Source organism: Sapajus apella, unplaced genomic scaffold (assembly GCF_009761245.1).
Source record: "Sapajus apella isolate SASKATOON/1434 unplaced genomic scaffold, GSC_monkey_1.0 scaffold7, whole genome shotgun sequence".
NCBI classification, from domain to species: domain Eukaryota; kingdom Metazoa; phylum Chordata; class Mammalia; order Primates; family Cebidae; genus Sapajus; species Sapajus apella.
This window is the reverse complement of record NW_022436947.1, coordinates 43,276,693-43,348,781: the sequence shown is the minus strand read 5'-3', so window position 1 is coordinate 43,348,781 and position 72,089 is coordinate 43,276,693. Positions and strand designations below refer to the sequence as shown.

Here is a 72,089-nt window from a genome sequence, read left to right as displayed (position 1 = left end):
AGACAAAATAGCTTGGAAGTATAAAAGCTGAGACTCAAACTTTAGGATTGTCTGTCTCAGAATCTATACCTTAAAAGAATCTAAAAAATATGTACTGCCTCTTTTTTTTTTTTTTTTTTTTTTTTTAACAGGTTTTTCCTCCCCTGCTCACGTGTAAATTGTAGAGGGTAGATAGCAATTTGAATGGAATAATTATACTAAAAAACCAACACACCAATCTCAAAGGCTGTTATTGGACCAACCCCCCTCATGGTTCAAAGTCAATTTCTTTCCAATTTTAAGCTTCACCTAAAAGTTTTAAAGTTGACTCTTATTCTTGGACAGTTTGAGTCTTAAACCTGGAAGCCTGTTGTCAGCCTGAAGAAATCAAAAGCTCTCTTATAAACAGGCCCCTGTTTGACTTCCCTACCAATTCTTCAAATTTACCACTTACCAACTCACTTATCTTCTGTATCCCTGCTATATTTCATATTCTTTTTATTTTTTCTGAGACAGAGGCTCACTCTGTCACCCAGGCTGGAATACAGTGGCATGATCTTGGCTCACTGCAAACTCCGTCTCCTGGGCTCAAGCAATTCTCCTGCCTCAGCCTCCCAAGTAACTGGGATTACAGGTGTGTGCCACCACACCCAGTTAACTTATGCATTTTTAATAGGGTTTTAGCTTGCTAGTCAGGCTGGTCTCGAACTCCTGACCTCAGGTAATCTAACTGCCTTGGCCTCCCAAAATGCTGGGATTATAGCACATATTCATTTCTTAACACGTTCTCTCGTCATTAATTGTGTCAGTAATTATTTCAAAGATAAGCTATAGCAATCTGCTCATAGAAAAATGATCCAACAAGGCAGCACAGAGATATAGCAGAATTGAAAAACAATGAAAAGACTACAAAATAAACATAAATCTGCATAAACATTGACTTTATAAAACAATATAAATCGTGTTTTAGGTAATTAAAGGTACTTTTAAATAATAACACAAAAAGCAGGAATGGTATAAATTAAGTTAATATGTTCCACTGTGTTTGCATTGTCTAGGAAATGCTGATATTACTTTTTATTAGGCTTTAATAAGTCAGCAATGTAATCATTAACCACTAAAAGAATAAAAGAATAATATATAATTATCAGTCTAACAATGCAGAGAATTTAAATAAGAAAATATTAATCTGAGACAAGGCAAGAAAGGAAAAAAGGAGCACAACAGAGGCGGATAAATAGAATGCAGAGAGTAATGCAGCAGATTTGAACTCAGATATAATGGTACTTACGGTAAATGTAAATAGACTGAAAACTCTAACAAAGATTTTCAGACTGCATTTAAAAAACTTAAAAACCTGTGCTGCTTACAAAAGATACTTCTTAAGTTGAAAAAAAAAAAGACCGAAAGTACAAGGACGAAAAAAAAAGTTTGCAAAAACTAACTAAAAAAACGCTCATACATTTATACTAACAGTGGCAAGAAGCATTACTACTGATAAAAAGGAATATTTCATAATTAAAGCTTTGATTCAGTAGAATGATATGGCAGCTCTAAACTTTTATGTACCTACTAAAAGAAAAACATAAAACAAATTCACAGCCAGAGGTGAAGATTTTAACACATACATCTTTGTAACTAATAAAACTGATTAAAAATCAATAAAGATATAGATTTGAACATGACTAACAAAGTTGATCTGATTAACATATTAATAAACTCACATCTATATTATAGAATTCACATTCTTTTCAAGTTCACGTAGAACTTTTTTTTTTTTTGAGATGGAGTCTTGCTCTGTCGCCAGGTCGGAGTGCAGTGGCATGATCTTGGCTTACTGCAACCTCCATCTCCCAGTTCAAGCAATTCTCCTGCCTCAGCCTCCCGAGTAGCTGGGATTACAGGCATGCGCCACCAAGCTCAGCTAATTTTTGTATTTTTAGTAGAGATGGGGTTTCACCATGTTGGCCAGGATGGTCTCAAACTCTTGACCTTGTGATCCACCCACCTTGGCCTCCCAAAGTGCTGGGATTACAGGCATGAGCCACCGTGCCTGGCCTCACATAAAACGTTTAGCACAGTTGACCATATGCTGGGACAGGCAAGTCTTAACATTCTTCAAAGTACTAAAATAATACAACAGAAGGAAAAAAAATCCTCATAGATTTGGAAATTTAGTAATAATCTAAAAATAGACAGAGTCTTGCTCTGTCACCTAGTCTGGAATGCAGCAGTGCAATCTCTACTCATTGCAACCTCTGCCTCCCAGGTTCAAGTGATTCTCATGCCTCAGCCTCCTGAGTAGCTGGGACTACAGGTGCGAGCTACCATGCCCAGCTAATTTTTGTATTTTCAGTAGAGATGGGGTTTTACCATGATGGTGAGGCTGGTTTCTAACTCCTAACCCTGTGATCCGCCTACCTCAGCCTCCCAAAGTGCTGGGATAACAGGTGTGAGCCACCATGCCCTGCTTATAGTAATCTTCTTTAAAAAACTTATATCTCAAAGAAGAAATCACAGTAGCAATTTATAAAATATTTTAAAGTGAGTATAATGAAATACTGCATATCAAAACTTTGGGGATGTAGCCAACCCCAGACTTACAAGAAAATTTATAGAGAAGAAAAAAAGACTGAAAAACCAATAACCCAATTGTATCAACAACTCATTGCATCTCAAGAACAGTGAGTGTACCTAATACCCAGATTTTTGGTTTCTAAATTCCATTTCTCATTAAAAGGAACCAGAGATCCCTCTCCTTATAAAAGTGCTTGATGCCAGGTTTGGGGCAGGACAAGGTGAATCTGGGATATTCTCTTATGTTTGAAAGCAAAGAAATTCTCTAAAACTAGTGAGATTCAAAAGAGCAGTGTTTCTCTTGAAGAGGCTTATGAGTTATAAAAAGTCGTAAAAATGTCCTAAGTAATCTGATTGAGACACAGAGATAGAGAGAGAGAAAGGCAAAAGCAGGGAAATAGAAAAGCTTATACAGTTGGCCCTCCATATCTGTGGGTTCCACATTTATACATTCAACCAACCACAGGTCAAAAAACTTTCCCAAAATTCCCAAAGGCAAAGCCTGATTTTACTATGATGTAAATTCACAAATGAAATGATGTGATGTATTAGGTATTCTAAGTAATCTAGTGATAATTTAAAGGATGATGTGCACAGGTTATATGCAAATACTATGTCATTTTACATAAGGGACCTGAGCATCCTCCTATTGGCTCCTAGAACCAATCCCCCATGTATACCATGGGAATGACTGTGTTTACAAAAAATACTCCTTCATAAATATAGAAGAAATCACAGAATGAGAAAAATAACCCATCTTGCAATTCCAATATAATAACTAATGCAGGGAAGAATCATCAATCAATAGTAAAGCCATTAGGTGAAAAGTTGTTGGAGAACAAGATATTTGAAACTCTCAAAATATTAAGTCTACATATGACATCAATTACAAAGGCATAGCTTTTACAAGAAAAGAATCACAGTCATCTCCTAAAAGAAGTGATCAAATTTAGACTCATCAAAAGTTGGACAACCTGATAAGAGCCTCAAGCTTTGAAGCAATAAAAAGCACACATCATTGTCTATGACGTATCCTTGCCAAGAAATTATCTAAGTTGAATCTAATCATATGAAAGCACTCAGACAAATCCAGAATAAGGGACATTCTATAAGACAGCCAGCCTGGACTCTTAAATAGAACAGTCAATGTCAGGACAAACAAAGGCAAGCCTACTGTTCTAGATTAAAAGAGACTAAAGAGACAAAAAACCAAATGTAATGTGTAAACTTCACTGGATCTAGACTTGGGGAGGCAAAGCTATAAAAGACTTTTTTTTAGAGACAATTAGAAGAGATTTTATATGGACTGTATACGGATATAAAGAACTAACTGAGAATTTTCTTACAGATGAAAATAGGTGTATTTGTTTTTTATCATTGCTATTACAGATCACCACAAACTTGGTTTAAAACAACACAAATTTATTTTATAGTTTTGTGGGTTGGAAATTTAACATGGGTCACGCAGTACTAAAATCAAAGTATTGACAGAGCTGCCTTACTTCCTAAGGGCTCACAGGGAGAATTCATTTCCTTGCCTCTTTGAGCTTTCAAATGCCACCAACATTACAGCTTTGGGGCTCTCTTCATGTGTCTTCTTAGTTAGCAATGTTGCATCTGTCTAATCATTCTTTCGTAGTCACATCTCTCTCTGACCACATCAGGGAGCGGTCTCCTACCTTAAAGGAACCATGTAATGAGATTGTACCCACCTGGTTTCAGGATGTCAAGGGTTGCTTTTTTCTTGCCCAACTGCTTTTTTTCCCCCAACTCAAGGTCCTTAATTTAGTTACATCTGCAAAGTTTCTTTTACCATATAGGGTAACTATTCGGAGGGTCTGGGTATTAGATTGTAACATCTTTGAGGGAGAAGACAAACCACAAAGGTATTGTGGTTATTTAGAAAATTCTTTTTATTCATAGGACATGCATGTTTAATGATTTAGGAGTAAATCTGCAACTTAAATATGTGTGTGTGTTATAGATATTAAACACACAACCAAACGTAACAAAATCCTAACAACAGTTGAATCTAGAAAGAGAGTTTATGGTTGTTTTCATTGTACTCTTTCAACTTTTCTGTGGTTTAAACTGTTTCTACAGCAGAAAAGAGGCATGTTGTTGAACTTCTTTAGTCCCCAGACAATACGGGAAACATGGGTTTTCAAGTGTGTATTGACGCCAGCAGTGGCCCATCTAGAGCAGCCACTGCCAAGACACTGGCTACAGCGGGGAGGTGTGGCCAGGGCTGTAACACTCCATGGAGTCAGCAGAAGTCCCACCGCCCACCCCCAACTCCATGGAGCTGGCAGGAGCCCCTTCTTGGGTGCTGCTGGAGCCACTCTGCCAGGGCTCTGGACCCTGGTGTCTCTGTGCTCTTGGGGGCCAGGGAAGGCCCCCCTGCCTCCTGCCCCTGCACGCCCTTAGTGCCTGCTCTCACTGCCTGGCTGCTTCTTGCTGTTGGTACCTACTCCAATCTCAGAGGTGAGACCGGGACTGCACACTCCATGGAGCCCCGTCCCTTCCAAGTTGGTAGGGCAGGAGCTTCTCAGGTGCAGCTGCAGCCACCCTCTTAGGCACAGGACCCGGGCATCTCTGCATCTTTTGGAACCCAGTAAGGACCCCTGTCTCTGCATGCTCAGGGGTGTCTGCTCCCACTGCCTCACCTCTTCCCACGTAGGGCACGTGCTCCCATCTCACAGTAGGGTTGGGGCGGAGCCTGGGTGCTGTCACAGCCCAGCCAGGTGTGCCCACGCTTAGGGCAATGCTGACACCACAGCCCCCTATCACCTTGGCCTTCTCCAGACGTTGGACCCTTGCCAGCATGAAAGGGGAAGCCTGGAGGAAGCTGAGGGTGGATCTGAAGCTGGCCTGCAGGTGCCCCTTGGTGCCAGCAGCCTGGGTGCCATGAATAGCTGCAGGAGGCAGACAGTCTCCTGGGTGGAAGAGGGCAGGTCCCAGGCAAGGCCCCACCTTCAGGCAGGGAGGGCCTGAAGGCTGGGGGCCATGCTGCCAGTCCTGCAGACAGGAGTGGGAGCTTGTGCTGCCTTTTCCAGGCCCACCCATGACACCCCATGAACCAATCAGCATGCACTTCCTCCCCTCTGAGGCCCATAAAAATTCTAGTCTCAGCCAGAGCAGAGCAGAGGACTGTGAGATGATGGGATTATCAGCTGCAGAGAGGGGCTACCCTCTCTGCTGAGAGCTGTAGACGACCTGCCTACAGAAAGGAGACACCCACTCTAGTGTCTCCTCTCTGCTGAGAGCTGCAGACAAGATGACCAGCAGCAGAGAAGAGCTACCCACACTGCTGATAGCTGAACGCTTGTTGGAACGCCCTGCCTACGGAGAGGAGCTACCCTTTCTGGTAGGAGCTGAATACTCGTTGGCACGCCCTGGCTAGGGAGAGGAGCTGCCCCCAGCGGGTCTTCTCTGAGCTGTTCTATTGTTCAGTAAATCTCCTCTTTGTCTTGCTCACCTCCACTTGTCTGCATACCTCTTTCTTCCTGGTCACAGGACAAGAACTGAGGACCCGTTGAATGGTGAGAGCTGCTATAACACAAACAGGTCTGAAACATGACCCTTGCTCACCACGTTGTGGATGAAGAGAAGGAAAGAATAGCTATGGCCCTTTCGGGATCCCAGACCTGGGAGCTCCCTGAGACAGGGCTGTGACTCCCATTGGATCCCTGCAGTCCTTGGCCTTTCCAAATTTACAAATTACGCCTTTGCATTCCCTGCTGCCAGCCAGGGAAGCTGCTTGCAGGGCACCTGGTTCAGCCACAGCATTGCAGAGAGCTGGCACCCAAGCCGGCACCTGGAGCTGCCCACTCCATGGCAGCAGCCAGTGTGTCTGACTGTGCAATGCCTGGACGCCATACTCGCTCACACACCCTTCTCACTGCGCCATGTGTGACTACCACCTTAGAGGCATGGGATCCAGGGCAGTACCATAAGCTAAACACAGTCTACCAGGCCAAGGGGGCGGAATGAGCCCAGATGGCCCAAGCAAAACACAGGCAAAGGCACCACCGGCCACAGGTTTCCAGCCAGAAAAGTGACACACCAGAGATCCCCGTAATAGTGTCTCAATAAATTTTAAAGAAATAGAGAAAGCACCTAGAATGAGAACAAGCTGTAATTGATTTTTTTTAAAAAGCAGTCATTTATATTTGCTTATATTTACTGGGAAATGGGGGTGTTTGGTAGTTTGTGGATAACACAGTGACCTTTTCATCTGTTTGGATAAAGTTATGAAGAGGCCTTGTTTTGCCACACTTTATCATGGCCTCAGAGTAAACTTGTCTGATGTTGATAATCTGTGAATGTTTACATTCAACAGAACAGCAACACAGCTTAGCTATGAGCACCAGGTCAGCTCTGACAACAGAGTCCTTGGGGTGAGTGGCACACTGGTTTCAGGATGTCAAGGGTTGCTTTTTGCTTTCCCAGGTGTGTGTGTGTGTGTGGGTGTGTGTGTGTGTGTTTTAATCAATACTCAAAATATAATAATGAGGGACTGTGTTAAGGAAAATTGCCTGTGTTTCAAAGGCAGGAATTTCCCAGTGCCATACCTCCATCCACTCCCCTAATCCAGGAACATAAAGTTCTTTGTCTAACTTTCCAGCGCATGGGCTAGGTAGAAATTCCAGGTGAGCTTCTTTTTGTTCAGAAAGCCCGCCAAAAGCCCTGGGAGGAGGGGCTTTGTTGTGGGCCCAAGCAACCAATCCGGGATCAGAGTCGAAAATCAGTCACTGCAGAGGAAGTTTGAAAGACCTCCTCTCATTGGATGAGAACATGAATGGGGTGGAAATAACTCCAGGGTTAAAACACCCCTGCCCCTTACCTGTCTGCCCCTTACCTGTGCTGCCCCTTACCTGTGCGGACTCCTTCTCTGGATCTCCTCCCATGGCAACGTGAGAGCTGTCTCTCCCTCTATCCCTATATGGTTATCCCCTTCGGATTCCCCTCCCACAGCAGCGTGAGAGCAAGCCCGCTCGCTCTCTTCTCTTCTCCCCTCCCCCCCGTCTCTCTCTCTCTGTCTGTCTGTCTCTCTCTCTCTCTCTCTCTCTCTCTCTCTCTCTGCCTAATAAATCGCTTTCTACTAAACTCTTTGGGTCCGATATTTACTTGAACGGTCAGTTCACCGCGCTGCCAGGGCCCTTTCCCCAATCCTGGGGCGAGTGAGCCCAAGAACCTGGACACACCTGGTTACATCTTTGGCAAGCCCGGGGAGGGAGCTGAGCCCCTGCCCCTCAATCCGGTTACAGTAATGAGTGATTTATTTTTGAATTCAATAGTATATATTAAAGCAGAATATCATCCTGAAAAATGGTAGCTGAGTGTGGAACAAATATTTTAAGGAAAATAAACATCATTCACACTGATGCATTCATCTGACAAATATATTGAATGTCTAGTAGATATAGTTATATAAGTAGTCCTGAGGGGAATATAGAGGTGAGTAAAGGATAGTGATTATCTTTTACAAAGCATACACTTTGGTCATACATATGATACATATTTCCAACTTTGACCATTTATTATAAAGAATAACTATCAGCATGTTTATTAATGAAATCTTTGTTTAAAGCTGAATTCCAAGGCTGAACGCGGTGGCCCATGCCTAACCTCAGCACTTTGGGAGACTGAGGCAGGCAGATTACTTGAGTCCAGGAGTTTGAGATCAGCCTGAGCAGCATGGTGAAACACTGTCTCTACCAAAAATTAGCTAGGTATGGTGGTGTGTGCCTGTAGTCCCAGCTATCCAGGAGGCTGAGATGAGAGGATCACCAAAGCCCATGAGGTTGAGACTGCAGTGAGCTGTGAGCCCACCTCTGCACTCCAACCTGGGCAACGGAGTAAGATCCTGTCAAAATGAAAGAATGCTGAATTCTAAATAACCATATGTGGTGACCTAACCTTTAGAACACTGTCAGAGAAGCATTTAGGAATTATTTAGCTTCATATATACATATTATGGAAAATCAAATACTGATTTCCCATTGACTCTTATTAAGGCTGCTATACAGAGTTGCCAGTAGAAATACATATATGGCTGAACTTAACTGAAGAAGTCAGAGTTAAATAAAACATTACAAATAGCTGCTCCCCATAGGTATTACCCAACCATGCAGGCGTTAGTAATGGTGTACATTAACATGGATGGATGAATGGTATAAAACCAGAATTGTGCCATGCGATCTTGGAAATTCATGTATAAAATGAATATGTCTTGGTAAAATTTTTTTCCCTATTAAGTCATATCAAGATGTGATGGTTGGAACCACTGTTCTCTTTGCTATTGTCTTCAGCCTTTTATATTCAATAAATACAATCCTCCTCTGAAAGGAAATCATTCCCAGGGAAAACACACCATGTAAATGTGTTGTTAACAGAAGTAATTGTTATGTGGGAAAATAGCCACTTGCATCACGAGCTCATTCTGCTTTATTAGTTGCTCCATGGAGGTACAGTTCACTGAGTAAATTTTCTATAAGCTCGAAAACCTCCAATTTACCCAGAATAAGTGAAAGAGTTCTTTCTGGCTTATGGTCATTCTGTTTCCAATAGATAGGGCATTAAACTTCCTGAAGTGTCCCTTAATTTAGGCTTCTTATCTTTTGTTCATTTTCAAATTGTTTTGTTTTGTTTATACTGGCGGTTCTTCAGAGTTTCCTATTATTCTAGGTACCTATAGTAGTTTCAGCCATCATACTGTTGGGTACTTTGACAGTCCTGCCCTCTGTACGTTCCTTCCTGGAGAGTGATGATAGGAGTGCTAGCCCTTTTTTTATTATCCCATAGGTCCCTGGAGTCTTGTCAATTTTTTAAAAATCTGTTATTCTCCGTTGTTTCCATTCCGCTGTTGGATCTATTCATTGAGTTTTTATTGCAGTTATTGCATGCTTGAGTTCTGGAATTTCCCTTTGGTTTTTTCTTTCTTTCTTTCTTCTGTTCTGTTGCCATCATATTCTGTTTCTTTTCTGAGACTTTCTATTTTCATTTGGTTCAAGCATGTTTGTAATGCTTGTTAAAACATGTTTCACATTTCTGCTTTAAAATCTTGGTCAGAGATGCCTCACATGTTTGTCATCTCTGTGTTTGTATTTATTGATTTATCTATTTTATTCAAATTATGGTTTTCCATTTTCTTGGAATAATAAGGATAACATTATTTTTAATAATGGATATTTTGTGGGTCACATTATAAGACTCTGGATTTTATGTAAATCTTTCACAGCTCATTTTCTCTGACACTGCTGCATCAGAAGAAGAGAGTGGTGCCACCTTGGTACTGCCAGGTAGGGGTGGAAGTCCAAGTTGTCACTCAGCCTTCATTGAGATGAAGGAAGACACATTTCTTTGCTCTGCTGATATGGGTGGAATTCTGACTCCCTTCTGCTGACACCATGATGCACGATTCCTCTGCTGATACCACAATGACTGGGAAGAGCAAGAGTGCTTTCTTACTGCTGGTCAGTGTAGGAGTTCTGTCCACGACTGACAGCAGGGCAGGAATGGCCTCATTATCTCTAAGTGTAAGGGAATGTCCTGATTCTTCCTTAGTCCTCCTCTGACCCCACCTTAGGTGAAGAGGGGAAAGGCCACCTGGTCACTGCATGTGGTGGAAGACTGTGCTGCCCACTTGGTCTCCACTGACACTGTAGGAATGGGTACTCCTTATTGCCCAGTGAAGAAGAACATCCCAGCTCCCTACTTGGCCTTCTTTGATACTACCCAGGAAGGTGGTTAGGAACAATGGAACTCTAAGCTCCCTACTTAGCCTTTTGCTGTCATGGAGGTCAGGATTGGGGCCGCAGTTATTTCTCTGAGGTTTAGCCAGATTAGAACAGTTATTTATTGTATAAAATGTTTCCCTCTTGCTAAACCTCCCATTTCCTGATCAATTGGCTAGAGGACAGGCTTTCATTGAGTTTATTTTTGTCTGCCCCTATTTATATTTCCAGTTTGTCACTTTTCCAGCATTCTGTCTGGGATACATGAGGCCAAAAGAAAACTCAGGGAATTTACTACCATGTTTCTCCTCTGTTTCAGCACCTCTAAATGGTCTGCCTTCTTTCTCTACCTTTCAGAGTCTTAATTATGTTTGTTTTATATATAATGTCTAGCATTTTTAGCTGTAATTAGTGGAAGAAATATATTTTGAGAATCTCCATTTTACTAAAAGCAGGAGTTCCAAAGCAAATTTATTTTATGTGTTCAAATGTGTAACTTGTATTTACTATAAATTTTATCCATGAGAACAGTGAGGCTCTTTGATGAGAAGATGGAAGTCTCATATTGAAACCAACTCAATAATCCCACAGTTTTTCTGGATAAAGCAGAAATTGACCATTTTGGTTTTAAAGCTTGAAATTTGCATTTGTCTTATCTGAATTTCTTCCTCAGGAAATGACCTTCGGGGCTCTCAGAAAGTATCAAAGAACTGAAATACACCAGATTGCTGCATCTAGACAATCAGATGCTAGACCCCTCATTAGTCATGACTGTTTTCTTACCCTTCCCTAATTCCTGCTTTCCTGACTGACCACCTGCTTTTGTTGACCAACTCCTCTTCCTTGCCCCTTCCTAGCTCTGGTTTTCCCACACAGTTGCATTTTTTTCCCCTCATATATAAACCCCCAATTTTAGTTGGTCAGGGAAATGGATTTGAGGTGATCTCATTACAGCCTTCTTTCCTGACAATACTTGTTGTGTTAGTGATTGGCTTCCTGTGCAGTGAGCAGCAGGACCTGAGTCAAATCCCTGGTGTTTCGGTAACAATATAACCTTTAGCATCCAATTTATTTTAGTAGTTTTTTCAGCATTGCATTGGGAAAATTCTGCCTGACATAAATAACAGTTACCATCATATCCTTTTTTATTGGCCTATCACCTGTCAGTCAGCTTCTACCTGCTGCTTATTTTGGTAAGCAAAGTTGTATTGTATTATAAACACCTGTTTATTTACATGTTGCTTATGACTTTTACAGTGCAAAGACATAGTTGAATAGTTGTGACAGAGAGTATGGCTCACGAAGCTGAAAGTATTTACTGTCTACTCTTTTACAAAAAAAAAAGTTTGCCACCCCCTTTTAAATGTTTCACCTTATCATCCCATGACACTACTATGATAATTCAATTCAGCAGTTGAAATAAGAAATAGATATTTTATCTCAAAGATAAATTACTCTTTCAATAATGTGTTATTTTAGTCAATAATTGGGTCCATGGCCATTTATATGTTTATTAATTGGTGAAAAAAGATTTCAGACTGTTTTTTCTTAATCTGATGCATTTAATACTGTCAATTAAGGAAAATAATAAATGTCTAATTCCAATTTCAGGGATGACTCATTCTTGCTAATTTAATCTAGGGGCCTACCATTAAATTACCATTACACTTTCAGGGAAAGGGAGGGAGGGCTGAAGGTTGAATTCAATCATGTGGTCAACAATTTAATTATCCATGCTTATTGTGAAACCCCAGTAAAAACTCTGGACACCAAAACTGAGGTGAGTTCCCCTGGTTGGCAATATTCTGTACATATTTCTACCCATTGATGTGCTAGGAAGGTGACATGTACTGACTCACAGGGAGAAGACACAGGAAGCTTTAATCTGGGATTCTCCCAGATCTCACTCTTTGTGTCTTTTCTTTTGGCTGGTCCAATTTATATTATTTTTGCCATCATAACACTGTAATTGGAAGTATAGTCCTTTCCTGAGTATGTTCTAGTAAATTATGAAGCCTGAAAAGGTAGTGCAGGAACCTTCAAATTTGTTGCTAGTTGGGCAGAAGTGAGGGTGAACCTAGGAACCTCTGAGCTTGTGGCTGATGTGTATGAAATAATGAAAGTCTTGTGGAGAACTTGGCCCTGTGCCTGTAAAGTCTGGCCTAACTGTAGACAGTGTCAGAAGTCACTGCAGGTGGTAGCAATAGAGATCATGTTAAGGATCGGAGTCCAGAAATATTTTGCAGGTAGAGGTGAATAATTTACTGAGGAGTAGGCTGAGGAATATGAAATAAATAGAGACATGAAGAATAATTTCAGTGTTTTTAAACTACTTAATAAAACATACAAAAGTTTTATTCATATTTTTTATAATTAAATATAAAAAGTGTATCAGTTCTATGCCTACATGGATTTCTATCTCTATATATTTTATATGTATATACATATATAATTATAATAGTTATATAATTTACTATGTAATTTATATAATTGTAAATATAATATAAATTTATATGACATCAATTATATAAATTTATATAACATATACATTTAAAATTTTTTTTTAATTTATTATATAATTTGTATATATTTTATATATATATAATTATACATACATGTTTCTAATGTAAAAGGAAAATGCCCATACCAAATTATAACAATTTTCATTTCTTTTTGAATTACCTGTGTAAATGCTTTTTTTTCTGTTAATTACAAATCATAAATTTCATAGATTTCATATATTGCTTTCAATATGTTCAACAAGTACTTGAAGATTGGAGATAGCATAGTATAATATGATTTATCTTGAGGTTAATCAATATATAACTATACACATTGTTACATTTTCTGCATTTTTTTATTTTATTTTATTTTTTTTTGAGACAGAGTGGCACTCTGTCTCCCAGGCTGGAGTGCAGTGGCGCCATCTTGGCTCACTGCAAACTCCACCTCCTGGGTTTAAGCGATTCTCCCGCCTCAGCCTCTTGAGTAGCTGGGACTACAGACACACGCCACCGTGTCTGGATAATTTTTGTATTTTTAGTAGAGATGGGGTTTAACCATGTTTGCCAGACAGATTTCGAACTCCTAGCCCCAGATGATATACCCTCCTCAGCTTCCTGAAGTGTTGGGATTACAGGCATGAGCCACAGCACCCAGCCTGCATTTTTCTATTCTTAATAAATAGTATGTTTTTACAGGTAATATTTTCAACATCACCAAAAAGTATGCATAGAAAAAAGAAAAAGAAGAACTCTCTTTATAGCAAATAACAGGCAAGTTATTTCTGCCTTATAAAAAAAAATATTAGCATAGTTTAAATTGGGGAGATTTTTATTTCCTATTTGAGTTAAGAACCTCTTTGGCCATTAAAGCCAAGATTCACCAAGAGTATGTTTAGGAAAGAATGAACAAAGTAAAGAAGGAGCTACTCCTCTGTCAAGAAAATAAGAGAAATTGAAGAGAAATTGTTTAATTATAACTCAAGGGAATGAGGGTGGACAGCCGAGGATATTTGAAATAGAGTCAGGGGAGCACAGCTATAAGGAGAAATGAGACAAAAACAAGCCCCAGGCACACAGCAGAAGTTGTGGATACACAGAGGCCCAAGACCAATAAGAAATTTCATAGTGAGAAAGAACTGATTAAGTACCCCAAAATAATGACGTCTAGCATTGCATTTGAAGTTTTTGTTTTTTCGTGTCTGTGTGCCAACCAGGCTTCTGATTGCCAATCCGTATCAGCAAGACTTTAGTAAAATTATATACAACAAACATTTTTAAGCAGTGCTTTGGAAAAATAAAGAACCAGAGTAGTATGCAGCCTGAGGCAAAGTGGGTAAGGCAAGATAAGAGATCCAAAAATGGTGCAGTAGGTGAAGTAAAGCCCAAAGTTAAGGTGTAAAATAAAACTAATCAAATTCCTACCCATTCTCCCCTGAAATACTGGGATGCTAGTCATCATATGAGAGATAGGACTCATTCTGTTATTCTGCAAGTATTAAAATTACTTCTGATCCCAGAAAGCAGAAGGATTGGAGATTTGTCCAATCAGAAGAAAATATGAGTATATATGTCATATGAGATTCCCTTCAAATGACAGCACTGAAAATAACCAAAGTATCAAATCATGAAGATATTCACTTATTAAATGCAGTCCAAATTGTCTGGAGCACTGTCATGTGAACAAGCCTTGGGCAACTATACCCACAACTTGCCTGGTGTGCATGGTGCCTCTTTATGTGGTTTTATATGACTAAAAGTGCACAGCATCTGAACTATTTTTTTAAAACCATGCAGCTGGGCATGGGGGCTCATGCCTGTCATCCACACTTTGGGAGACTGAGGTGGGTGGATCACCTGAGGTCAGGAGTTTGAAACCAGCCTGACCAACATGGAAAAAACCCCTCTCTACTAAAAAATACAAAATTAGCCAGACATACAAAATTGCATGCCTGTAATCCCAGCTACTTGGGAGACTGAAGCAGAAGAATTGCTTGAACCTGGAGGCAGAGATTGCGGTGAGCTGAGATTGCGCCATTGCACTCCAACCTGGTCAACAAGAGTAAAACTACATTTCTAAATAAATAAATAAATAAATAAACAACAAAAACCATGCAAAGGAGATGGGCATGGTCGCTCACACCTGTAATCCTAGCAACCCTAGGAGGCTGAAGCAAAAGGATAGCTTGAGGCCAGGAGTTCAAGACCAGCCTGGGCAACATACCAGGACCCTGTCTCTACAGAAAAAAAAAATGTTTAATTCACCACGTGTGATGGCACATGACTATAATCCTAACTGCTTAGGAGGCTGAGGCAGGAGGATCACCTGAGCACAGCAGTACCCATCATATACGTGATTGGCTTTCAATGTTGTTCCAATTGGAGCTGTTTTTAGTTTTATTTTATAACTGTAATGCATTTATGCAAGTTTAAATATATTCAAAGTAAAATATACATCAAGAATTTGTAAATCATAGTGCATTCTACAAAACAGTTTGGAAACCCCCATGCTAAGTGATTCCTCTACTGGAGCATTCCTATGCTAAAGAGTAAAAAGCATCTACTGGTAAAAAGTTGATGAAGCAAGTATGAGTGGGTGAAAAATTCCAATTATAGGGAAAACTTATTTTCCTTTATATGCCATTTACATGCCATAAACTTTGCATCATCTTAAACAGCCATGGTGCAGTGGAAATTTTCACACATGGGTGTGATGTTTTAAAAATGATTTGCCTTTGCTTTCTTGTTCACTGTTCTTGCCTAGTGACACAGTGTATTATGAACTGAATTGTTCCCTTCCCGCCCCTACTCTCCCAAATTTTTATATGTTGAAGCCCTCACTCCCAGTATCTCAAAATATGACTAGATTTGGAGAGAGTCCCTTTAAGGAGGTAAAGATTAAGTGAGTTCACTGAGGTGAGCCCAATCTAACATCACTGGTGTCCTTATAAGGAGAGGAGATTAGGACATACAGAGACACAGAGAAAAGGCCATAGGAGGATACAGAGAGAAGGTGCCCACCTATAAGCCAAAGTAAGGGCTCAGATAAATCCAAACCTGCCAATACTTTCATCTTGGACTTCCAGCCTCCAGAACTGTGAGAAAATAAATTTCTTTGGCTTAAGCCACCCAGTCTGTGGTATTTTGTTTTTGCAACCCTACCAACTAATACAATACATAAAGATCAAATCCATTAACAAATGTATTTGTTGATTTGGAACTGAAGAAAACTGTTGGTACATACTTATCAAATCCATGATTTACTGTTATTAGTGTAATGCCATAACCAATTATACTATCACAGAGATGTGTGCAGAGAGGTATCATGAAAGGAGAGCAAAGGCCACTTGGACAAACTTTGGGTGTCTTAGCAAGGAGGCTTGTCATGTTTAGAGAGTGCTATGGTTTAAATGCACCCTCCAAAACTCATGTTGAAATATAGTTGCCACTGTGACAATATTAAGAGGTAGAATCATTCAGAGGCCTCATGAATAGATTAATTTTGTTTTACCAGGAGTGGGTTCCTGATAAAAACTGAGTTCTAGGGCCTCTTCTCTTGATCTCTCTTGTGCTCTCTCACTTTCTCTCCCTCTACCGTAGGATGATAAAGCAAGAAGACCCTCACCAGATGCTAGCACTTTGATAGCAGACTTCTCAGCCTTCAGGACTATGAGATAGAAATGTATTTGCTTTGTAAATTATCCAGTTTGTGGTATTCTCTTATAGCAACACAAAATGAACCAAAACACAGAATCGTATTTACTTTTTATATTATAATGCTTTTCTCCCTCGAAGCAAGACATTATATTTGAGAGGCTGTAGCCATAAAAAAAATAAACACGTTTTTTAACATGTTTGTGGATATAGAAACTTTCTACAATGTATTAATAATTACACTTGATAAATACTGGGGTAGTTTTAGTGTGATCCTGGCCACATTTCTGGGCATTATGGTGCCTTGGACTTTTAAAGCGTAATTGTTTGCTTTTATAGAATACTAAATGAACACTATGCTTTCAATAACTACATTGTCACTTAAATTCAGAGAAGTGGATGCACTCCTGACTTCACAATGCCATAGCTTTGAACACTTTCCTGTGTATATGTCAAATCACAAAGAGCTATTCTTATATGAAGTGATTGGTTAGACTAGATGTTGAAGTAAGTGCATACAGCTTCAAAATATCTACAGATCTTAATTTAGACAGAAAAATTATAAACTTCAGAACTTCAACTGAAAAATTCTTGAAGGGATAGGAATGGCATGGATAAACAAACACTAGTCTCTGTTGATAGAAACTTAAAGTATTTTCAATGTCATTTTAAAGTTACTACGGTAAAAGTTTGGACTTAGCAATTAAGAGCAAAAGACAAGTGGTGACCTATATATATATATTTTTGAAGTCAGCTTAGTTAAATCCTTTACAAATGTGTGTTTAATAGATTTTCAGGCACAAAACAACTCTATTGCAGGTGAGAGAAAGAAATCGATGATTATAAAACTATAATACCATCTTTTAGCAAAAATTATAGAACATGAGGCTTCTGTGGCAGTAATTATATGAGTAAACCTGGGAGAGAAATAGATATTTTTAGTAAAGGACTTGTAAGTTGCTGTTGAATTTTTTTAAGCTCTTTCAAAGATTTGTATAAAACCAGCCAAAAGCTTGATGATTTGTCAACAAGCCTATATTGCAGGAAAATTAGGAGCCAGTATACAGAGTTTATCTAATATAAAGGAACTAAAGGAATGTGTTATATTATGTTTAATGTAAACATTGAAATTAATTGAATAATTCAAATGCATGGATTCTCAAGATTTGTAATTGTTTACATTACATTACCATCACTCTGGTTTTCAGGTCATGAAAAGACATTTAATTACATCAACTAGAGTAATGCAACAAGAGTGCACTCATTCTGAATCTGTAAATGGATATGACCTAATTGGTCTAACTGGCTAAGATCCCAGTGCTATTTAAAGGTGTGGAAACTTTCTCAAATAAACTTATTAAAGATAGTACGAAAGTTATTTTTAACTTTTTTTTTAAGCAGAGAGCATAGCAATTATTTGGGTTTAACTGTAGAAGTTGGTCACTGCTACTTAAAACTTAGACTCATAGTTAACAAATCTCAAGGCACACTGCTGTGGATATAAAAAATTATGATAAATAATTTCTGCTTCTTAAGAAATGTATGATATTGTACGAAGTATAAGGCATATTCACATGAAATATAATTTATGCAAAACAGTGAAATAGCCAGGCAGAGTTACAACATAAGATAGATCTTTCTGACCTATGAAAGCAAAATAAATTTGTTCACTGTAAGTATAAGATGAGCTGGCCCTTGAAGGATACGTAACAATTGAATATGATAAGGAAAGGGTGGTTTTGACAAAGGCAAAGGATCAAGAAAACATTGTGGGGCCAGGCGCGGTGGCTTACACTTGTAATCCCAGCATTTTGGGAGGCCAAGGCAGGTGGATTACGAAAACATTGTGCATGTTTAGAATTGATGAGTAGATGTATTTCCCAGGATATCTGAGTAGGTGGGATAGAGCTGGAAAAATAGGGTTGGGTTTAGTTGTGGAGAATATTAAACGATGCCAGATTGAGAAGTATGGATCTGAAACATTGTTTTAATATTCTCATGTGTTTCCTTGGTTAGCACATCTTCAAATCCAAACAGAAACAAGATGTGGAGGAGTTGAAAGTGGATGAACTTGTTTACCTGAAAACAGCAGTTGTTCATCATATGCCTCTTACCTGAAGAGAGATTTTACAAAAGTAAGTTGATGTAGAAATTTTAAACAATTGGTTTAAATGATGATATAAAAGTCTTCCTATGTCTTAAGAATGAACTCAAACTCTAAAAGAGGATTTCTCAACTGTACTGTATCATACAGGTCAGTTGAAACCTCCCCTGAGATGAGTCCTCAATACTCCCTGACGATAGATGGTGAACCTTTGTGGTTTTCCTGCCCAGCATCCTTTCCTTCTACTTCAATCCCGTTTCACTTTTCCCATTGAATATCATTTGGTAGAACTGCCAGTTAAAGTACTTTAACTTCCCTATCATCAAGAGGAACACTTGGCCAGGTGCAGTGGCTCACGCCTGTAATCCCGGCACTTTAAGAGGCCGAGGCAGGCAGATCACGAGGTCAAGAGTACAAGACCAGCCTGGCTAACACAGTGAAACCCAGTCTCAACTAAAAGTACAAAAATTAGCTGGGCGTAGTGGTGGGTGCCTGCAATCACAGCTATTTGGGAGGCTGAGGCAGGACAATTGGTCGAACATGGAGGCAGAGTTTGCTGTGAACAGAGATCGCATGCCATTGCACTCCAACCTGGGCAACAGGGCAAGACTCCGTCTCAAAAGAGAGAGGAACACTTGACCCAAGATCAATCAAACTGCTTGTCTTTAGAATTTCATACCTTAGCAGAATGATACAAACAATGAAACTCTGAGGCAAAATATCTCAATTTGTGGTACCCTAAAGAGGCCATTCAATAGTTTCTATTAGCAGGTGCCATTCTCATTTCAGTGCACTGGTATACTAGTTCTTCAGTTTTATCTTCATACAGCTAGTTGTCCTATATGTCTCCAGGAAATCCATTTTTGCTTATGTGTTCCACAAAGAGTTTCTATGCCTTACAACTAAAACACTGTCTGGTACTGGGCAACTTCTAATAGTGGTTAGGTGGTTTCAGTATGACATGCTATTGTTAATAGGTTATACTGAGGATTTTATAGGCAAAATGACAATATAATTTATTGTCTTAAACTGGAACACTTTTGAAAGTCAAAGTGAATATCATTAAAAATTAAGCTATGACAACAGGTGTAAAACAAGACCAGGACATAGGTTTTACCCTTACTTATAGTGTATCTTGTATAAAGGATCAGATAAACAAACTCTGGTTTATATTTTGATTTTTTTTAAGAGGTGAGAAGGAATGGGCTGGTCACTGAGCAATCATCTGCTTCTAAAAATTTTTGAGGATGTCACTCCTAAGATTCCAGGTTGGTGGTTCGCCATCTTGAGAATTTGTCTGGCCTTATACTTCAAGTCTTACAGGGAAGTGTTAAAAAATAATAGCTGAGGTTGTTACTTTAGCCAGACGTATTAGTCAGGGTTCTCTAGAGGGACAAAACTAATAGGAAAGATGTATATATAAAGGGGAATTTATTAAGGAGTGTTAACTCATACAATCACCAGGTCCCACAATAGGCCGTCTACAAGCTGAGGGGCAAGGACGCCAGTTCAAGTCCCAAAGCTAAAGAACTTGGAGTCCAATGTTTGAGGGCAGAAAGTATCCAGCACGGGAGAAAGATATAGGCTGGGAGGCTAAGCCAGTCTAGTGTTTTCACGTTCTTCTGCCTGCTTTTATTCTGCTCCCACCTACAGCAGATTAGATGGTGCCCACCCAGATTAAGGTTGGGTCTGCCTTTCCCAGCCCACTGACTCAAATGTTAATCTGCTTTGGTAACACCCTCACAGACACACCCAGGAATAATACTTTGCATCCTTTAATCCAGTCAAGTAGATGCTCAGTGTTAACCATCACATCAGGTAATAAAGTTACAAGCATTTTTTTTTCATTTTTACTAAATCATTAATGTCCTATACTTTAATAGTGAACAGAGGGGGAAAAGTAAACAACAAACAACAACAACAACAACAAAAAATCCCACCTACTCAGCTCTGAGGCCAGGTGCGGTGGCTCACGCCTGTAATCCCAACACTTTGGAGGCCGAGGCGAGCGGATCATGAGGCCAGGAGATCGAGTCCATCCTGGCATGGTAAAATCCCATCTCTACTAAAAATGTACAAAATTAGCTAGGCGTGGTGGCACGCATCTGTGATTCCAGCTACTCAGGAGGCTGAGGCAGGAGAATAGCTTGAACCTGGGTGGCAGAGATTGCAGTCAGCCAAGATCTCACCACTGTACTCCAGCCTGGGTGACAGAGTGAGACTCCATCTCAAAAAAAAAAAAAAAAATTCCAGATTAATTCCCTAGACAGCCTAGAGTACAATATAGGCTGGAGGGTAACTCATCCCTGTAATCCCAATGCTTTGGGAGTCCAAGGTGGGAACATCACTGGAAGTGAAGAGTTTGAGATCAGCCTGAGCAATGCAATGAAACCTCATCTCTACCAAGAATTTAAAATTTACCTGGGGGTGGTGGAACATGCCCAGAGTCATAGCTACTGGGAAGCTTTAGGTGAGAGGATTGCTTGAGCCCAAGAGTTCAAGGTTACAATAAACTATGATTGTGCCATTGCATTCAACCCTGGGTGATGGAGTGAGACCCTGTCCAAAAAAAAGTACTATCTATAAGACATAGTCTTGGCCAGCGTGGTGGTTCACACTTGTAATCCCAGCACTTTAGGAGGCCAAGGCAGACAGATCCCTTCAGACCAGGAGTTGGAGACCAGCCTGGGCAACATGGTGAAACCCCATCTCTATAAAAAATATAGACATTAGCCAGACATGGTATCATATGCCTCTAGTCCCAGCTGCTTGAGAGGCCAAGGCGAGAGGATAGGTTAAGCCTGGGAGTTCAAGGCAGCAGTAAGCCATGTTTGGGCTACTGCGCTTCAGCCTGGACAACAGAGCAAAACCCTGTCTCAAAAACAGGAAAAAAGAAGAGAGAGAGAGAGAGAGAGAGAGAGAGAGAGAAGCCTACTGCTGAGATCCTTTTGAAAGTTATTATATGCAAAATAGGTCAATAGCATTCTTTTCCTAAGGAATAAAAAAATTGTTGAAAGTGTTCTAAGAGTAATTAGCCATGCGTATTCCATGTATATGTGTATATATATATAGATGTGTGCTGATCATAATTTTTATCTACTGAGATACACAGTTAACAGATATTTATTATGAATAAAGTATTTGATAATACAAGTTTTTCTGTAGACCAGAAAATGCCCAAAGGAAAAGAGCATAAGTATAGCTTTGTAGTATACAGAATTATAGTAAATGCTACTTGGCAATTCACTTTTTAGCTGTTTTCCACCTTAGAATTTTTAAGCATACAGTTCTCCTGCCTGGGAAGCTTGTTCCCAACTTTCCATCTGGCTAACTCTAAATTATCTTTCAGGTTTCAGCTTAAATATTATTTCCTCAGCAAAGTCTTTCCTACATGCCAAAATCTAAGTCACATACTCCTGTTCTGATCTTCATTATATTCTTTTTTCTTCACTGCAGATATTTGTAGTCATATATTTATGTGTATTATTATTTATTTAATATCTTTTAGAAGAATAGAAAGAAGATTCCTGGGAGCAAAGGTCTTATCTGTTTAAACTCTTATTAAATATACATCCAAATTAATGAAAAATCCACTAATTTCAAAAATTGTATATTTTTTTCTTGGCCATATGTTAGTTCTGTGACACATAAACAAACATGGAATAATACATATAGTCTTCTATGTGATTAAATTTGCTTCAAAAATCTGTGTAGTTTCCAAGTTTTTTTATTGTACAATAATTGTACAATCTGTAGGCAATGTTTAATTTTCTTTTAGTCAGAATAGCAAACACACCACATGAGAAAACGAAGAAAACATCAAACCTATCACTTCTCGTCTATTAATTGAAGACAGGGAAAACTTTAGTCTCAATGGGAAAATAACAAACATGTGCATGCATGATAGAAGATAAACTGATTCAAAAATGTAGTTATCAATGATGCTGACAAATAGTAAATGTGGCCAGGTGCAGTGGTTCATGCCTGTAATCCCAGGACTTTTGGAGGCTGAGGCAGAAGGCTCACTTAAATCCAGGAGTTCAAGGCTACAGTGAGCTATGATGGTGCCACTGCACTCCAACCTGGGTGACAGAGAAAGACCCTGTCTCTAAAATAAATAAATAATAAATAGTAAATGCTTAAATTTAGACTTCCCAAAATATTATTGGGGAAAAAAGTGTTACTTGTGAAATGAAAAATTTTCTTGCAGACTGATATTCTCCATAATGGGTCTTAATGAAAAGTTACTTGTTACTTGGATAGTTGTTTTTTATAAGTATCCATTGCTGTTGCCAGGGATCCATGTAATTTAGGTAAGAGTATTTATTGTTTGCTTACCTCACATTTTGGCGAAAATTTTGCAGTATCATATTAACACAAACGATTGACCTTTAGAACAAAATTTTTTAAAAAACAAAAATAGCATGCTTTTCCTCTTTCACCATCTTGTAGAAAGCTGATGTGTATTTCAAGCTTCCTGCTATGATTAGTAAAATGTGTGTTTATCCTCCTTTTGTCAGGTCCATAATCTTTTACCACTTTATTATGATTTTAAAATTGGTTTACAGATGAGAAAAGAGTGTAAATCAATGAGATTCAAAAGACTGTCAATTACATTTTCCCCCCATGAGGATCTTTAGAGCACATTTGGGAGATATGGAACCCTTAACAAAAGTACCTTAATAGAAAAGATTAAGTAGGAGACAGAATGTGTCACTTGAGTCTATTAACATCATAAAAACAATAAAATAAACCCATTATTCTCTATCATTTTAAGAATAGTATTTTAGCACAAACTAAACAACTACAATGCATTAATTTAGAGATGTGATTAAGTCATTTAGCGTTAAGCTGTAAAACAAATGTAAACCAAAGAAAGTAAAACCAACTATGAAATGACTGAAAAGGGAAAATGCAGTATTGGCATAAGGCCACTAGAGGGTGAACTGAGAAACATAGCCACAATTTCATGTGAAAATATTTCTGTAAAACACTTCATTTAATCAATATGTGACAATTTATTACATTTAAAAACATTATTTATCTTCACAGAATTTTACTTTAAGAAAAATACCCATACTTATTCTATGAGACAATTTATAACCAGAGATGAGTTGATTATTTGATTTTAGCCAACTAACCAGAAATCACAGCTCTTCTACATCTTTAACATGGCAACTATTTTGCTATTTTTAAAGTGAGTGATTCGAAAATAAACCAAAAGCTAAGTCTATATTATGTTTTAGTTAATATGATTATTTATTATTGTTTAGATAAATCTAATAGATTTAATTATAAAAAGCAAAACAATACTTATTTTAAATGTATGATATCTATAATTTAAGCATAACCAGGGCCAGACTCAGTGGCTCATCACACCTGTAATCGCAGCACTTTGGGAGGTCAAGGTGTGAAACCCCACCTCTACTACAAATTCCAAAATTAGCCAGTAGTGGTGTCCCATATCTGTAATACCAGCTACTCGGGAGACTGAAGCAGGGAGAATTGCTTGAACCTGGGAGGTGGAGGTTGCAGTTAGCCGAGATCACACAGCTGCACTCATCCTGAGTGACAGAGCAAGACTCTGTCTCAAAAAAAAAAGCATAACCATACACTTGGTGACAATATAAATTTTCTGGCAATTCACTTATGAAGAATGTTTAAATTGATTATAATAAATCCCAAGTTTCTTAAGTGTCACAAAGGCTCACTGGCTTCTTTGGTGTCTCCATTTTAGCCATTAATTAGATTTATTTAAATCGACTTTATTAAGCTGATGCAGCTAGATATCCCTTGGTTCTTTTACTTTTAACCTGAAACCGCTGTCAGAAAATGTATACTCTTCCATGAATATGCTTCCTTTCTAAATTTTACAAGTATTCACTTCATAGGCTTTTTATTATTGTTTTTGATGATTAGTGTATTGATGACCATGATGATGATGGCTAACATTATTGAAGCAGATACTGTTCAAAGTATATAACATAAAGGAACTCCTTAAATGTGCCCAGAACTATTTGGAATGTACAATATGAATAAAATCATTCAATCCTCAAAACAAATCTATGAGGTAAGTTCTATTTATCTTGATTCTATAGATAAAGAAACTGAGGAACAGAAAGATTCAGTAACTTACTCAAGATCTCATGCCAACAAGTGGTGCAGCCAGGATTTCAAGTCTTGCAGCATAGACACAATCACCCCTTGGCATCTGCAGGGGATTGGTTCCAGGACCTCCTGCAGAGTTCAAAATCCATGGATGCTCAAGTTCCTCATATAAAATTGCCTAGTACAGTCAGCCTTCCATATCCATGGATATGGAAACTCCTGATACAGAGGGTCTACTACACTGGAAGAATTTTTACTTCAATTATTTAGAAGTAGTTTACTTCTGCTGATAGTTTAACGTTATCAAGCTGTCATCTATTAAGATGCAATTTTGGGGCTGGGCACGGTTGCTCAAGACTGTAATCTCAGTGCTCTGGAGATGGAGACCAGCCTGGGTGACATAATGAGACTCCATGTCTATAAAAAAGATACAAAAATTAGTGGGATGTGGGGGGAAATGCCTGTAGTCTCAGCTTCTTGAGAGGCTGAGGTGAGAGAATTGTTTGAGCCCAGGAGGTAGAGGCTGCAGTGAACTGTGATTATTCCATTATGCTCCAGTCTGGGTGACAAAGTGACACCCTGTCTCAAGAAAAAAATGCAATCTTGCAATTTATACCCATTTTTGGTTACTTTCATTTCTGGATGCTATCGTAGATTTATATAATTTTTAAATTCCCTAATAATATGACATTATTACATGTATGAATATCCTGTTTCCTAAACTATCACAATATATCACAGTGTTTTCAATTTTTTGTCATGTCTAAATGGTATATATAATATTGTTCCAGGTACCAAAAGAATCGACTCATGTATTTTATCTCAGTTTTCATAGTTGCTTTTTCTATTTTGTAAAAGTTATATTAATATAGTTATTATATCATTATTACTTAATGATTTAATATTTAATATCTATATAATAACTAGAATTATACTTTTATTATTTGCCTGTCTTTTCTTTTTATGTAATAACAATAATATGGATCTTGCTGAAAGATAACATGATATTGAAGCAGCTTGGTAATATGGAAAAAACCAAAGCCACTAGAAGCCAAACCCACTGGACTAAATATCAGAAGATGAAGATTCTATTTCTGACTTTGCCACTTATGTGATATCAAGTAAGTGACAACTTTCTGAGCTCAGAAATCAGAATTTCTCAGTCAGTGATCAAAAAATGTATATCAAATTAAAAAGGACTTTGTGACACCTTTAAGTCCATAGCATAGTTAAATAATTTAAACGATATTATTTAAATAAGATGAATTTTAATTAAAATAGTTGAATGTGTTTCTGTCCAAAACACCAAATAAATATCATACAATTTAATTCTGCTAAGTGTTAGAATCCATGAATGTAGATAAAAAGGGATAAGTTTTGCAAAGAAGGTAGAATCCAGAATGTGAAGGATTCTGAACACCTGTTTATCCTTGGTCTAAAGGAAAATTGGGGGCCACTGAATGTTTCGCAATAGAATAATGACATAAGACCTGAAATTTAAGAAAATTATTTTTACGGCTATGTTTAGGACAGACTATCAAGTGAGAATTGAAGAGAAGAGGCCAATTATAACAGTATAGGTAATAGAAATAGAATGTCTACATGCAAATTATAGATTGTAATGATAATTTTCCTTACATTTGAAAAGAAATTCATATTGGTGAGTAAATTCAAAAAAATAGGTAAATGTGATTTTGTCTATATTTTAGTTTATTGCAAATAACTTAAGCTATGTTTATAAAGCAAGTTGTTGAGGACAGTTAATCTATTAAATTGAAAACAGGTTTGCTAAGATAACTTTATAACTCCCACTTTGGTGAATTCCTTGGGTCATTTAATTTTGAAAAAGCACTTACATGAATTTCCATAAGTGAATAGCGATGTTTCGATTAAGTGCTATATGTTTAGCTATTTATTAACATTTTAGTGATATGATTAACCATAATTTAACAATTCAATACCCTTCTTGACTTGACTGCAATGTAATGCCAGCAAGTAATATCAAGAAATATAAAAATATAAAGACAAATACACAACATCACTTAGTGATAATGCTGTCACAATTTTTTTATTGGTTCTATAATGACATAAAGCCAACATGAGTGAATCACAGCAGCTGAGAAGGCAGTAAGGGTATAAAAACTGAAGCAGTGAGTTAAAATTTCCCTAAAGAAATTCAGAAGAATAATATTACGACATTTTCACTTATATTCAGTAACAAAGAAATGACATGCACGTACGACTGCCTTAGAGAGAGACAGCAAAATACAATCATGGAAGCAGGAGACACTACAAGACCAATAATAGAGTGAACAAGCCTTTGAATTAAGCTCACAGTGGTCACAAAACAGAACACTCTACTTTTGGTCACAGCTCTTAAGAAACAAAGGTAATGTATAGTAACCTTAGAGAGATTCACTTTAATAGACTACCTCTTCATGAGAAGTCTTTTTTGGCATGTTTGTCTCTTCATGAACATGTGGGATTCAGTTTCATGGCAGCGCTATATCTAAATTTAGCTGTGCCATGAAACTGAATCCCACATATTAAATCATAACTGGCATCTGCGGGCATATTTAGGAAAAAGCATGTTAATATATACTCCATTTCTGTTATATGCAACCTGGCAATTTTTCTGCGTATTTTTAAAAGATAAGCTGTTTGCTTATATGAATCAAGATGAGTTTAAATATATGTTGGTTTCAATAAAAAAGATTTTTTTGTTTGCCAATGATTTCATAACTACACACATTTAAGTCCATGTAAAAGTCTTATAACCCTTTAGAGCATCAGAAGTGGCTTAACCAGCACTAGGACATAATGCTGAGGCAAATTTAAAGCAAAAAAAAAGTCTCTGTCTTAACAGCTGTTAACTGCTGTGCTCAGACTCTCCACGCTGTTGCTTCTCATTTAACCATAGAAATGATTGATGTAGGTAAAAATAATTCTCACCACTTAGATGGCAGTGAATAAACTTCCCAGTTACCAGCTAAATATCAAGAACTTGGTAGATATAAATCCTGTTACTGATTAGGCAGTGCAGCTTTATAGCCCTTAAGTAAGAGGAAAATCAGAAGCTCATTGGAGTTGATTTAAACAAAATTCTCAAGGTTGGTTGGAGATAGGAATCAATCACTCTTAAAATCAAGCTGGCTCAACAAACATAGGGTTGTAAACAAGATTACACATAAAAGGAAAAAATGAAATGGAAGTTTGTTCACTTTTTAATAGGTTTAAAAGAAGAAATATAATCAATCTTAGACTATTAAATAAACAAATAAGATGGTTACTGTGTTTAAGATAAATTTTAAATTTATACCTTCTCTGCAGGAAAAATTAAACATAAACAAACTGGATGAAATCTAAAATTGGTTTATAATCCGTTAAAAAGTATTGCTGTATGTCTAGTTGCAGAAGGATTCTTATTCTATGTCTATTTAATGCCTTAAAATATGTTGCAAAGGAAAAAACTATATATATAAAATCAAACTCCTGAGCTTTTGTCCTACTTAATGACAAATGACTCATGTGATTTATTCTTTCAGTTGACCTGCTGGGGGAATTAATTTAAAGAATAATGGATGTTGCAACTGTGTCTGGCATTGCTAATTTGTTGATGACTTGCTCATAACAATTTCTCTGAATTTCTAGCCGACGAGATGTTTTTTAAGCGAGTAGATTTAGAAATTCCAGTTTGGATTTTTTGTTTGTTTTTAATAGAATTTGCTGGCAATAGCTGGCCATCGGTGACTGAGGAGCCTCAGCTATAAACTTCACCCTTTTTGTCTCATTTACCTGCCACGTTATTCCTCTTGCCACTACACATTGTTTTTCAGAACATTCCTCCTTCTTGGCACTAAGGGATTAACATAAGATAGAGGTCAGAGGGAATAAGTATATAAAACATCATGGAAAGGACAGGAAAAATTAGCTGACTATCAGAAGTCTAAATTTAATCCTGGTAGTAGGACTAACAAGTTACTAATATAACTAACCAAGCAACTAATGCTTCAGTTTTCCATTCTTCATATGTAGCAGTAGGTGTTAGAAATCATGCTCTCCGAGGTTCTTCTAGCTCTGTAATTTATTATTCTGAGTGTGTGAAGAAGGATAAATTAAACCATCATGTATTATTGAAGCAATATTTGTTACAACACAATGGCAGTACTTATTTTTTCTTTTTCACAGAAACTAATGTATCAACTTCAAAACATCATAATTCCATCTCCATTTCTAGTTCCAAAAAAAAGTAGAATGTGAACTGTAAAGTTTGATAGAATCTGTGGAGATCTTTAGATATGTTATAATATTCACTCTGTCTGTTCAAGATACCCCTTTATACCAAATGTCTATGATGAACAGCCCCTTTTCCTAGTGGAAATAGCAGGCAACGTCATTTAGGTAAGGCTTGAAAGTGTGCAATGTTTATAAGTTGTCATAGAACAACAACAAAAAACTATGTAATGGAATAATTATGGGGACTAAATATTATAAACTAAAAATAAATAATTGTTTTCATTATCTTTAGCTTAGACCACTGAGGTACATTTCTGTGTCAAGTACTGCCAAGAATGGGAAATTTTATTGTACTTGCAAGCTATCAAGCTGGCCTGCCACAATTTTTGGTTGCTAGCAGAAGACATGAGACTTCTAGGTCAGAGAAAAAGAAGTTTATTACTCATTGTATTAGCTGATTCCAGAGTATTATCATTTAGGCCTGTACTCTAGTTCCCACAGACAGATTAGAAAAGGGACAGATGCTATCCATACATGTAGTGGGTTACATTACTGGAGAGAATTCTGAGCTTAGGAAACAGATTCTAATAGATAATAAGCTTGACTGGCCTGTCCCCCATACACAGAATACATCATATGTATTTATACAAGAAAATAAACAAACATGTCTTTGCTCCAGAGGAAGATACCATCTCCATCTTTCAGATTGTTCCCTATCCAAACATTTTTAGGAAGAGTTCAGAATAAAGGCTGTAAGTTCCTCTGCTAGCAAGGTGTACAGAGACCTTTGGAGAATTACGCCCAACAATATGTTAAATCCAGTATTTTTAAGAATGGTTAATCATCAAGGTCATATTAAAGCAAATATGTATTATGCTGTACTAAAAATGTTTACATTTTAGATATTTATCATAATTGGAATTTGGGAAAGGGGTGAGATTAAAAAATAAATAGCAAGACAGACCAGAATAGCATTTTAACTCCGCAAATATTTACATAGAGTTCACTAAGTTAAAGGCTATTATCAAAGTCTTTGACAACTTCCATTTTGCCAAAGCCAGTGGTCAATCCTATGTCTGTTTCTCATTCCATCACTCAGCAGCACTGACCAGTTGACTGCCTCCCCATCTTGTAACACTTCCTTCTCTTGATTTCCAAGATGCTCCAGTATCCTGGCTTTTCTCTTACCTTATTGGTAGTTTCTCTCTAGGATACTTTGCTAATCTTGATTCGTAGGACAAAACTGTAAATTTTAGCTTGTCCTTCGATGAAGTTCTTCTCCATCTACTTTTTTCTATATGGTCTTATCTAGTCCCACATATTAAAATCTAATCCATATTATAATTACCCGAATGTCTCTGTGGCTGAAAATCCTGTCCAGATCACTGGCCAATTCTGTATTCCTGTTTCTCCTAGGATGTACTCAGAATGTCAAACTCAACATGTTCAAAACAGAATTCTTGATTTTCTTCAGCTCAACAAAATCAGCTTCTCCTCAAGAAGTTTTCATTTCAGTTACCAGTACAAATATCAGCTCAATTGCTCAGGCCCCAAATGCAGATGTTGTTATGTTTTATTTCTGTCTTTTTTATATCCTTGACAATCCATTGGTAGGTCATGTCAGCAATACCCCAACATATACCTGGCATTTCCTTGCCATCTTTAATACAGTGTTTTTGTACTAGCTATTATGATTTTTTTGCCTGTTCTATTATATTTGTTTCTTAAGTGTTTTTATTTTTGCCTCACTGTGGCTCATCCCTACATGGCAACCAAAGTGAATGTTTTTAAATGGCTTAACATTTGTTTAGGCTTAGATGGGCACGGTGGCTCATGCCTGTAATACCAGATTTGGGAGGCTGAATAACAGGTGGATTGCTTGAACCCAGGAATTCAAGGCTGCAGTGAGCTACGATTGTACTACTGCACTTCAGTCTGTTTTGCAGTGATATCCTGTCTCAAAAAAAAAAGATCTCCAGCTTAAAAATTTTCCAATGACGTCTAAGTTTCAACAGAATAAAACTCAGCTTCCTACAATGGCTTACAAGGCTATGTAGACTTAGCTAGTACTTGCTTCTGGGTCCCTCCTTTTTTTTTAAATTCCACTTTCCCAAATATTCTCTGAACTTCATCCACACTGTCTTTTTTATTTCCTCAAGCACATCAAACTTTTCCCCATCTTGGATCCATTTCATTTGCTCTTCACTTTGCCTGGAATATTCTTCCCCCAGATTGCTGTATGGCTGTGTCTTTCTCATCAGTTAGATCTTGGTTCAATTTTATCTCAGAGAGATTTCTCAGATCTCCCACTCCTTCCAATTCAGTCACTCACTGTAGCAGACACTTTTTGTTGCTTATTCTACAGCCGCTATTTGATGATAGGACCTTGATATTATTCACATCCCCTAGAAAAACAAGATCTTCAAGGGAGACTGCACCCTTTCTAACCCCAAATGAAGATGCTTGATGGTTTTTGTATGTTTGTTTTTATTGTTATTATTGTTTTTAGACCGAGTCTTGCTCTGTCACCAAGCTGGAGTACAGTGGCATGATTTCAGCTCACTGCTGCTCCCCCCCCGACATACCCCACTACTTCCAGGGTTCAAGTGATTCTCCTGCTTCAGCCTCCAGAGTAGCTGGGATTACAATCAAGTGCCACCACAACCAGCTGATTTTCATATTTTTAGTAGAAATGGAGTTTCACTGTGTTGGCCAGGCTGGTCTCCAACTCCCAAACTCAAGTGATTCGTCTGCCTCAGCCTCCCAAAGTGCTGGAATTACAGGCATGAGCCACCCACACCCGGCCAAGATACTTGATTATTTTAAGGCATTCATCATCACCTCAGACTATTAACAATTGATTGGTTTAGGAATAAACATATATAATACAGAGGAAATTTTGAGTGGGGGCCAGGACATTGCACTTCTAGAAAAATGTATCTCCCTGTTTAAAAAGAATGCTGCCTTTCCTATTGCCAGGATATCATTGTCTGAAAATGACCCCTGAGACTCTGCTGTTTTGGAGTCCTCAAGATATCCAAGCAAAAAGGACTGGCCAACATGTTGGAAATGGCAAAGCAGAATTTCTGAAAATGATAAAGTAAATTAATTCTTGAATTCATTATCCTGGAACTCTTCTAGCCCCAAACTTTATGTTGTATGAAATAATTGATATCCTCATTGAGTAAAATTTTTGTTATTTTTTTTCTGTAACTTGAGAAAGAAAGCATCCTTACTGCTATATTCGCTAGCCCATTGTCTTATTTTTTTTTCTTCTTAGCACTTTTCTCATTGAGGCCAGGGACCTTAACTGTCTTGTTCATCACTATATATGCAGCACTCAGAATATAGCACTTGGGCCTAGTAGGTGCTCAGTAGATATTTTTATTTTTATTTGTTTATTTATTTTTCTTTGAGGTAGAGTTTTACTCTTGTTACCCAGGCTGAAGTACAGTGGCGTGATCTCATTTCACTGAAACCTCTGCCTGCTGAGTTCAAGCAATTCTCCTGCCTCAGCCTCCTGAGTAGCTGGTATTACAGGCACGGATGACCACACCCAGCTAATTTTTTTAAATATATATATATATTTATTGGAGATGGGGTTTCACCATGTTGGCCAAGCCAGTCTCAAACTCCTGACCTCAGGCAATCCGCCTGCCCTGGCTTCCCAAAGTGCTGGGATCACATGCATGAGCCACTTCACCCAGCCTGTAGATATTTTGAAATCAATGAATAAATGAGACAAAATCAATGTCTGAAGAAGCCTATAGTGTGTTTAAAAGAATTTAATTTTTTCACACATCCTTGCACATGCAATAGGTATAAGAATCCTTTAAACTATGTTAATATGCTTTTCTCTTTCATCTTTCTATGCCATGTAGTCTTCTCCCAATCAAGTATTTTCTTTGTAGGGGCTTAGGGTTGTTAAAAGAAAGAGAAAGAAGTGCCTGCTCAGAAGTGTTCTACAGAACAAAAGAAGGATATTTTTTAGTGTCTTGCAAGACAATTTTCTAGACTCCAGGTAGTTTTGAAAAAGAAAAGAATTTTCTAAATTTTTTAAACTGTCATTGGCATACTAAGATCCCAGGCTGCCCTCCTGATGTGCTCAGATCTGCAACAAAGTAAAGAAACCAAGAAAATGAGTCTTCCCACCTGTTGAGAGAGATGGGTTAGAGAAGTTTCTGGGGTAGGCAGCAGGGAGAGATTCTCGAAGCAGTTGAAAGATTATTGGAAAGGCTTCCATGTGATCCCCCCAGCACCGAAGGAGGTGGCTTGGGGAAATGGAAGGTTGATGTGAAAGTCAGAGAGGTTGAAGTCTTTCACAATGGGAGTTCAAATGTCTGGAATGAAGAGCTTTAGAGGGTTTCAGCATGATGCCATAAAGGGTTAAATCCCGTCTCTTTAGAAACATGATAAGAGAACTCGCAAGGCCATGAGAGCCAGCAAGAATCCAGAGGACAGTGCATAAATAAACCTGAGGTATACTCTAACCTGTGCCACGAATATGTATCTGACTTTTTTTTTTTTAAACAGAGTCTTGCTCTGTCTGTCAGCCAGGCTGGAGTGCAGTGGCATGATATTGGCTCCCTGCAACCTCTGCCTCCCAAGTTCAAAGCAAGTCTTGTGCCTCAGACTCTCAGACTCCCAAGTAGCTAGAATTACAGGTACTCACCACCACGCCTGCCTAATTTTTGTATTTTTAGTAGAGATGGGGTACTGCCATGTTGTCAGGCTGGTCTTGAACTCCTGGCCTCAAGTGATCTGCCCACCTCAGACTCCCAAAGAGCTGGGATTACAGGCATGGGCCACAATGCCCACTCGTATATCTCACTTTTGAGTTCAAAACCATACCCAATTGCCTGATCAATATTTCTACTTGGATGACAAATTGAAGTCTTAAGATTCACATACTGCATCAGTTGGCATACCTAAAATAGAAATCTTGTTCTATTTCTCCCTCCAAACCTACTCCTTCTCCTTTCTTGTCTATCTCAATAAATGTTCACTTTGGCCAATGGTTCAGCTCACATTCTTTGGCATCAGCTTTGACTTTACTCTTAGGCTAATAATTTCAACAAGTTTGACTATCTCTAAGTTCAAAATATATTCAAAATCTGGTTGGTTTTCACTCATCTCTACTATGTCCACTTTAAGCCACTATCATTTCTTGCCTGGATAACTGTAATAGCTTCTTAACTGGTCTTTTACAGTAAAAGCCATATCATATCTGTTTGCTACTTAAACCTTATAATAGTTTCACAATGAATTCACAATAATATCCAAGCCTCTCTTATGGCCTTGGAGGCCCAACTTCATCTGATTCCTCTATAACTCTCTGATGCACCCACCAATTACTCCCATTCATTCTTCAAGTCTTGGTTAAACTTTTTCCCTTCTTTTCTAATACCAGCATCCTTCATTCTCCATATTCCCATTGATCTTGAATGTCAATCAATTATATATAATTAATTGCCATACCTGTTGCATATGCTTTCCTATATTGGACTTATTTCAGCACCTTAAAGTGGCACATACTTGCTTGGTCTGGAAAACTGCCTTCTTCTCTCCTGGTGCTTCTCTATTTTGCAAGTATAACTCCTGTTTCTCAATCAGTCGTTGGCCTAAAATCCTTCTGGAAAACTTTTCTAGTCTCCTAAGATTAACTAGTGTCCCTGTAAACACCCCCTCATCACACTCATCACACTTTGATTGAGTACTTATTTGCATGCCATTTGCCTCACTCTGAAAGAGTGAATGAATATCATCTATCTGCTAGACCTGTGCTGTCCAACATAGCAGTCACTAACCACATGTGAGTAATGAGCATTTGCAAGGATCACATCCAAACTGAGATGTGCTATAACTGTAAAATATGAACAGGATTTCCAAAACACTGCCAGAAAGAAAGAATATAAAGCATCACAATAATAATTTTTATATTGGTTCCATGTTGAAATGATCAGATCTTATATATATTGAGATAAATATAGTCAGTCTTCCATATTCATGGGTTCTACATCCATGGATTTAATGAACTGTGGATCTAAAATATCTGTAGTGAACACGTCCAGACATTTTTTCCTTAAGATTGTTCCTTAAACAACATAGTATAGCAACTATTTACATGGCATTTACATTCTGTTAGGTCTTATAAGTAAATAGACATAATTTAAAGTGTATAGGAAGAGGCTGGGCATAATGGCTCAGGCCTGTAATCCCAGCACTTTGAGAGGTGAAAGTCTGAGGATCATTTGAGGCCAGGAGTTCAAGACCAGACTGGGCAACATGGCAAAACCCCGTCTCCACTAAAAATAGAAAACTTAGCCAGGCATGGTGGTGCATGCCTATAATCTCAGCTACTTGGGTAGCTGAGGCAGGACAATTGCTTGAGCCCAGGTAGTGGAGGTTGCTGTGAGCTGAAATCACACCAGTACACTCCAGCCTGGGTGACAGTGAAAAACTCTGTTTAAAAAATAAATTAAAAAAAAAAAGTATATAGGAGGATATGCATAGGTTATGTGCAAATACTTTGGAACTTGAGCATCTGTGGATTTTGGTATCTGTGGGAGGTCCTGGAACTAAGCTCCCATGGATACTGAGGGACAATTAACCATATATGAGTAAAAGTTATTTTACTTTTTTCTGCTTATTCTTTTTAACCTGACATTAGAAAATCAAATATTTCTTATGTGCCACACATCATATTTTTATCAGACAGCACTTCAGTAGGTCATGGTCTTCAGGAGTAGTGTGAACATATTGTATTGATTCTCTAACACTTTATGGCCTCAAAAATGTGTACTAGATGAATAAATTAATAAATGGCAAGTAAGCAGTAGAAAAATAGCTGCATCATTTAATTAGCAACAAGTGAAGAAATTTGCAGAGGTTGTATGTACTAATTTATCAAAGTGATTTTAGATCTGTCATAAAAACATCCTCTTTTTTATGCTTATAAATGTAGAAATCAGGAAAAAAACTAGACTGAAAACCTTATCATCATAAAGCTTTGACTCTAAAAACATATATGTGTATATATATGTATATGTATGTGTGTGTGTGTGTGTGTGTGTGTGTGTGTGTGTATATATATGTATATACACACACAGAGTCAGTATATATATATATATATATATATATACTCTGCTTTAATAAATCTTTTGGATTTTCATTTGAATCTGTTTGGGGGCAATTCTGAATGTGCCTGTCATAGGCAGATGCTTCTGTTCTCTAAGACTAGAGACATAGGAATCAGTAGGTGGTGGTGCAGATGGCAAAGAGAGGGTGGGGTGACATTTCAAACTGTGGGCGGGACTAATGCAAATTTGGCAGCCCAAATGGAATTTCTGTGGGCCTGACAATTTTTGCAAGACTTCTTGCTTCCCAAGCAATCTACATCTATCCACCCCCCTACACACATATAAATATATGTATTTATATGTGTGTGTATATATATATATGTGTATTTGTGTATATATATGTGTGTGTGTACATATATATATATATAATATATATATAGAAAGAGAGAAAAGATAGACCTAAACCCTCTCCATTGGGAATTTTGTATGTTGCAATTATCAAAGACCAAAAGAGTCTCTCTCAAAATTTTGCTTATGGTATCAAACTTTATACTTCTAACATAGAAAAATAAGGGAATTTCTGTCTAAAGTGATCTTAAATATAGTGAAATATATTTGTTTTTCATTGTGCATTTAATTATTAGAAACATGTAAGTATGTACATATAGTTTTTTTTAAAAAATGCAAATTATTTAATCTGATTTTTTTAGCTCTTACCATTGGAATTGCACAGCCACAGAACACGAACTGCCTGAGACAAGTCAGCCTCCACACCAAGCTCTGCCAGTATGACTCAATACCATTCTCAAGATACCAAGGCAGAGGAATTTAATCTCTGTATCCTTGGTCTCTAACCTTCCAGAAGAGAATCTCCTTCAGCTTGTCAACATCTTCATCTCCTTTAGCATGTCAACATCTTCAACATCTCAGGTCAAAAGAGATGATATGTTTTCAGTCATCTAGCTGTAATAGCTCACTGTGTTAGAGCTTTTTTTTTTGAAGGTTCGTCAGCATGTAAGGCCCAATTATGTTACTGAAACGCTTTGCAAACTATTACTTTCAATGTTCTCCTCTACCAAAGTTGTAATAAGATTAGAAGATTTAAAGAAGAAACTGTTAACTGACTGTGATAAAAAACAATGCATTTTTCAGGACCACCAAAATGTTATAGACCCTTATGTCCTGAATTCCAAGTAGATTACATTTTAAGTTTTTGCTGGGCAGACAAAATAAAAAAGAGAGAGAGATTATTTCGTGCAAATGAGTCTCTGGAGTAACCAAATTCTTATATATTGCTAGTTGGGATGTAGACCATGATCGTTACCATAGAAAATAATCTAGTATTATTAATATTTAGTAAAGTTGAGAATGCCCAACTATCCAACAATTCATTCTTAGGATTGTATCCCAAGGGAAATCTCAAACATGTGAACCAACAAATAGATATAAGAATGTTCACAGAAATACTGTTGATGACAGCATAGAATTAGGGGCTACAAAAAGACCTATCAGCAATAAAATTAATAAAAAGAACTGTGGTGAATTTGTACATTGAAATGCTAGAAAGCAATAAAAATGAATGATATACAGTTAATATTGGCATATTGAAATCACAAGATAGAGGTGAAAACAAGACATGAAAGATTATAAACAATGAAATTTTACTTACACAAAGCTTTAAAACATGCAACATGAAACAGTGTGCATCGATTAGAAATATAGCCAAAGGGGATAAAAATGTTTGTGTATTTTAAAAATAGTGATCATGAAAACTTCAAGATATTAGTGAATTTATGGGAAATGAAGGGAGATGATGATGGAACCAGGACAAGGCAAGCCAGGGCTTCCCAGGTGTGCTGGTAATGCTCTATTTTCTAAACTGTGTGGTAGATATAGAAGTGCCTGATTTATGACTACTTATTATACCTTATAATCTGTTATAAGTATTATTTTATATGCATCAAATATTATACTTAAAAACAGAGTTATAAAGAAGAGAGAGGAAGGAAGGGAGAGAGAAAGAAAGGAAAGACATGGAAAAATTAAAAAGGAAAATAATGACTAAGAATGAAATAGCTAAGAAGTCTCAGCAAAATGGAAATCCCAAAGGGAAAGTTGCAGAAAACAGAAAAATGTTGATCATAATGGTATTAACCACAACATTAAAATGATGATGAAGATGATGATGATGGTGATGTCACAGTATCTAACAATCATGGAGTGGTTGTTATTTTCCAGATAATATTTTTAGTTTATTAACTCATCTAAACATTACAATAACTTTGTGGGATAGGTTTCACTGTTATTTTCACTTTTTACATTACTAAACTGAAGCATATAAAATTCCAATAAACTTGAAAATGTTACACATTTGGTAAGTAGCAGAGCAGAAATATTAATTCCATTCCAGACAGGCTGATTGCTTAACACCATGCTATCTAAAGTGTCCAAGAATCATCACCCCCTAATAATGAGTGATTGATTTTTCCTACCCTATCCATCAAAGCCTCCATGAATCACCCTCAGTCTTTCCTAGAGTATAACTACATTGTTTATGGGGATTTTACTGTTGTTTCAGGAGTTATATAATTAATTAAAAGTCCATCGGATTCTCTACTTTTACTTTTGAAGAAATTCTGCGGTTTCCTGCTTCTCTCAGGAGTAATCATCCTTTATAAAATACTGAGCTTGGAACCTGTAGCAGAGGTATTGTGTCACTTTTATTAAATGTGTTTTCACATATGACTGTTCTTCAGTTGCATCATATTCTTTCCAAAGAAACAATAAGTCTTATGTGGTGCATAGGATTTTCCATGCATCATATAATATTTCTTTAAAGAATAAAATTGGGTAATACCATCTTCCATATTTTTTAGTTCAGTCTTCATTGAAAACTGACAGAGAGCAGTGCCAAGGTTAGATATTTGTACACAGGGACAATTACATACTTAAACAGGAAAATTTTCAGAAACTACATATTTCTCCAAAATATCATTATATTCTGTAACTGTCTCTTTTTTCTCATTTCATTGTGATGATCTTATTCTATGGAATTGTATATGCTTATTAATATTTTATTGTTCTAGTTAATACAAGTCATCATAAAACAAAGTTATATATGACTCACCAAGTTGGAAAAAAAAAAAAAAAGATCAGAATAATCATTGAAGCTGAGTCATCTTCCTTTAATTACTCTGCTCCTTGATCTCACTTCCTGGGACAGTACTGGTGACTTCCTTCGCTGTTCAACTTTTTGTAGAACCATAATCCTTACCTAAAAGTTTGAGTGATGATGTAAAAAGATCTAAAGGGTTTTCCAGAGCAAGGCTATAGTGGAAATATCACAGACTTCCAATCAGTGACCTCGGTTTATTTCCAGCTGCTGTTTAGTAGCTGTGCTTTCCTTTTTTTTTTTTTTTTTGAGACGGAGTTTCACTCTTGTTACCCAGGCTGGAGTGCAATGGCGTGATCTCGGCTCACCGCAACGTCCGCCTCCTGGGCTCAGGCAATTCTCCTGCCTCAGCCTCCTGAGTAGCTGGGATTACAGGCACGCGCCACCATGCCCAGCTAATTTTTTGTATTTTTAATAGAGACGGGGTTTCACCATGTTGACCAGGATGGTCTCGATCTCTTGACCTCGTGATCCACCTGCCTTGGCCTCCCAAAGTGCTGGGATTACAGGCTTGAGCCACCGCGCCCGGCTAGCTGTGCCTTCTTAAACAAGTTTCTTAATTTCTCTTTGGCTCTCATCAACTTACTTAAATTTAGCTTCAATTTTCTTACTTATATAAAGGAAATAAGATCTCTTTACAAGATGGTTTTGACAATTCAATGAGATGAAATATATGAAACATGCAATACAGTGCCTGATACTAGTAAGTGCTTGACAATTATTAGTTTCCTTCTCTATTGTGACCACAGTTAAAATGTTTTACCCCTATTATGACTATGTGCGGCATCAACTTTTCTAACATTATCTGGATTTGTCCACAACGAAGGACAAAATATTGTTTCAGTATATATGAGCAGTATCAAATTCCCAGGTCCTCACCTGGGCAAACTTCAGACACCCACAGATTTGATCACTGAAAGCTGAGTGTGGTGGCTCATGCCTGTAATCCCAGCACTTTGGAAGATCAAGGTGGGAGAATCACTTGAGCCTATGCTTGCGCCTATGTTCCAGACCAGCCTAGGCAGTATAGCAAGACTTCATCTCTACAGTGAAAAAATCAGCCCAGTGTGGTGGTGTACACCTATAGTCCCAGCTACTCAGGAGGCTGTGGCAGGAGGATCACTTGAGCCCAGGAGTTCAAGGCTGCACTGAGCTATAATTGTGCCACTGCATTCCAGCCTGGGCAGTAGAATGGAGACTCTAGATTTGATCACTGATCATTGGACCTTGTCCAGTAATTTTAGTCTTGTCTACATTCCAACAATCACTGGTTGGAGGTATTATATTTTTACAAGGATCTAATTTAACACGTAGAGAGGATCAAATCAGACTTGCTTGTGGTGGTGCTCTGAACTTGGGTCACAGTTATGCCAAATGTTCTTCTGTTGTGTTTTAATACATTTTACTCCTAGTTATGGTGACCTCCCACTCTTCTTCTTCCCCCAATCCCCATCCATTCTCCTCAGAATTGCAAAGATAAACTTTTAATTATGCATATTTGATCCTGTCATTTCCTTAAGTCCCCTAAAGCTTTTCATTACCTGAAGATAAAATCTAAAATCCTAAATATGATCTCCAAGATTCTGAATAACTTTGCCTATTTCTTCCTTTTGCGGTCTTATTTTGAATCATTCCTCTTATTATTATTATTATAATTGTTGTTATTTTATTATTAACTAAAGTCTAATAACACTGGTTTTTAAATGTTTTTTTCTTGAATTTGACAAATGCTTACTTGTCTGGCTATTTTTTTTCCTTGGAACTAGGAAAAATTGTCTCATTGGTATTTAGAGTCAACTATAATGGGCTTAAGTATGGTTTACTCTTTATTTATACTGAATTTTACAGTACTTCCCAAATTTCTGACCTGGCATCTTTCATCAGTTTTAGAAATTCTCAACCATTCTCTCCACTGCTGTGCCATTCTCTCATCTCTTTTCAAGACACCAATTACACGTATGTTAGACCTTTTCATTCTTTCCAACAGGTTTATCACATGCTTTTCTGTATTTTTCTTTTTTTCTCTCCATAGTATAGTATAGTATGTTTTCCATAGACAGATATTCAAATTTCCTACTCTTTTTCAAGGCCAATCTGCTGTTAAATATAGCTATTTCTTTAGCCCTAAAAGTTCTATTAGATTTTTAAAACTAGTTTTCCACTCTCTGGCTAAATTTTCCTCCTTTTTATTTTTGGTCCATATTTGTATCTCATTTCTTGAACATCTTAATTACAATTATTTTGATGTCCTTGTCTGCTATTTTCACTAATATTCCTGTAAGTCCATTTTGTTTTCTTATGTTTTCTAAAAGTTTGATTGTATAATTCTGGTTTTTGACATGTTTAAGAATGTGTGACTAACTGCTAGACATTAGACATACAAAATCAATAGAGGTTTCAAATTATATTATCCTACCCTTTCTTTCTCCAGGAAGATATACTGAGGCTGATGTCCTTAGTATGATCAGTGACTTCTGGGTTAAGATTTTGAAAATACTTAGTCTACTTCTGGATTTCTTTTTGCTGAGGGCATACACTCTAGGGAGTCAGAAGAATAGAATTGGGAGGCAGGGAACCTAAGGCCGATTCATTCTGACTTCCTAGAAGTAAATCAAAAAGAAAACCCCAACTTTCCATGCCCAAGGAACAAAAGAACAGAGGCTATCTGCCTTGCAACTCTTCCCTTTCTGCATGGCAGATGAGAAACAGCACCTCTGACTGGTCCCTTCCTGCAACAAATCAGTCTGGTCAGGGGGCTAGTCTTCATTTGCATAGGGGTGTAACTTTGTACCTTCACTTCAGCCTCTGATTGGTTGCCTTCCACAACCAATCAGACTGGTCATGGGAACTCCTTCATTTACATAGGGTGTAAACCAAGTAACCCATGGGAAACCTCTAAAGGGTATTTAAACTCCAGAAAATTTTGTAACCAGTGCTCTTGAGCCACTTGCTTGAGTCCACTCCCACTCTATGGAGTGTACTTTTGTTTAAATAAATCTGTGCTTTCATTGCTTCATTCTTTCATTGCTTTGTTTGCGCATTTTGTCCAATTCTTTGTTCAAAATGCCAAGAACCTGCACAACTCGTAGTCAAGACCCCCCACTGGTAACACAAGAGTTTTTAAAAGTATATCTTAGCTCTTTTCATGAAAGGTCTAGGACTCCAATCCTTGTCCCCCACCATGGCAAAACTATGAAAAATTTTGCTATGCTTTTTAGAAACTTTCTTCTTAACCTGTTAAACTGACCATGTGTCCGGTACAACTCTCCAAGCCTCTCTTCTTTCAGGATCTTTGTCCCACAGGTTTCCTTCTTTTGTTTTTTTCTTTTATTTCAGCCTTGTAAGACCACTGAAATCTCTCCTGATAGCTCTTTCCTCTAGCAGTGACCTTTTGCCCAGGCAAAGCCATATTCTCAGAACTTTGCTTAGGAATGTTAGCTCACATCTTTATAGTTCTTTCTCCAAACCTCTGGACCGTTTACCTTCATTGAGTTAGCAGAACTTCGATGCCTTTAAATATTTTATGTGACTTTTCTGGTTGTTCTCAAAATAAACTTTGGTCTGCTGCAAGCTAATTCATTTGATCATAATAAAAAATCTGCTCAGCTTCACATGATTTTTCTTTTATTGGAATGTTTTTTACCCCACTCTTCACCTCACTGTTATTCTTCTTCTGGAAATCTTTATTCAAGAAACAATTTACTAATTCTTCAATCAATATTAAGTTTTGCTGTTGAACTGTTTCCTAGTACCTGATACTTTTCTTTATAGCACTTCTCAATTTTTGTACTTAATTGGGTTATTTACTTAATCCTTTTTCTCAACCAGATTTTAAGGTCCCTGAAGATAGGGACCATTGTACTTGGTATGCATGTGCATGTGTGTGTGTGCTGTGTGTCTTTGTGTGTGTGTGTGTGTGTGTGTGTGTGTGTGTGTGTGTGTGATTTCCTAGGGCCACAGGATTGATGGAATCTTTTTTCCATGATCAGTGACTTCCATGATCAGTCAAGGTTTTGATATTATTTTGTCTGCTCCTGGATTTCTCCCTTGCTGAGGGCATACACTATAGGCCTTTTATTTTATTTTTTGAAACAAAGTCTTGCTCTATTGTCCATGCTTGAGTGCAGTGGCCCGATCTCGCCTCACTGCTATCTCCACCTCCTGGGTTCATGTGATTATCATGCCTCAGTCTCCCACGTAGCTGAGACTATAGGTGCATGCCACCATGCCAGGCTAATTTTTATATTTTTAGAAAAGACAGCATCCTGCCATGTTGGCCAAACTGGTCTCGAACTCCAGGCTTCAAGTTTTCCACCCACCTCAGCCTCTCAAAGTGCTGGGATTACAGGTGTAAGCCACTGCACTCTGCCACTCTAGGGCTTTTAAATGTATGCCTTAGCTCTTTTCATTAAAGGTCCAACATGGACCTTTGTCTCCACAGCATGGAGAAACTACTGAAAATTTTACTATGCTTTCAGCATAACAAACATCTGGATGTATCTTCCCATCGTCCTATTAATAGAGTGAGAAGTAAATGCCCATTTTGTTGAGCCATTGAAACACACAGGTTTATCTGTAACAATTTATCTGTAACAATTTCTGTCTTCTCAAACTAATACAGAAATTAATTCCTTGAACTGAATGCTATCTGAACAAAAACCTAAAGTATGTGGTACTGGTTCAATGGTCAGGAGACAGTCTGCACACAAACTGATGTAACAGACCAGAAAGTTAGAGACGCATGTTATGGATTGTCAAAACATTTGGTCAAATTGTCACCAGCAGAACTTAATAAGCCAACTACATCACTACCAAACCCATAACTCTGTCTAAAGAAAGAGTTACAAAAAAAATCTATAATGAAGATACTGTGAGTTGCTTCATTCTTGTTTGACTTAATGACATGTTACAAGAGAAGGGCTTATGTAAGAATGGGATGAAAACTCAGCCCTGTGGTAGATATTAGTTTAAAAGTGTTTCATTCCCAAATAAGCTTATATTTTCAGATGGCCCTACGGCAGCTAATATCAAAAAGAGAGAGAGAATAGTAAGAAAAAAATCCTGAAGCCAAGTTGAATATTATGTGTCGGAAAGAACTTTTGAGTATGGTTATTATAACTTGGTACTGACAAAAGTGATCAGAAGCCTCTAAGTCAAGCTTGTCCAACCCATGACCCGTGGGCTGCATGTGGCCCAGGACAGCTTTGAATGTGGCCCAACACGAAAGCATAAACTTTTTAAAAACATTATGAGATTTTTTTGTGATTTTTAAAAACTCATCAGCTATTGTTAGTGTTAGTGTATTTTTGTGTGGCCCAAGAAGACAATTCTCCTTCTTCCATTGTGGCTCAGGGAAGGCAAAAGATTGGATATCCCTGCTTTAAATTTTAAGATAATTCTATTGTTAAGAACTAAACAAAACATGAGCCTGGCCTTAAAAAAAAGACTCATTAGTTTCCTATTGGTCCTGCTATTATAAATCACTGAAAAAATGGTGGTTTTAAACAACTCCAATGTATTATCTTTTAGTTCAGGAGGTCAGAAATCCAAAGTAGGTCTCACTGAGCTAAAATCAAAATGTCAGCAGGGCTGCATACCTTCTGGCAGCTCTAGGAGAGAATCTGTTTCCTTGTCCTTCACAGCATCAAAACAACATTTCATTTCTTAGCTTGTGATCTTTTCATCTTAGAAGCCAGCGATGGAGGTCCAGTCTTTTTCATGCTGCATCATTCTATGCTGACTTTCCTGCCTCTCTTTTCCACCTAAAAGGATCCTTCTGATTACATCAGCCCCCCATCCCACCCAGACAATCCAGAATAATATCCCCATCTCAAGGTCAGGTGGCAATCCTACATCCATCTACAATCCTACATCCATCTACGATCCTAATTTTCCCTTGCTATATAATATGACACATTTAGTGGTACTAATGTTATGCCCAGGTGAGTTAGAGGTAACAGCACCACACTTGGAATTGCCAGTTTTTCATTAATTAGCCAGCCATTGAGAGATGGCTAACGCTTAAAATTTTCTCAGCCCTGAGGAAGGCGATGGACTCCTTTTTATACCTTGCTTAAGGTAGGGGAGAGGGAGCCTAGCTGAAGCAGAGTTTACAGAAGCAGAACAAGCAAGTTACATAAGGAGGCTGGTAACTGGGAGGCAGGAGGTTTTTATGATTGTTGATTTCCAAGGAGGGTATACACAAGCAGTTCCCATGATTGTTGGTTACCAAGGGGGGTATTTCGTACCTGTTATATAATTATTTAAGGGGATACATTCACAATAGCAAGTGGGCTTGCCAAGCAGGATATGGTTACAAATGTTATATGTTTGTATAGTTCTAAGTATAGCATGACCCAGCACAGTAGCAAGATCCAGGTATGCTCTTAAGGGAGAAATAGCAGGAGGGGTGAGGTGGAGGTTAAGATGGAGGCTGTCTGGCTAACACAGGGTAGGTTGGCACACTAGGGATTCAGATGTAAATTGTTGTGAGGGGACTACTGTTTTACCCACTAGGGTGGGAATATTCTTCACTGTCCACTTTAGAAACAGTTACAGAGGATAATAGACAGAGACACACCTCTAATAAATTGGAACCGGAGGCCATCAAAAGTAATAGACAGGGAGATAAGTCAAGGTTTTGCAGAACTTCTTCAAAGTTAAGTTTTCCTCATTACATCTGAACAGCAAAATGTCATTGCTGAGAAACAGTAAATTTTGTATTTATATACCATTGGTTCTTGTGCGAATGAGAATTGTGGCAGCAATCTTTTCACTGTCCAACTTTTATACTGCAGGTGTGTAGTAAGGGGATGGGCAGGAAACTTGTTCTTTAGATGTCACAGGATTGTTCTGGGCCCTATTTGGATAAAGTGGAGAGAACTGTGCATTGTGTGTAGAGATCCTGGACAGGCAGCTGGATAGAGCGATGGTGATATGGTTTGGCTCTGTGTCTGTACCCAAATCAAATTATAAATCGTCTTGAATTATAATTCCCAATGTTGGGGGAGGGACTGGTGGGAGGTGAGTGGATCATGGGGGCAGATTTTCCCCTTACTGTCTTGTGAGTGAGTTCTCATGAGATCTGGTTTTTTAAAAAAGTGTAAGCACATCTTTGGTAAGAAGATGAGGAATCTTTGGTAAGAAGATGGGGATCCTCGGTAAGATATGCTTGCTGCTTCTTCACCTTCCACCATGATTATAAGTTTCCTGAGTCCTCCCAGCCATGCTTCCAGTATACCCTGTGGAACTGTGAGTCAATTAAACCTTTTTTTTTTTTTTTTTTTTTAAGTCTCAGGTAGTTCTTTATAGCAATGTGAGAATGGACTAACATAACACAGATGGGATAGGAACTTAGCTTAGAAGGAAGAAGAATGTTCTGTGTGTGGGAAGAAAGAAGCACCGACATATGGTGGTCAGAGGAGAGTCTGTGGCAGAGACAACAAACTTGCCATCAAAATTTATGGGAAGTTACTGCCCACGCGGGAATCTCATTTGTCAACCTCTATTTGCATTTAGATGAGGCTATATGACTGGGTGGTTTACCTCCAGAGAATCAGAGTAGAAGTGATATGTGTCAAGCCATTAAGAAGTAGATATTCCTTGTCCAGTCCCCCATTCTTCTTTTATTTGGATGCAAAGAATGCTAAGGCCCTAGAGACAGGAGCCAGAAGAAGAAAAGAGCCTGGATCCTTGAATTACCACTAGAAGAAATCTGCCTGCCATCAAGCAAGCCTGCATTGGACTATTAAGTAAGCAAAACCAATTTTTTTTTCTGTGTTAAGCCATTTATTTTTAAGGGTTTATTTATCAAATAAATCAATGTTAACCTAATAAAGAATTACTTACATAATTAGAAAAAAATCTCAAGTCAAAAAAATTTAAATCCTTTAGAATGGGTTCATTTTTCCCCTATTAAGACATCAAAATTTATAAATATAGCATGAGTACATAATTAGTTCTGAGACTATATTAATCAGTGCTAAAATTTGTAGCTATTTAGGTACAGAAATATTATTTGCCTATTTTGTCCAAAAGTTTGTCGAATATTCCTTTAAAGGTAAGTACTAGGTAAAATACATTGTTTGATATAATTTAGCATGATCCTCAATCAATTTTTATTTTTAAGGGTCTTTGTTATATTAAGGCATGTGTGAATTTAATCTTGTCAAATTACCTCCAAGAATGGAACTATTTTTGTATTAATGAGAAAAAATGTAAAACCATATGGCTGTTGGCAATAGTTTTATATAAGAGTGGTATAATTAGAGCCAAATTCTATGGGTGACAACACTTGGAAATATTGAGCATATCATGACAAGAATTAACCTATTTGGTTATATAAATTATTACTAAAGTAGGTATGTCATTTCAGAGGCTTGATTTCCTTAAAAGTATCAAGGTAGTTTAATAATGTTGATTATACTTTAATTTAAACCCAATAGTCGGCTTGCCAGTTCACATACTCTGACTCTGAAAGTAATAGAGAATTATCTAATATGTACAGACACGATGCACTGTTTCTTCTAAAGTAAAATGTTGCATATATATGAGGCTTTGGAAATGGTTTTCAAAAGTCATTATGTTTACAAAATTCTAATTGAAAATCACAAATGTTACAGTAACCCAAGCCATGCATTTTCCAGTGGCAGTCTTTGCACCAGTGCTCCTGTTTATGCATATTAGTTGACATAAGAGAGATAATGAATTAAAGCATCTGTCTCTAGACAATACAGATTTCCCTGGGAAATTTAGAGACTTAGAAGAAGGGCTAAGCACAGTGGCTCCTGCCTGTAATCCCAGCACTTTGGGAGGGTGGGGCAGGTAGATCCGTTGAGCTCAGGAGTTTGAGACAAGTCTGAGCAAAATGGTGAAACCCTGTCTCTACAAAAAAATACCCAAAAATTACCTGGGTGCGGTGCTGTGCACTTGTAGTCCCAGCTACTTCAGGGCCTGAGGCTGGAGGATCCCTTGAACCCAGGAGTTTGAGGCTGCAGTGATCTCTGTTCACACAAATGCATTCCAATGTGGGCCACACAGCGAGACCCTATGGCAAAAAAATAAAAGTAAAAAATAAAAAGAAAAGGAAAACTAAATTAGAATTCTACACTTACTCTATTGAATTATTTTTCTTTCCATACCACATTTTCTTTGGAGTACCCAGATTACTTTTCTGCTCAAGGCCCTAAGACCATTTCCTATTTTTTTTTTTTTTAAGTCTCACTCTTTTGCTAGGCACCAGGCTGGAGTGCAGTGGCATGATCTCGGCTCACTGCAACCTCCGCCTCCTGGGTTCAAGCAATTCTCCTGCCTCAGCCTCCCAAGTCACTGGGACTACAGGCATGCACCACCACACCCAGCTGATTTTTGTATTTTAGTAGAGACGGAGTTTCACTATGTTGGCCAGGATGGTCTCGATCTCTTGACCTCATGATCCGGCCGCCTCAGCCTCCCAAAGTGCTGAGATTACAGGCATGAGCCACTGCTCCGGGCCCGACCATTTCCTATTTTTAACCAAAATAGTTTTGCTTATTTTTTTGCTTTTTTTCTCTGAAAGGATTCTGTGACCCATATGAAGCTCATCTTACTGGAAATCATCAAAATGGATAAAATAATCCTTTAACATCACATAAAGTAGATGAAACAATCCAAGACTGTTTTTAAAGTACTCATAACATTTTCTTGCTGATTGTTTTTCTTGCTAATTGATTTGCATAGTAAGTTAAATAAAATATTCTAATAATTCAATTTTAAAGTGAAATATTTGCACTGAATAAAATCTATACTGATTTTCTTACCAGAACCAAAATAACTTGGTTTAACAGTGGCTGGAAATCTCCTTCCTAGGTGATAAACTGATTCTTGATAATGGCAAATGGATATTTATGTTTATGGGAGAGATGCTTCTGCCCAGATGGTTTGTGCATTTGAATGCACCCGATAGAATAATGTTGATAATAGAGTAACCTAATATTCAACATAATAAGGCCAACCCAACATAGTAACATTGATAATAAAGTTTTAAACTAAGTGGGCGAAGAAGATGGCCTTGAGGGGTACATGTCTTGGGAAGAATGTGGTCTTTGACACGCTCTGATTCTAACACTGAAGAGTGGACTTCCAACTTGGCTTCCCATGTTGCTAGAGCTATTTTTGGCATATGTCAGTATCAATGGCCATTATACATGAAAGTGGACAGCAGACCTGACAGGGGATTTAACTCAGAAATTGGTGTTAACAGTAACACCTGATGCTAAAGCTCACTTCACTGAAACACCATTCTCACTATGTGCCAAGATGATCTGCAGTGTTAGAGGCTTTGCTCTGAGTTTGTTTATTGAATTACAAACTTGTATTCAGTGTATTCTTTCCTTTTATATCTTTTGCTTTTTTCTAGCCCACTTCCCATCATATCCCATTCATAAACTTTTATGTTATTAATAACATACATATATGCAAGTTGTGCTTAAAGTGTAGTCCCCTGACTAGCAGAATCAGTATCACTTTCAAATTTATTAGACCCATGTAAATTCTTGGGCCCCACCTAAACCTACTAAATCAGGGCTTCAGGGCTGGGGCACTAGTCATCTGTGTTTTCACAGGTCTTCCAGGTGCTTATAATACAGTTCAAGCTGGAGAACCACTGATATGTATGAGTGGCACTGTGGCTTCAAAGTTACAACTAAAGCCCTTTCCTGTCGTCTTCTACCAGCAGCACTCAGTTCAGCCTCTGCCTCACTTTTCTGGTGCTGAATATATCCTTTGAAACTGCGTAGAATAAGACAGCCCCTATCTTTACAAATCTACCCCTCCCAGCAATCAATCTTGGCTCTTAGGAGGATAATGAGTATTCATTTCAGTTATGTTGAGTTTACTTTAAACAGACCCAATACCAAATTTTGATTAATTTTTCTTGCATGTAATGCTTCTGGCTTGTTTATCTTTTTTCCTTTCATTATATGTTTACTGTGTGCCTACTATGGCCCAGGTACTTGAAAAAAGGCAACATTGTCTAGATTTGCAGTCTAGTAACTGCATTATGCATTTAAGGTGTATGACTCAATGGCTTTTAGTATATTTACAAATTTATGCAACTATCATCACTATCAATCTTAGAAAGTATTGTTATTCCCCAAAGAAACCCCGTACCTATTGGCAATCACTCCCCATTTCCCCTAACATTTCCCCTCCCATCCTAAGCAAACACTCATCGACTTTCTTCTCTATAGATTTGCCTAATTTGGATATTTCACATAAATAGAATTATACAATATGTAATCTTTCATGAGTGGCTTCTTTCACCTGACATGTTTTGAAGGTTCATCTGTGTTGTAGCATGTATCAGTAATTTTTATTGCCAAATAATATTCCATTGAAAGAATACACCAATTTTATTTATCCGCTCATCAACCGATGAACCTTTGTCCTGTTTCTACTATTATTAATATTGCCTTTATTAATATTTCATGTATATGTTTTTGTAAACCCGTGTTTTTATCTCTCCTGCGTAAATATCTAGGAGTTGAGTTGCTAAGTCACATAATAAGTCTACATTTAAGCTCTTCCAAAGCAGCTATCACATTTTACATTCTCCCAAGCAATGTAACTTACAAGGGTTCTTGACTTGGAATTCTGGACACAAGTTTCAAGTTTAAAATATTCTTTAAATAATGAAGGGCATCACATCCTAAGACTAGAAAATAAGTTGTCTCATATAAATATTTACATATAACATATAAACACACACATGTAACCCAATCTGTGGGTAGCATGTAGAAATATATGTAACTTTATGAAGCACATGATTCCTATCAGAATATTTGGCTGTTAGTAAGTTAGCAACAAATGACTAATTAATCCAAAATGAATAGGTGGCTGACTGAAAGAATAAATGTATAAATAAATGAATAAAGATAATACAAGTAAGACTGGGCATGGTGGCTCATGCCTATAATCCCAGCACTTTGGGAGACCAAGGTGGACAGATCACTTGAGGCCAGGAGTTCAAAACCAGCTTGGCCAACATGGCAAAACCCTGTTTCTACTAAAAAATAAAAAAATTAGCTGAGTGCGGTGGCACACACTTGTAAAACCAGCTACTCAGGAGGCTGTGGTGGGAGAATTGCTTGAACCTGCAGGAGACAAAGGTTGCAGTGAGCTAAGATCATGCCACAGACTCCAACCTGGGCAACAGAGCAAGATTCTGTCTTAAAAAAAAAGAAAAGAAGATATACAAACTAAATTTCTAGTTTGCATCAGGCAATATGATGAGCTCTTTAGGTTTCTGCTGTGCATTTACAAATGTGCTACATGTGTGAAACCGAATTTGGCTTTTTTTTCCTTAATGAAATACAGTAAATCACACTTATGCTATTAATGAAAATAAATGACCATCAGCCCACATCAATCAAGTGCTATTTCCAAGGTTATTAATTTACATATAATTTGAAGTTTTTTTAGACACCACGATTACAGGTGGTGATTCTAGAACCAGTGATTGAAACTAAGTAGAAATGTACATGCACGCTCAGTTTCCTAATTAAAATATACATGAGAAAATACACCCTATGTTTCAAAACACAGATATAAAAATAGTCATTTGAAACAGATATTATAAGTTGTTGATTGTGTTGATTACTGTTACTATTGTAGTTTTTAAAACGTATTTTACTTACATTTTAAAGAATTCTCTCCAGAGAAAGCACAAAAATCAGGTAGCTGTTTTAATATGATTGAGAAATAAAATGACACATTTCTTCACATATCTGTACATGTGAGGATCTAGTAGAAAATACCAAAATGAAATGTGTTTACTTGAAGATTTTATTGATTTGGTTTTCCAGATATTTCCATATTTAATTTTTTAAAGCTCATTTACTTGATCAAGGTGACAATGTTTTATTTCTATGAAATGTTTCTGTTTTTCTGATGTACATTAAAAGGGAAAAAAGATTCAGTAGAGAAAGGTGTCCTACTGAGGTACTGCTGTTTATGGAAGAACAGTACACGAAGCAATAAATAGCTCTAGCCAGTGATTAAATGTAGAAGCAGAGTTGATGTATCTTATGAATGCAAATGCCATTTACAGCTTCACATACTTCAATGTCATAAATACTATTTTCACTGTACAAGTAAAAAGATAACAACATAAACTCCATATATATACATAAATGATACAAATAAAAACATAGGTACAAATGCCAATCTAAATTATAATTTTATTGTTTTCATATGAATCATGTGAGATCTAAATGAGTAGTATTTTTAAATACAAGTTTTTAAATAGTGATTACGTGCTTAAGATGGACAATGTAAAGAAGAGAGACTAAGGTTTTATATATGGAAAAACACTGTCATTAGGAGTAAGACTTAAGGGTCAAAGTCATTAAAGTTTGTCCAATATTAATGTTAAAATTGAACTGCTATTTGTCACGTCTACATAGCCAATACACGTAGGTCTCATCAAATCCAATCCCAGTTTAAATATTTAATGGTTGATCTTTTTAAATAGGAGTGAAAATCTTTGTATAATACTAAAAGGCATTAGGATGTACACTTTAAAAGGGTGAATTGATATGCAATATATCAATTATATATATCAATAAAGCTTGATATATAGTGTGTATATATACACACACACATACACATATCAATTTGTTAAAAAGACAAATTGGAAAAAGCTCTATTACAGCATTATTTCCATTTTTAGAAAATTAAAAACTGAGGCTCAGGAAGGCTAAGTAACTCTGCCTAAATCTCTGAACTACTAAATATTCAGAGCAGAAAGACCATATGGCACAGAGGTTCACAGTCAGGGTACCCAAGGGAGTGTGCCTGGGCTCAAATCCTAGGTCTGCTCTTTGATAAATCCCATAGCTAAGAGATATGCCTGTGTCTAACATACCACTGTATGCTAACATAGCTATCCTCAGTTATGGAGAAGTTTGTGTAATGATTAATTTTAAAAGCCAACATTAAATCTGAGATCAGTAATTTGAGTATTTGACACAAGCCTAAGAGATGAGTAAGTTCAAGTTTTCTTATTAAGAACAAACTGATGTAAGACATGGGAAGGAACCCAAGGCAGATGACATAGTCCAGGGATCCTGAACATTTTTTAAATGTGAACAGTTTTTCAGGTGAGAATAAAGTCATTGAAGCAGCTAAGTCACTGTTGCCCTTTCCTGTAATCCCATTTACACTTACCTATTGTTTGTGAATTTTTTCTGAAAAAAGGTACAGGGAGAAAAAAGTGGTTTTGAAGTTTGAAAATTTTAAAAATGTAGGTTAATTAAAGTTCATGAGTAATTTACTAAAAAAGAATTGGTATATATAAATCAGCACTTTATATGAAATAGAGTATGATGTTTTTCCTAGTTCATATAAATATTCTAATGCCAACTGATTAGATTTGTAACTATTTGCAACTAACATTGGAGGCATAGGGAATTTGCAAACTTATAGTAGTTGTATCTAACGTAATGCTTTAAATATCATTTACTTTTTTGACTTAAAAAAGTGGTTAAAGGCCAAGCACGGTGGCTCACGCCTATAATCCTAGCACATTGGGAGACCAAGGCAGGTGGATCGCTGGAAGCCAGGAGTTTGAGACTAGCCTGGCCAACGTGGCAAAACCCAGTCTCTACAAAAAAAAAAAAGAAAAATTAAATGGATGTAGTGGTGTGTGCCTGTAGTCTCAGCTACTCCAGAGGTTGAGTTCGGGGGATCGCCTGAGTGCAGGAGGTCGAGGCTGCAGTGAGCTTAGAACATGCCACTGCACTCCATACTGGGAGACAGAGTGAGACCCCGTCTCAAAACAAAAAAAAAAAGAAAAAGAAAAAAAAAAGGCCAGTGGTTTTTTTTTTTTTTTTTTTTTTTTTTTTTTTTAACATTAACATCATGCAATCTGTTTTGCTTTTAAATTAGAAAAAAAAAAAACTTGACTGTATTTCTTGTACAATCATGAGACATTGAAGATTATGCATTTGTTTAGCAACACAAATTTCAGTTGATTGAATATTGAAGTAAATTGAGTTGCCCTACTCCTTTGTCTTCTTTCAAGCAATTTTGGCATTGACATTTCTCATCTCTGGTTTCTCTCATTCTTTTTTGCATTGCGTTTGTCTGTGTTATAGGAACAAATTCATCCTTTCTTTCATATTGTTTCCTCCTTCATGTTTCCATTTTTTTCTCCTCTAGATAATTTCTCTTTGCTTTCCCTACTTTTCTACTTCTTTTCCTCTTTACTACTAAAAAACAAACAACAAACAAACAAAAAACCAGAAGTCTCTCCTATGGTAATATGTTAAAGACAACTATTGCCTGTTGAAGAAGGAAAGGATCAAAAGAAGTGATGGAGAAGGAGCGGGTGAGTTGGCTGGTTAACTTGGGGAAGAAAAGGAGAAACAGCAGAACTGGGTTCTGTCCCGGAACACTGATGTTAATGCTTGAATTGAAGGGTGGACACGGTGTTGTAACTAGGTTTATGGTGACAGCTCATTTTTGATAAATATTGTTGCTGAAAGGGAAAAGTTTTATATATTTTGAGAAATAGAAATGAAGTTTAAAGCAAATATATATTTAACCCAAAGCATACAAAATCTGAAAGTCCTCTAATAGTCATTTGGAAAGCATTAGGTCTTGGATATGAGGAATTTTCTGATACTAACAGAGAAAACACAAAGGCGACTGAATATACACACAGTCAACCCAACCAAAACAGGCTTGCTCTTATTACAAGTAATGACTGCTGATCATGTGAAATGACACAATTAAAGTTAAGATCATCATTAATGACAGCTAAATGATTAAATGTTATTGAATATAATAAACAAATATCCTCTCTTTGGAGTTCTGTGATATCTTAAAGTTATGCATTTGGTTGTTTGGCTTAAACTAACTAAATATTAATCTGCCAGTATCTTGATAGTATAAAATATGTTCACAAAAATGAACATCTTGGCAAAAGGTAGATCTTTGTGTAACAGAAAGGCTTGTAGCAACATCCAGGTAATAAAAACACTCCACTTGAAACTCAAGACCCAGTTTACTGTTTTTGTTTGGACCATCTTTACCCAGGTTGGCAAATTTATTAAATCAATTCTCTTTTTCTAGATAGCTATGGACATTCTGAGAGAACCATATTATTAAAGAATGGATCACCCTGGGATAAAATGTAAAGAATGGAGGATAAGAAAAAGAAAATCAATATATATGAATTCCAACTCTATACAACACAAGCTGTCTTTAGAACAGAATAGTTTAAAATCCCTGTCCTTAGTTTTAATGGTATGAAATCTTCAAATGCTATTAGTTTGATTATTCAAAATGTGATAGAGCATGAGATAGATATAACAATATTCCTCAGTTCTTTTTTCCTAAATTACCAGGAATTCTTAGGAATTATACTCCACTATCTTGTACAACTTGAAGAAAATACTATGACTGGATAATATTTGCTCTATGTTGATTATCAAGTATTCCCAAATGCAAAACTTAAAAAGTTTATATCTCCCATCTGTGATAGAAGACAACATCATCCCTATTTTATTCATCTATCAAAGGAATATAGGATTTTAAGTTCACTAGTATGGCCAGATAGTCACGTATTCTTTGTAATAATGGTAGGCATTTAAATCACATCAATCTAAAATATGTGGCTAAAAATTAAAATGACTGCTGTCTTATTTTCTCTCCCATACTTGTTACTTTAGAGGGAGAAACCTCTAGAAACATTATATGGTGTGGTTCTATGCACACTCATCTAATAGACTATGTTATCTGTAGCTACTATAATGGGTTATATTATTCCAAAACATATCCAAATCCAAATTTCTTTCATCACAAATTATCATTCAATAGCTGTATTACTTGGGCCAAGGAAAAATTTTTTCTAAATAGTTGTCTTGTTTATAGAAAATATTTGACCATGTTTCTTAGTTTAGGATAGTTTCTTTTCTATGCTGCTTTTTTTTTTTTTTTTTAAATGAAGGCTTCAATGTGCCACTTTACTTTAAAAATGCCTAATATAAACTCTGACTTAAAAATCACTACACACGCCCTTAACCATTCTCCTGGGCATTGATACTTCTGAATTGCTTTCTTTCTTATTCCTGTCTCTTGAAAGTATTCCCCAAGGAGATAAGATTGTCGAAGCTTTCTGTCCATTTGTCTTTAATTTTCGCTTTCTCTGGCACACATCTTTGTGCGCATGGAAGCATAGTGCCATCTCAAATCACAAGTTTTTCTGATTGTGATTCTAACAGTATGTCTATACTTCTATATGCATACAAGCAAATAAGGTCCTTTGTCAAGGTTTTCACCTTAGGTTTCTTAAGATGTGCAAGAAATATGAAAATTAATTATTTCCTTTGAATTACTTTGGCTAAGGATAATTATTTTCTTTTTGTACATGAGAACAAAAGACAGAGAAAGACTAAATAATTTCAGTTAGGTTACTTTGTCTCTTTTTTGGGGGGCAAAATGTTGAAGAAATTTGATTTACTGAAAAAAATCAAAGAAAAATATGCCTGTACATACATACGGTCATAAAACTACAATAAAAACATAATTGTATGCAGCCAATATTCATAGTTATCACCTAAAAAAAGGAGTAAGAATAAACATTTCATGGCAATAAGGTGTTTGTTGTTCTTTTAGTTACTAAAAAATGAAATGTATATGAAAAAAATTAAACATTTATATGAACTAACAATTGAGATTTAACCAAAAGATGCCAATCGCAAGTTTGTCATAGGTAAAGGTCAGTGATGTGCATGACTTAAATCTCTTTAAGCTTTGTTCTAGAAATGATTAAATGCAAAAATCTCCTGCAGTAATACTTCACTAACTTTCTAATTAAATTATTTCGTCTTAAATGAACAGTAGATATTGACTTGCGACTTCTTGCTCATTTATAACCTGTAATATATGTACTGTATTTACTGCACATTTACACTATTCACTATAATGTAACAGCCTAACATCAATCCTTATGATTTGTAAGCATTTTATGTTGAATAGTAAATTTATTGTGATTAAGCAAAATTTTATTAAGATTAATAGGATGTAATCTGATTTTAAGGGAACTTTCCAAAATAACAGAACTGAGCTGAAAAAAATGCATTGTTATGGCTATAGTTAATCCTACAGAAACATAATGCTATGTTATGGAAATGGTCTTCTTTCAGTTTTCATAGATTAAAAAACCCCACATTTTGAATATCTTCAATACAAAGGTTTAGATTGGTAAAAGGCAATTTATAGCAAACCTTACAACAGAGTATTAAACAATGATCAAGGCTCACAGTTGATAACCAACCCTTTCAGTAAGAATTGTGGAAGCAATATCTTTCCTCAACAGCTTCACATATCGGAGAACAGAGTGTTTCATCAGAGTGATCCAAAGAAATTGAGATTTGGCTCAAAGGCCAACAAAGTTAATAATGAAGGCTGACTTACCTCTCTACAAGCTTATTACATTCTCTTATTCTTTAAGCCCTTGCTCCTAAAGATATAAAATTGGAAACAGGGTACCATAGTGGGAAGTCTGGAGTCGATGTTGAAATAATTGACAGAATATATGATCATGATATTTTTAGGGAGTGAGGCCATTATGATACCAACATATCACATAGACAATAATGGGCATCTAATTCTGCTCTTTTTAATCCTCATGCTGGGGAAGAAAGTCTGCTTTTGAATTATTAAAAATGGAAGAAATGATGGATTTGACTATTTGCTTATCTAATTTTGGAGTGGAACGCTATCTTCAATTACATAAAATATCCCTCCTGAGCTGTAGTTCTCAATCCCATTACGTCCCACTTCATCCCTCATTTGCGCAGCTCCTGCTGCCACAGTCTCCATGCCCGGCATAAAACAAACTAAGTTAAGTCACGGTGGGGTGCCTTTTGTGAGGCCACTCAGAGTAGAAAGAAAGAAACAAAAAGCAAGAGAGATGCAGAGAACATAAAGAAAACAAATAAAGCATTAAGAAAAAAGGAGATACGTGGGAACAAAAAAAAATTCTGGCTAAGCATCATAAAATCACATCCGCTCTTAAAATTTGGTCAGTAATTAATAGTAGTAGTATTATTATCAGTCTTTGTTTTGGGAGATTGCCTTCAGAGAGCTGGAAAATCCACTTCGAATTAATAAGGGTCTTTTTTCTTTCAGAAGCTTCTCCTAGAAATAAGAACCAGCTAATTAAAATCCGACATTCACCCCAATACTCACAGAATTTTTGCATATGCAGGACAGTCATCACAAATTGTATTCTGCGCACGTCATGTCAAAAGTATTCTTATACACTACTAGAGGGAGCTTAAGAATTTAGGGTGTGCAAGGATATATTTCTACCTTTGGCCCACTAGGGCCCTCTTGATCGGAGGCCTGTGCTGGGTGGGAGAGGCCTATTCGCAGACCCTGTTTTTTCAAGGAGAAAGCCCGCCACTGCATCTCCTGAGTCTGGAGGTAAAACCAGTCCGGCATTGCTACTCCCTAGCGCTCTCCCCCTCCCTTAATTCCTCCTCTACATTTCAGGCGCATTTCGCAGAGTGCCACCTGTTCCTGCTGCTTACCCTTTTCATGCCTTCGCATTGACAAAAGTGAGCTCACCCTGCGGTAACCTTGTCAGGCCGGGCAGGCCAGTGACCAGAGCAGGGCGTTAGGACCCTTCTGGAGGCAGTCCCAACTGGGATGCTGCAAAGCCCTTTTCTCACTACTGTCCTCCCTAGATGCAGAATGCGTCCCTCCACCCCTCTGTCCAATGGAACCACAGGACTGGGAAGATTTTACAGCGTCAGTACTTCTCAGACAGTCCACAGCCAGGTCCCCGAGTCTCTGTCCTCGCCAGGTGAGCTGAGCAGTACCTGGGCGTGGGGCCGCTGGCACAAAGGGCACCCAGCCCCGCCAGAGGCTCTAACCTACGGCACACGCGGGCAAATAGTGCCACCTGGTAGAGAGTCAACAGTGGTGCTTTAAAATGTAATACAAACCCCTCCTACATTTGTTGTCAAATCACTACACGATTCCTAGGCAGGCAGTGGATTCTGCGCCTGGGAGTAGGGCTGGGGGGAACGCTGCCTGAATGTGCAAAAAAAACCCCCGAAGACGCGAGCCAATTGCCGGGCTGGAGCCTCTGCAGCCTGTGGATGCCCGCTGGGCGGTTGGCGGTCCCCCGGGAGCCCCGCGGGGCTGGTCCGCTGCCCCTGCGCACGCCGGGCGGCGGGAGCGAGCCGGCGCCGACTTTGGGAGTTCCCGGCTGCCTTGTATGGAGGGCTGCTCCCGGCCCGTCTCCGCCCGACTGCTCTGACGCCCAGCCCTCCCGCTGCCCACCCCCAGCCGCCTCCCTCTGACTTCTCGGAGAAGCCAGACGGAGCCCCTCGCTTCCACAAGTCTCTCTGCCTGCCGTTCCCCATTCCTGCAGCCACCCCCGCCCTCCAGCGCCGTCTCCCCTCCTCCGCCCCCGCCCCGCCCCCGCCTCCGCCCCCGCCTTCGCCTCGGCAATCGGGGGAATAAATCAGGGAGGAAACCGAGAGGGAGAGCGAGAGCGCGCGAGCGCCGGCAGGCTCGCCGAGGTCTGTTTCCAAAGTCGCCCTTGATGGCGGCGGAGGCAAGGCGGCCGCGGCGCGGAGCAGCCGACGCGCGCTAGTGGGTCCGCCCGCCACCGCCCCTTCCCCGGCGCCCGCGCCCGCCCTCGCAGCCCCCCGCGCGGCTCCGCGCCTCGGGCCCCGGGCGCAGCCGGCCCTCCAGACGCCCGCGGTCCCGGCGGCGGGTGCTGCTCTTCCTCCGCCCGCGGTTTCCAGCGCCGCTCCTTCCCCCGCGTGGGCAGGGAGGGGGCATCGATCCTCGATCGCGAAGATGGCTGCTGGCTGCCTGCTGGCCTTGACTCTGACACTTTTCCAATCTTTGCTCATCCGCCCCTCGTCGGAGGAGCCGTTCCCCTCGGCCGTCACGTAAGTCGGCGGGTCGGGCCGGGCGGGGAGCGCCGGCCGAGGGTGCTGCGAGAGCTGGGGGTGGGGGTCGGTTCCCGAGTCGCGGGGCTTTTCCGCCCGTGGGGGTGGGGAGCGAGCGGCCGGGCAGCCAGGCTCGGATGCGGAGAGGCCGGCCGGGCGGGCCGTGCGCGCTGCTCGCCGCTGGAATGTGCCCCGAACCGGCGTCTCGGGCGCCTCCGCGGGGCCGGGCGCGAGGGGCCGGCTGTCCCGGGAAGCGCCCGACGACGACTCGGCGGCGTCTCAGCCCGCCTCTAAAGGGATTCTCTAGACTTCAGAGTGCAGCGGTACTGGGGAAAAAAGTTTCCAGCCAGCCAATTCACCCGCTCTCATCCAACCCAGTTCAATAAAAAGTTATGTTTTGGTTGAGTATTTTACGAATAGGTAATTTCAGGCTGGCCGAGGTAGCGTGGACTTCTCCCACAGTAGGCTTCCGAGATGCTCTTTAATTGCTGTAGTGCCCAAACTCGTTTTATCCCACATTCCTGGATGCGCTTGACAGTCTTTCGGATTAGATGCCTGCGATCCAGAGTGCTGTCCACGCAGGGGGCTCGCAGGTACTGGGACCACGCGATCCAGCCTCCCCAACCCGTTATTGGAAACACCTAAGTGTCGGCAGACACGCGGTCCCTGTTCTTCGAATGAATAGAGCCTATTCTTTGAAGGAGGGACTGTTTCCAGTCTCCTGCAATATTCTTTTATTTTTAACGTTTCTAAAATAACTTTTAAATGAAAAAAACCTCACTGCTGTTCTCGAAATAGAGGGCTTATAGGTAGCTATAGTCACACGGCAGGAAGGGCATGAAAAATAATAATTCTTTCCTCTCTTAGGCAGCAAAATAGAGTCTAACTCAATGGCATATATAAATATATACATATATTTTTTTTAATGCGCCGGAATAGCCTATCCGGCATTCTGGGAAAGCATTTATTTTGGTTCTTGAAGCTTCTTTAAAGCTTCTAAGGGTAGGTAATGTTAAGTGGATGAGTCACTTTAATGCATTTTACATAACAAAAACAAAGCCCAAGGTAGCTTTCCCGGTATTTATGCTGCTGGGAATTATTTGCTGTCCTTTGTTGGCTGACAGCAGAATACTGGAGTTTTTGGTGGAAAGTAACAGTGAATCTTTACGAGTTGAAAGCCTGCGGCTATTATTTAAGATTCAGTTTTAAGTATTTATTACATTAGATGTCAGTGCAAGAATCTGGAGGATGCACATTCTATCCTGGAGAAGGGGAGTGTCTGATTTTTTTTTTTTTTTTTGTCATTGGTTTACAGTAATGTTCCTCTTTAGATAATCTTCCATAAAACTGATTGCAGATCCTTTTTGTTATGAAGCAAAAGGGTAAATGCCATCTGGAGATCTTCGTTTAATTGGCAGAATGTTCCAGTCGGATATTTTTAATCATAAAAAGAGTAAGAATCACTGTAAAGATGCTTCAAAATTATTTACTCTTATTAAGGCATCACACTTCCATTTAATTTTTTAAAGTCTTTTTGTTGCTTGGCCTGTAAAGTGAGAACTCAAGTGAGTCGCCTGCGTTCTGTGTCAAATAAAGAAGTGGCTCTTTAAAAAACAGTCACTTTCCAACTGTGTTCCGATTACTCATTTTTACAGTGTTGTTTTTAACCGACAAGTTATCAATATTTTTATCATGGGGGGATACATCATAGCATTGGGGAAAACTATAACAAAATACATCCTTTTATTCCTCAACATACTATGGTGAAATATTAATGTAAAAATCCTTATTGTAAGAGGACCTCTGCTTTCCTGAAATTATAAGTTATTTAATTTTCATGACCAGAAATTTATTAGAGACAAGAAAGAGTGTAAATACTGGACAACAATGGGAAGTAGGACACCACAATTTCTTTTCTTTGAAAGGATCTGAAATTTTTTTTAACAATAAAAATTCAAGGTACTTTAAAATTATATGACATTGATTAGCTCATGAATGAAATACTTAATAAAAGGTTTTGTGGAGCAAAGTCAATCTCCTGTAGGTAATCTTAACAATATTTTTGGAAGCCTTCTGCATCTTCAGTTTTTTAATTGAAAAGTTAGTAACACTGCCTTCTGAGGAAAGGAGTGATGGTTGGCATTTGTATTTCATGTTAGATTTCTGAATAAACTTTCTGAAATTAAAAAAAATGCAATATTTTTCATGAAGATGTGGTGCCACTTGCTTTTCTTTTGAGAAAAGAATTCATATGTACTGGTCAATCAATCAGGACAAATCTCAAATCTTTGGGGAAAATTTCAAATTTATGAAAAGTGAGTACAAAGAGTGTAATGTTACTAAAGGCAATTATTATGTTTCTGTGTATAAATTTATATGGGCACCATTAGTAAATATTTTTGTTGTTTTGCCAATTTTATTTTTCAGAGGAAAAGTAATATAAGAAGTTTTTATCATCTGAAGAGAAAGAGCATGCCATCACACAATGTAAAATTAATTATGCACTAATTGGAGTTGGACTTCAATTAGAATTAGTAAATCAAAGTTTTTTTTAAAGTAGAGTGTTTACATTTGTATGAAGGGCTTAAATTTTATTATGATAAAACAAATAATATGTCAGTCTAAATATCTTCTTTCATTTTTTGCTCTCTGGTTTAGCATACATTCTATATAATATTTTTTTGGATTAAAGTAATAGTTAACCTATTTTAAGAGTTAACACTAAAATAGGTTTTTTTTTTAGACAAAGAAATTTTGATACATTTATTTCTCTCGGTTAAGAGTTTCTTTTGGAAATGTTTGTCCCCCTAAGGTGTGAAACATAAATACGTGATACCATAACAGCCACTTAATGTGTATTGGTTGATATGTAAATGGAGAATACATCATTTTTATTGCTATAGTATGCACATGTTGTATTGGTATTTTAAAATGTAGCTTTCGAAAAGGGTACTTTTCCCTTTTTCTGGAAATAATTTCTTGGCACATGTTAAAAGACTTCTATTTTAAAATTTAGAATTACAAGTGTGATAGCCAGTATTATAATGTTAATTTAAATTTGTCCTTAATTTTAGAATCTATCTACAAATGCATTTAAAAAATTATAGTTATAACTATTCATATTAAACTTTTATCTCAGTCACATCAAAATGCCAGTCAACAATAATTGGCCGAGAGCCAATTGGATTTTAATATAAAGTGTACAGTAGTATAAATATAAAACTAAGAATTATGGATATTCACAGGAAATAAACATGAAATCTCATCAAAGAATAGTACTTTTGTGTTTAAATACTTAGGTTATATATTTTTTTCTGTTATTAGACAAATTTGTATCTAAGGCTGTAAAGGAGAAATTTTGTATGTCAGGATATTGTAATGGATATCTAATCCATGCATTAGAAGTGACATAATTATTCTCACTTGGGCTCAGCAGTTTCTGTTTACATTTTACATACACAAGGAAATGTGCCATATGATCAATTATGAGATAAAATATTAAATGTAAAATAAAACCTGAAGCAGTAAACATTAATAAACTTTTCTCAGGTCTTTAATTTTGTTCTCATCGGCTTAGCTATATGACATTTATTATTCCACAGATGTATGTTTTAAAATATGCAACAATAGATATATTTTTCCATGTAAGTAGTAATATTATGTTAAATTTATGAATGTTACACATAGCTATATGTGTAGCTATTTGGATTGGCATTTGAAAATTAAGCAGACTGAAATGGATATAATTTTTAAAAAATGTCAGAGTATATAAGAATCTAAGCATATTATGGTTTATTAAAGGAAAATAAAATGTGCCTTTATTACCTTTTCTCCCCATGGCTTTCATTAATTTAATTTAATAAATACAGATAAAATTAGAATATAAAGTAGGTGGTTCATTTTGAAAATAGATAAAAGCTTTACAGCCTTTTTCCTCACAGCCACCTGACTGTGCAGACTTCTTTCTATTATTTCTCCAATATTGATAAAACTAACAATAAAATACTGTTTTTTCTAAGGTTTATATGTAGTAAGTTTTTACAAAAACATATGGAAATTATTGTGTTCAAATTTAGAATATATATTTAGGAGTATATATTCATAAATAATGCATTTAGAAATTTTAAAAATAATTTTTACAGTATTACTCCTAACAAGCTATATTATTTAATATACATATTCTTTGGAGTATCATATAAAGCACCTCTTCATTTTCTTGTTTTCCCTATTTCTCAATATAGATGCAAGTTTCCAAGAATTTCCTAGCACATGTCTTCAAGCTATTTATAACTTTAAATTGGAGATTTAAATGGGTAAAATGAAACATATTTTAGGCAAATCATGCAGTTTGTTGATCTCCTTTAGTGTGTTACATGTGTGGACATAAACATTTCTAACATAAGCATACCTAGCATTTTGGGAAAAAAATAAGAATTCAGTATTTCAAAAAAGTAAGATTTTGTTGTTATTAAAATAACAGTGTTCCATTATTTCTATTAAAAGAGCTGTCTGTGGTAGTGTTTCAAAAAGCAGGTCAGCTGCTTTCCATGGGGAACAAACTTTGTTCTATTATATCATCTCCACATTTACTTAAGGCTTGCAGTGTGTATCAAGCACTGTGTCACTAAGTGTGTCAGCCAGTCTTTCTTTTCATGAACTATCTGTGAACAGTACCACGACTGTTCCCAAGGCTTTCATACAGCTGCTTTCCAGTAAACTGGGAATGGGCTGTGATGGCCAACCATGTAGCTTACACATGATTCATTTTTTTTGCATGTGCACTGAAACATGTAAATGATTGCATCATATTGTTTACGGAGTTGAAAGAAAAAGACAGTTGACCTCAATGTCAATTAAGGAAAACTGGCAGCACTTTGTAAAAAATACTACATTGCTATCTTTTCCTTGAGACTCCAAAATATTAACATCACACAATTAATTTGCCTAGTTTGTGTCACTATATAATATTCTATTTAATAGATAATGTTTTATGTGTATGCAAATACACATATATACATGTGTATGTCCACACATATTTTTAAAACTAAGTGGACTGATAGAGCAGAAAAACCTCAGTGAGATAAGTTTATTAGCAAGTGTTTGTACTTTAGGCCTTCTGTCAACTCACAACTGTTTTCAGGGATTAAATCTAACTTAATAACACCAGCATTTGAGAATAATTTGCTGACACAATTAAATGAGATACCGCATACACAAGTAGCCTGAAAATGCTCAAGTCCTATAGAGACAGATTATTAACATAATTGACAAGTAATTAAAAAAAGTGATTCTAAAGATCGTTTTGCTGTCTTTTAAACAAAGCAAGTATGAGAAGAAACCGTTTCATTTGAAATGTTGGTACCTATTAAAAGTTGTTTACATACCAAGCAGTTTTATTTCTTTCATTTAGATAAGATATGCTTTGAAATTTGTGAGAATTGAACATATTTGGTGGTGTGATATTTTAGGAATGAAGGCAAATGTGCACAGGTTTAAAGTTTTTGTTAGTAAAATATAAGCTCTTGAGTGTCCCGTCTTTGTAGGCTTTACATCTTTTGTAGTAATTCAGTACATAGAATCAGCTACTCTTAGCAATTTTAAAAAATGAGTAAAGAAAGTGGTCATTGCTCCTTTACATTTTGCCACTTGTTTTTACAGATTATGAACAATGAAAAGATTGACTTTGTGGCCTCAACAAACCGGCACACTTTTTATAGTTAATTTCAATAATTCAGAATTAGGCTGTTATATATAAAGCAATATTTGAAGTTCTCTTTGAATATGAATGTGGGATATTTCTGGCTAAATGTTATTTTAACATTTGCTTCTGCTGATTTTTTTTTTAACCATATGCTCTGTGGATTTAAAAAATTAGGATACATTTAAAATTCTATATCATAAATGGAAGAACAACTTAAACTAGAACTGCTGGCAGTAGAAAGTAATGGTGTTGGTCATTTTAAATGCTTCAGATTTGGGAATAATCTTACTATTTGAAGTTCTTTTTTCTGAGTAATTAAAAATACTCTATAGTGGTGTCCTGGCAAATGATGAAAAGTAATTCCTGTTATTTTATTCAAATAGTTCATTCTGGTTTTTCTCTCTTTCATACACACGCATGTCTATAATTACTATTAACCATAATATTATTATTTGTATATACCATCAAATCAAATAAAAAATTTTTAACTTTGTTTTATCTTAAGTTTCCTGTGATCAGACCTCAATTTCAGATCCCTTTTACTTAAATCTGCACTCACTGTTTCAGGAGATTTCCTCTTACCACCAGACATTTCTCTTTTAAGAGAAATTGTTGAGGGATTTTGACATACAGATAAACCTGTATTATGTAATCAACACATACCAAATTTTCAAACAATTCTAGTGAATTGTTTCTTTTGATATGTGCCCAATACCTTAGTATTAGGGAAAAGAAGGGAGGGAGCTAATAACGTTTTTCTAAGGTACATACTGTCAAAATATGTGAAGGGACGGTTAAATATCAATAATGCCATATTTTGAGAGTTAAAAGAGGGATGGTGCAATGAAATAAATGGGCTCAGGCAGACTGCAAAAATCTCTTGTTTTCAAAAAGTGATCAACAGACATTGTGGTGAAAATACTCTGAGGAAAGAATGATGCATGTTTAAGTGGGGCGGCGAGAAGAGCTCTCAGATTTACGAGGTGCAAAATGACATGAAAGATACTAAACGTAGCAGTTGGTTATTTTTCTTAATTTCTTCTGTTTTCTTCATTTCCTGTATGAGCTTGGTTATATTGGAAGCATTGTTTCCTAAACATAATCATCATCTTTAGAGACTTAAATATTTGCATTCAGAAATGCACCTTGGAGACCAAAGACAATAGAATTATTTAGATCTCAAAACAGAAATACTTAAAGATTCTTAGTTTTTATGAAATTCTGGGAAATGGTTTATTGGATAAGAAACACTGGTATGGCATTTTATTAAGAGTTTAAGTGCTCATCAACAAGACAGAAATTCTGTTAGTAAATTTTTTTCATTAGATTACAAGAAAAATGAACTTGGGGGTAGGCAGCCTTCTAGGTGGTATACTTAAAACTAGGCTTCTAAGTAAATAGTACACTTTATTTTTAGAAGTAGTTTTAATTTGTACTTTCTCTTTTAATATTTCTTGTTTCAAGTATTTTAAACACCAAATATAATTTAATTCAACAATTAATGCAATTATTATTATTCAGTGCAAATTATGTACTGCACTGAGCTACATGTTGAGAATACAAATTGAGGGAGAAAGTCCCTAAGGAAGACATTAGCAACTCCAAGCTGACTGTGAAACACTGGGATACATCGCAGCATGACCAAGGAAAAAGTACATTGCATACTGGAGGGGCATGGTCTAAAGAAACATGGTCTGTTCTTTGTTAGGCATAGGGCTTGTGGATGGGAAGTGATGTTGGTAGCTGTTGGCTTGAGTCTGGTTATATATTTCTTGCATCCTGACCCAAGGAGGGGATGGGCAGTGCTGATATCACATCGACATTTGCAATAGCCCTGGTCTGTGTACCAAAACAAATTTGGTCTTCATTCTGCGTTGCTGTTGAGATTTTTAAATTAAAAAAAGAAAAAAAAAAGTAACAAGTTTGAATCAAAATACATAGAAGATGGATCAAGGAGGGCCAGTATATGAGGCAGAGGCAATGAGAGTAGTTAGTATACCATTGCAGCATTCACTGAACCAGAGATGATGCCCGAGGTTTCAAAAAGAATACTGGCAGTGAGAAAGTGAAGCAGAAATGAAGTAGGAGTACAATTTCAGGCTTTAGTGGTTGTAAGACTTGGAGAATCAGGAAGAGAAGAGTTGGAGATGACTTTTAGATCTCCAACATGTAGATTGTGTGCCATTAAATTTTGTAGACTGGAAAACACATGATGAATGCAGATTGATGTGGAGAGAGTGGGAGTAAGTTGATTGTTGGACGTTTTGAGTTTGCAGCGTCTTATAGATGTCTATTAGCCCTTAGAAATATATATCTGAAGAGAGTTTGGAGGCAAATTCAGAGATCAGTATCTTTGAAGGCAGAAGAAGGATTTGTTCATTTATTTAAATCATACTTATCTAGCATCTACTAAGATAGACACTGAGTTTCAAAACAAGGGCCTGGATTTACAGGTCACTCTGCAGAGAGGTCAAACAAGATGACTCCTTTAAGGAAGTCGTCAGGCCACTGATGGAAGAGAGAAGTCTCAGTAGAGTGTCAGGGACAGAAGCATGGTTTTAGGGGCTTGAGGAGTTGGTAACGTCGGAATATGGAGACAAGCACAGATTGCTCTTTCCAGGAATTTGGTGACATGAGGAAAGTGAGAGATAAGAGTAAATTCAGAGTAAGACATTATCCTTAGCAAACTAACACAGAACAGAAAACCAAATACCACATGTTCTCACTCATAAGGAGCAACATGATGAGAACACATGGTCACATAGAGGGGATCAACACACACTGGGGCGTTTCAGAGGGTGGAGGGTCGGAGGAGGGAGACGATCAGGAAAAACAACTAACAGGTACTAGGCTTAATGCTTGGCTGATGAAATGATCTGTACAACAAACCCCTCTGACAAAAGTTTACCTTTGTAACAAACCTCCACTTGTATTCCTGAACTTTAAAAGTTAAGAAAAAATAATAAAAAATGGATTAGCTAATATTAGGCCATTTGGGATCGTAAATTGTATAAAACCATAGGATGATCTTAAACCAGAAAGAGAAATATTTTTAAATGGTAGTGAAGCTGGATGATCCATCATGGGAGTTCAGGTCAAGGATGTGCCAGCAACTGAGGAGAAAGATGAGACTGCTCTCACAATCATCTCTCGAGTCATTTTCTGCTTTTCTTTCTGTCACTTCTTTCTTCTCTTTCTCTATAAATTGGCATTATCTGCTTCCAGTGCTCATAGTGTTGAATGGTTGCAAGGGATTATGTTTTTTCCTTTAAAGCCTTGAACCAGCTTGAGTCTAGAATCCGAGTCCAAAGGATAACCTCCCAAAAAAGATATGATGATACTCTGAATATGGGCCAGATGGCCACTTACAGCCCATTTAATTGTGACCAGGAGATAGGATTTGGAAAAGAGATCTGGTTGCCTGAGCTTGGGTTAGTTCTCCATATCTGGTCCAATCTTATTAGTAGGTATTACATTGTAAAAGGTCAGTTGCTGTTACCATGGATAGGGGAAAAGGCAATTCTCAGAAAAAGGCTCTGGTGGGGAGGGTCGGGAGGGTGGGGAAAGTGGGGAATCCTGTACAGATAACTAAATGTTACCAGAAGGGAGATTCCAGTACCTCAGAGGGAGAAGACCAAATGGTAGAGAGATGAAAGCAATGAGATGCCATGATTGATGGATAAATGTTCTTTCTGATAGAGGCAGATGAAGAAGGGATCAAGACTGAACACAATGTCTTACAAAGTAACTTTTGAAATATGAAACAGCCTTGAGAATTAAATCCGATGGTTAGAATACAGGATAGATACAATTTTAATTTACTGAAGATGTTTTTAGAGGAATGATTTAAATTACATATTTCATTCTCAAGAAGGAATGACGTGATTCAGAAATGTCATACATACACATTAGTAATATTCAAATTTTGAGAGGCATGGATTAGAGTTTTTCTTTCAGTGGTAGTAACAAGACTCCAGTTTGCCACTATATTACCTTTGGACACAGCAACATTTGGTTCTCACTTGTCTTTATTTTTCATTTACTTCTTTCCTAGAAGATATCATCTTAAAGATCCATGTAGTTATATAAGATGTCATTAGCTTCTAAAAAGTGTGTGGTGCTTGGGTAGAAAGATCTTACAGTAATATCATTGAAAATAAACGGATAAAAGAACAAATAGTTCTTTCCTTTGGCAATGGAGCATTACTTAGTCATGAATTTTGAGCAGATAGTAGTGGTTTACCGCCCCACACTATTGGTGCTTCCTGCGTTCCGTAGAGGGCAGAAGTTTTGGTTGAAACAGATCCTTGTCAAGAAAACAAAAAACTCTAGAGGATAAAAAGCCACTGGCAGTTGGGTAGGGGCTTGCTTGTAGGCTCAGCTATTAGGGAGGCTGAGGCAGGAAGATCGCCTGAGACCAGGAGTTCAAGTCTTGCCTGGGCAACATAGGGAAGCCTGTCTCCAAACAAATAAACCGAAAACTGACAGAATATCCCTGCAAAGCATATCCCTGGTTAACCCTCACGGAGGCATCGCAGGTCTCCTGAAGGTCTGGAAATTACTGGCAGTTTCCATCACAGCAGTTCTCTGAATATCCGAGATGAATGAATGAATGGTTAGGATTGGAAATGCCAGCGGATCTAAAAATCAATCTTCATCTCATTGGTATGATAGCAGTGTGGAAAAACCACTCTTGTGGTTTGTGGCAAGAGATGAGAAGAGTTAGGTGGGCTATTTATTTCCCTTTTGTGACTTTGCTCTTTTTTGTCTCCCATAGATGTTCACAGTTTGAGCTAATTTTGGTATCTCTATCTGTAGTGTCTGAACGGTAATAATTACTAACAATCATCCTTCAATTATAATAACATTGCTTTCTGACATTTTTGAGATCCTTCTATATGCCAGGCAGTATTAATTAGTACCCCCCTCCCCCCCGTTTTTTTTCTTTTTTGTGGCAGAGTCTTGCTTTGTTGCCCAGGCTGGAGTGCAGTCATGATTTTGGCTCACTGCAACCTCTACCTCCCAGGTTCAAGCGATTCTTCTGCCTCAGCCTCCCGAGTAGCTGGGATTTCAGGCATGCTCCACTATGCCCAGCTAATTTTGGTATTTTTAGTAGAGACGGGGTTTTACCATGTTGGCCAGGCTGGCCTCCAACACCTGACCTCAGTGATCAACCTGCTTTGCCTCCCAAAGTGAGCCTAACAGACGTGAGCCTTATGTTTTTAATCCATCTAACCTTCAACCCAGTTTTCTGAGATAAGAATGATTATCTCTGTTTTGTAGATGAGGAAACAAGTTTAAACTATGAAGAACTTTTCTGAATTTCCTTGGGAGTTAGAGTTTGATCTCAAGCAGCTCGATGCTAGATTCCTACACTTACCTGCTGAACTTTGCTGCCCTTTGCAGGAGCTTTGAGGTCTTAGCATCTATTATCTCACCTGGCTGCATACTCCAGCAATAAGACTGAGGGAGAGGAGTCATGTAAACTAGAGCAGAACTAATTCTCAGCCTTGATTTCTCCATCTGTAAAACAAGGATAATATTTTTGCTTCCTGCATCCAGTTTTCTCGTGAGGATTAAATGAAAGAATGCATGGGGAACTCTGAAGGACTGCATAATAGCCGGGCTTCATTATTTGTGCCTTGTGCAATTTTTCTGCCTTTAAGAGATCATGAATTGATGACTATGGGTCAGTGAGCTAGATTACTGTGCTAATATATAACCATTTGGGCCATGCGAAAAACTTAAAATGAATGGAAAAAGGGACGCTTAGCAGTTCTTAAAAATGTCTCTTCCTAAAACTTGTGTAGCTTTTTATCATAAAAGGGAAAGGAAGAGAGATACAGTAGAGTGTAAGTGGACCGGGATGGATGAACTGTTCTATCCCTAGGTTAAGGACAAAACCAGTGTCCTAAAAGAGACCATGAAGAAAGCAGAACCACAAAGCATTTGATGTGCTTTGTTGTGACATTTCAGCCAGCACCTGTTGTAGAACTGTGCCACAGAGAGTGAATCTATTTTTAAAAGTCATAGCTTTAACACTGGTATCCGCTCATTGTCAAAGATGTGAGTTGGCAGCCTCAAAACAGAATATATGAAAGTTAATAAAGCCATCTATCCAGGATGTTTATAGAAATGATTCCAGACTACCCTACAAATTGAGTGAGTGCAGGCTGGTAAAATCAAGACCACTTGCATTTTTTGCAACCAAGGCAGAAGTTGGCAAAAATCTCCCAAGAGCGTACTGAAAAAGGCCAGCTTTTAATTGACTCATCCGACTGT

General features: G+C 37.6%; 1 protein-coding gene and 1 long non-coding RNA gene across 9 annotated transcripts in view; both read left to right on the top strand.

The window, feature by feature from the left end:
- The first annotated feature begins 17,933 nt into the window (after positions 1-17,933).
- On the top strand, positions 17,934-38,836 carry LOC116550413. The gene is made up of 2 exons (XR_004268394.1): positions 17,934-18,585; positions 36,688-38,836. It is a non-coding gene; the product is annotated as an uncharacterized LOC116550413 (long non-coding RNA).
- A 20,673-nt stretch (positions 38,837-59,509) lies between these two features.
- Positions 59,510-72,089, top strand: part of CACNA2D1 (calcium voltage-gated channel auxiliary subunit alpha2delta 1) — a 487,462-nt gene continuing 474,882 nt past the window's right edge. For 4 of the 8 annotated variants that reach the window (XM_032276453.1, XM_032276451.1, XM_032276449.1 and 1 more), the window contains exon 1: positions 59,668-60,106. In XM_032276453.1, the coding sequence (XP_032132344.1) occupies positions 60,012-60,106 (95 nt within the window). In that variant the 5' untranslated portion in view covers positions 59,668-60,011. Of the gene's footprint in view, positions 60,107-72,089 lie in introns of all 8 variants that reach the window. The other 4 variants (XM_032276455.1, XM_032276454.1, XM_032276452.1 and 1 more) reach the window with 2 other exon arrangements.